Source organism: Melitaea cinxia, chromosome 8, assembly GCF_905220565.1.
Source record: "Melitaea cinxia chromosome 8, ilMelCinx1.1, whole genome shotgun sequence".
Lineage (NCBI taxonomy): Eukaryota > Metazoa > Arthropoda > Insecta > Lepidoptera > Nymphalidae > Melitaea > Melitaea cinxia.
In genome coordinates, this window is record NC_059401.1 from 8,476,482 (window position 1) to 8,548,570 (window position 72,089).

Genomic DNA, 72,089 nt, shown 5'->3' on the forward strand with positions numbered 1-72,089 from the left:
TTAATTCGGTCATTGTTTCATAAATTACGATTTCCTTAATGTTATCTAATAAAATAAATCGAAAAAACCTAACATTAAATCCAACAAAACGTATATAACAGGAACATATATGGAACTTTGTATTTATCACATGTATTTCGGCTTTTTTGCATCAACCTTAAAAGCTAAAAGATAAACCCCTTTAGGGATCGGATTAAAAGGGCGACCTAATGGAAAATAATAAACAATTTATAAAATTGTGAAAACTTTTGCTTATGACAGAATGAAAACATTAGATGTAAATAATTGATAACGTAAAGTTTTACATGGGTGACTAACAAACTTCGAGGTAACTTCCATTTTGAAATTATGGATACACATCTAGGACTGAGCATTTTAGTACTTATTCGTACTTGTGAATAACGTAGGTGTCAAATATTCAAAGTAGAAATTTGTGACAACGGCTTACTATTCGATATTTGAGACCTACTTAACTCTAGTATTTTAAAAATTAGATTATGTGTAACGAAAAAAATATTACAAATCATATTGCTTTAATTATTACCATATTGTGTTGTTCAAGAAATGTTTGTCTAAAATGTAAAAATGTAATATTATTTTACATAGGCCTCATTCTCCATGTAGGAGAAGGATATGAGCTTAATCAACCACGCAGCTTCACTATGAGTTGGCGGATGTGTTGCCTACTATGAGTAATTTTTGCTATCAGGTATTTATGATATCAACCGGGACCGACGGCTTAATGTTCTCTCCGGGGCATGAGGAGAAACACATAAAACCGGGAAGAAATATATGTACAAATACAAATATTTATTCCAAGCGAGAATCGAACCCGCACACCGACGATGTGTTGGGCTACACACTACACACTATACGCACCACTACACCAGCTCGGTTGTCAACCTTTTTGTATTACTCTCACAAAAAGTAGTTGCGCCATTGATTTAGAGAATAATATTTAAATTCTATAAAACGTCGAACACAGGTTAGGAATAATATTCAAGTGATAAAACAGTCCTGTAAACATAAAAAACTGCGTTTGTTACTCGGGAGAGATTAATTATAACTTTTTAAAACTTTGTTGCGAATGCAAATGCTTGTATATTCGACAAGTTTTATTAACAAACAAAACTGATATAAAGTTGTAAAGTGAACAAGTATTTGTACGGGAGGGATTTGCGTATGTTACCCAACCCAAGCGAAATGGCAAAACTGTGTTCAACGAAAGCGTGGTACATGAAAGGAATTTTAATTTTTTGTTCCTTTTGCACAAAGGAATTTATTATTAGGTCCCAAAATCGCAAGCATACGACGAGGACAAGTCCAATTTTCCCTCACCTTACTTTCAAATAAGAATTTTGATGAACCTTTCTGCCTTCAATTTTCTTCTCGCTAAGACGTGATGTTTTTCGCTTGGATTAATACAAGTCTTTTCGTAATATTTAAAATGGAATGCAAAGAACCTTTAGTAGGAAAGATTCAAACACAAACTGATTGATATTGACTATGATATTCTTGGTTTAAAGTACGTATATATTACATAGTTATATTAGAATTAGATTGAAGTTCGAACTTAAATTATGCTTGGTACTTAGGAAAAACCTATCGTAATGAAACTTGATATTAAATTATCGAACTTGATAATGAAATCTGCTGCTGTTACTTATACGTGCCTATATCATGTACGCATGTTTGAATGTGATATTATGTGTTTGTATAGGTGTGTAAATACGTATTTACGTAGTCTTGTATGTATGAATGCCTCTATATACAGAAAAGTAAAAAAGTAAACCATTTTTTAAAGCTTTTAATAATTATTATAATTACTGTAGTCTAGCAGTATTTGTGTTAAAAAAGTACAGAAAACTGAATCAGTATTCTAAATACTCTATCATCAGTTCTTAAATATTTTTTATGGTCTAGAAAATAGGTGCACTTGGTATGCACATAATGTCTTTACTTAATTTTTTCAAACAGACAGAGACAGTTGAATTTAAATATTTACTCCTTTACATCTCGTAAAAATTAACATTTCTATTCACCTTTAGATACTTAAATAAATAACAAATCTTTCAATATTTATAAATTTATGTTAATCATTTACAGTTACAAATAACATCTTACAAGCATATCAACAATTTTTTTGTATAATTTTGACTCTAATACGTACTAAAAAGTTAAGTCTGAAACGTATGGACTCGTCACCGAGCATTCCCTCCCGAGATACCGGGCACGTCTTCAAAAGCTAATTTATTCTTATAAATTATATTCAAAAAGTGACTGTAGGTATGGTTTGCAGCTTCTGAATTTCGTCTAATTATTTTCTTTCACTATTTACAGAAAGGAAGAAAATAAAATAGTTAATGTACATTTTTTCTATGCCTAGGTGCTAAACAAACCTACGACCCATGATGGTGATGCGACGCCTAAAGAACCGCAAGCGCGTTCACCCGCACCGGCCCCGACCCTCCCCAGGAGCTGTGGCCACAACTGTTAATTTGTAACTATGACTTTTTTTATTTGTAGATTTTTTTTTTGACGTTCTTTATAATAATCACCTCATGACAAAATAAATATTTTCATTTTATTAACCGATTTCAAAAAAAAGGAGGAGGTTACTCAATTCGACCGTATATTTTTTTTAATGTATGTTCGGTGAGAACTTCGTCGTTTATGGACCAATTTTGATATTTTTTTTTTGTTGGAAATGAGATATCCCCAGTGTGATACCAAGGAAACTAGGATCTGAAAGAGAAATCCTAGAGAAATCGAGGGAAACTCTTGAAAATCTGAATAACTTTTTACTGGGTGTATCGATTTTAATGATTTTTAATTTATTCGAAAGCCGATGTTTATCATGTGGTCACATTTAAATTTCATTGAGATCTGTTTTACAACTTTTGGAGTAATCTTTGATAATACGTATTTACTTGACTATTTTTTCGTCTACCTACGTTGTATCACTTGTCGATATAGTTGAAGTCGGTTTTTCTTCGTTTGCCTGCAAACACAATTATTGCATACACGTTCAAATTTATTGCACCTCTTCTTTAATTACATTATAAAGATACGATTGCTCTTTTATCATACAAATTATGTACCTAATGCTTTTAGCGTAACTATTAATGTAAACGGATTTTATTAAATTCTATTATTAATTAAAATATCTGACGCAAAACCTCTTTTAAAAAGTAAAGTAAGGATCTGCTAAAGAATCACAGGTAGATCTTACTCTTGAATTACTTCCAAAATTGTTATCAAGACCATAACAAATAGCCTCAAAAGAATCTTTTGATCTCTGAAACTGAGTTACGAAAAGTCCCCATCGAGCAAATTTAAAACTTGATACGGATTATACAAGAAACTTAAATGTCAAAACCCGCACTCCGCCCCATGTTAAGGCGACGCGTCAGCCCAACAGGCACAGGCCTAGCTTACGGTCATTGCGCTGGCGGTTGCGGGTTCAATCCCCGCACATGCGATACATTTGTATTGGTCATAAATATGTTTGCCGTGGTTCGGGCAGTTGTGCTTGTGTATTGTATATGTTTCTGCATTCCCGACACAGGAGCGAGTCCTAGTAGGGAGGGGCGTTGAGTATGAGCTATTTTTTTATTTATTTACTTTTGAGGGGTTCAAAGAAAACTTTTGCTTTATCGAAATTTAATGGCTTGACCCTCTAGAAGCTTTGACGATTCTTCACATTAAAGATTTCGCAACGATTGAAAACAAAAGTCTTAGAGCAATGCATCCTACCTATGTTAAAATACGGTGCCAAGACGTAGACACTGATGAAGGGAATGGTCCACAAGCTTAAAGTTTAGGGTTACTCTCAAAGATAAGATTAGAAATGAGACTACCCTAAAGAGAATGAAAGTAATCGACATAGCCCACAGATTTAACAAGTAGAAGTGGCAGTGAGCTGGTCATCTGTCTCTCAGGACCGATGGCCATTGAAGTAGACGTGTCCTGGAGTGAAGACCGCGTCTTTGCAAACGCAGTGGGACGTCCTTCAGCCCGCTAAACCTACATATTACCTAGCCATACGTTCCTCACTTGCGACAATAACATAACTTGTAATTTTTAAGTATCAAAAATACAGTAACGCGTAGACGTTTTATTGGAAAATAATTTTTGAAAATATCTAATAGAAACAAAACAAAATGATAAGTAAAATATTTCTAATTATATGTATTCATAGGTTATCAAAGCTATTCATAGGTATCAAGTTTAGTTTTATACTCTCAAGAAATCATCTTAGGTTTATTAAACTTATACGTATTTTATTTCTTTTCATTGCTTATCTACTTACTACAAACGTTCATACCAAATAATACGAAATTATTACACGAAATATTATACATATATTACGTTTATCCCACAGACGATTTAGTACTGCAGACTGCAGATCGACAATCCTGTCACTGCCTAGTAAAGCTAGGACGTGGTCCTATGCTGAAGGTATTTCTTTATTACAATGACATAATATTTTTTAGCTGTACATTTTTTCTTTTTATTATTACCTATAGCCATGGGTGTAAACTGCTTTTTATAGCTTGTTTTTTTGGAAAAAGATCGAATCGCATCTGCGCATTCTTAAGTAGCGATATTCATAAAGTTAAGAAGCCGCAGCTGATGTTCTGTTTGAAAATTGTTTTTTGTAAAGACATCGATATCGCCGCTATACAAAACACCAAGTAGTTTTTAACTTTTCAGACTTCATTATGGAGTCGTTTTTTTTATCTGAACTTAACAGCGTAATAAGGCAGTTTGGAACTAATGATAAATATTAAGGTATAAATTTCATCAATTTTTTTTCAATTAACAATAACTTAGTAAACATTATACATATTTACAATTCACAACTTAAGAACTAAATATTTACAGATAGTTTTGGTATAAATCTTGTCCGCGTGGAATTGTGCCAAGAATGCTGGCAGCATTTCCCCGTTGAATCGCTATGCCGATTCTCAGGGCAAAAATGCACCAGCCCTCTTGTCACCAGTGGAAGCAATAAGGCGAGGAGTTATCTCATTTAAAAATTGATTTCAATTTCATCAATTTAAGGAATCAAATCTAAACATATAAAACCACATATAGCAAATACCATTTCCTAAATAGTAAACACAAGTAATAATTCAAATGACACCAACAAAATATCTAACGATGAATAAAGCAAGATATTTATTTCCATTAAGTAACAAAGTTAAGCGTAATTAATTCAAATTTTACTTATAAAGTAATATTAAGCTTCGTAAACCTAAGTCGGATAAGCGTTAGAAGTTTAAATTAGCTTGTTAGGAGAGTCTTGCGCGTCCTTCGTCCTACACAATTTACAAACAAGCAGACACATGCTCATTCACATTGCATACAAATTGGTAACCTGAAAATTACTATACGATGGAACACTATAACTTTTGTTCTACGGGTTCCCAACGAAGGTTTTGAATAAGACTATTTGAGGATAACATGTGAAGTTATTAAACCTGCAATTTTGTGTGTAGTATTTTCCCTTCGCAGTGTCACGTAACTAACTAATTCTTGGGTAAATTATACCAATCTGTATATACGAAAATGAATCACCGAAATGTATGAACGCGCATAGTTTTGGAAAGATTGTAACAAATCGTATAATTATTTGTTTTAGTTGTAGTCAGAACTCTAAAAAGACAATTTTTTATAAGAATTATAAACCGCAATCTTAAATTATTATTAACTTAAATATCATTCTTCTTACCTCTTAATCCATTATAGTGTCATACAAGCTTTAAACTCCTCATCACTTCAGCCTATTGCAGTCCACTGCTGGACATAAGCCTCCACAAATTCGTACCAAAAATGGCATGAACTCATGTGTTACCCATTGTCACCACGCTGGGTTGGCGGGTTAATGACCGCAGGGCTGGCTTTGTCGCACCGAAGACGCTGCTGCTCGTCTCCGGCCTTTGTATTTCAAAGCCAGCAGTTGGATGGTTATCCCGCCATCGGTCTGCTTTTTAAGCTCCAAGGTGGTAGGAGTGTGTTATCCCTTAGTCACCTCTTACGACACCCACGGAAAGAGACCCCTAATTCCTTTCCTCTAACCCCCTATTATATCTGTTTACGGAAGAAGAACCTTTTTAGTTGAAATTCATTAATCATAACCTACAATTTCAATTTGGTATCGTAAAAGTATGCATGCAGCTTTAAGATATACAAATAGGGGTTCATTAAAATATTTTATGAATTATAAATTCAAATAACACGATAATCATTTTGAGCTAGATCCCGTAGAAATAAAAAACACGATATATTTATATACAAACCATACATCCTAATTTACAAACAACACAAATAGTACTACTATACGCGTTACGCTTCAGCCTGTAACATCCCACTGCTGGGCATAGGCCTCTTTCCCCATATAGGAGATGGACTAAAGCTTAATCCACTACGTTGCTCCTATACGCTCCTATATTATATACTGGCTAATAGAAATGTTTTTCATGTGCGGGGATCGAACCCGCAACCGCCAGCGCAACAGCCACGAACTAGTGCTGTGAGGATTAAAAAAATCCATTAATACTTACATATTGCACCAACGCTTAGCAATTCTATTACGTTTAAGTACGTAAAATTTAGTAAGTTTAATTATTTCGAAGTATTTTAATCGCAAGTAACTTTAAGTAAAACTGACCGTATTGTTAGACTAGATTTAGACATTGGATCTCTAGAAATAAATCTTTTAGAGTTTTCTCTAAAAATCATTGTTATTTACTAAATTTTTGATACATATAATTTTATTTTTTATAATGAAATTTATAAGTTACTGTAAAACTCTATCACTCTATGTAGACAAATCAAATACTATTTTGATTCTATATACTCGTAGTCTAAGTGGTTAAAAATTAAAATATTCTTCCAAGATGCTGGCTTAAAATGTCTCATATCTGAGAAGTTTCCAATTATATTTTGAATGATGTTCCGAATGCAGAAACTTACGGTGAAATTTCCTCGAATGAGCAGTTCTAGAGATTCTAATTTATTATTTCAAATTCATACGAGATGCTAAGGTATTCGTAGATGCTACACAGAAAACTAAATTTCGTCTCCCGTTGCTAAGGATAAATTTATATATATTTTACTGCAATATATTAATTTCAAATTAGGTATAATAGCTGTGTTATGGCATGGCATGGCGGTTATGGCAGTAAAGAATATAGCCACCTCCTCTCTTCCCGTGGGTGTCGTAAGAGGTGACTAAGAGATAACAAAGTTCCACTACCACCTTGGAACTGATAAAGCTGGCTTTAAAATATACAGGCCGAAGACGGGCAGCAGCGGCTTCGGTGCGACTGAAATTAATCTCCGCTTCACATTTGAATAAAGTTTTTGCTTGGTGGAACCACCATCTATTGGAATAGTTGTATACCTTCTTAAATAAAACACTGAAAACGTAAAAGTAATTTTTTTTTTTTTTTTTTTTTATTGAAGTCAAATATCAATTACAAACTCCGAGACACACAATTCATATTTATCAGAAAGAGTGTTCTATAACAATAAATTTAAGCTGACAATAATATGAATAATTCAAATATTACTAGTATCAGGTCTTGCTTTAAAATTAAAACAAAAGGTTTTAAATTAATCGTACTTTAAGTAACAACTAATTTGAAATTTCATATATTATTAATAAGGAAAATAGCTAGAGCTATTTATACTTTATAAATAGACTACAATATTTCGGATACAAAATTAAGTTTATGAGCGTTTCTCTAAGTAATATTAATATAGAACTTAAAGTAAAGTATCTTAAGGCTCACTGTTTGTAGCTAAATTCGCCATAAGTGTCTTTTCACCTTTGGATGATATAAATATGTATGAATTGTTTATATATAAATATATATGTAAGTATGTATGTATATATGTATAATTTTATGTTCTATTGTAATTTATTGTAATTTCTATAACAATTATTTGTACACTTCCTAACCGCTTTTCTATGCCCTGTCCTATACCCAAAGATTGTCTGAAAATACGCTCTTTATATATATATATATATATATATCGCTCTTTTAGCGATAAGTCCGCCTTTGTACATCTTCCTCTAATTGTACTACTTTTGTTTACATCTTTTAATGGTGTGCAATAAAGAATATCATTATTATTATTAAAAATATAATATTATTTATAAATTTACTAGCTGACCCCGCAAACATTGTTTTGCCACATATGTTATTAACCCCCTTAATATCCTCCCCTTGTAACTATATGAAAAATAGATGTTGGCCGATTCTCAGACCTACCTGATATGCACACAAAATTTCATAAAAATCGGTCCAGCCGTTTCGTAAGTAACATTGTGACACGAGAATTTTATATATAAGATAATTTACAAACGAAAGCCAAAGTAAAATACTCTACATTTATAAATTTTAATGTTTTCATTTAAATGATTGTTGTACTTGCTAAAAGCGTTAGTGAAATGAACCTACTAATAAACGTAGTACGTACGTCCGTAAAATGAATAATAATATGTTTTATTTATTTGTATATTTAAAATGGAAAAAACGCGTGTGCGTACTACTTTATTCTTCAAAGAAGTAATATCGCACACGTTTATTGCACGAGTCGAAGTATTCGTCATGAGGAAGATCGAGTGAAGAAATAGCTGATCCAAAGTAATGTCTAGTAAAGTGCAGAGCAGCATTAGGACGAAGAAGAAGCAGGGTTTGAAGGTAATCACGAATTATACCGGTCAGTTCGCCATTCTCCGCCATGTAACGTGCACCTTCAGATGTCCGTGTACTCTGAATGAAAATACGATTTGATTGGATTACTACTAGATTTAGGAAATAATTATCAAATATAGACGATAAACAACAAAGATCCATTGATATTCCTAACAATATTACTTCAGCCTATCGCAGTCCTCTACTGGACATAGACCTCCACTAGTTCGCGACAAAAATGGCACGAACTCATGTGTGTTGCCCATAGTCACCACGCTTAGCAGGCGGGTTGGTGACCGAAGGGCTAACTTTATCCCTAACAATATATCTCTTAAATATTATTTGATGAAACTACATACATAATAACTACATAACACCACTTGCTTTTATTGCGGTTATACCCGCAAAAATGAAGACACTAATTAAACTTAACGTTTAGACAAATTATCATGTAATTGTTACAATTAAGTTACCATCGCATGACCTTTAGGATTTCATAAAAACATAGTAAAATTTAAATGTTGCTTTTGTCATATTATGAAATGATGAAATATTTTGATAATACCTACTTCTTTCATCATCATCATCACAGCAGTCTTTCGCAGTCCACTACTGGACAGAGGCCTCACAAGTTCTCCCCAAAAATGGCGTGAACTCATATGTCTCGCCCATAGTCACCATGCTGGGCAAGCGGATTGGTGACCGCAGGGCTGGCTTTGTCGCACCGAAGACGCTGCTGCTCGTCTTCGGCCTGTGTATTTCAAAGGCAGCAGTTGGATAGTTACCCGGCGTCGGTCGGCTTTTTAAGTTCCAAGGTAGTAGTGAAACTCTGCTATCCCTTAGTCGCCTCTTATGACAGCCACGGGAAGAGAGGGGGTGGCTATATTCTTTGATGCCGTAGCCACACAGCATACCTACTTCTTTGCATTTGTAAAAATGTCGATATACAATCTGCACGACGCTTGCACTAACATGGTATCTGACACTAGTTTGAAACAGGTTTAAAACGAAGTAACCATCCTACTAATCTGAATACTAAGAAGACTGGACCAAATCTAATGGCATGAGGTAACAACCTCTTTTTTATATCACTAGGTTTAACTGCGGTGGTGATAAATAAGGGTTCGGTCTGCCTGGCGGTAAGCGGTTACCATAGCTTGTGGACACTTGTAACACCAAGAGCATATGCAAGTGCGTTGCCGACCATATCCAGCTGTAAACACAGCCCATTCCTTAAGCCCTGGTCTTAATACTCACCACAGAAACATTACACCGCAATTTGTTTACAATATTAGAAATAATTGGTTGTCTGTAAAGTCCGTTTACGGACGATAGTTTTACATGACAACGTCATGTCATATAGAAACATTGATGAAAATTTGTATAGGATAGGATATACTTTCATGAATGGAATTGAATTATTATCACTGAATTATTTTGAACTGCTAGCCCTGACGTCATGCGAAAAGAAAGAAAAATGTAACACAAATCAACGCTTGGGCCGACCGTGCCTCTCTATCGCTTGTTCTGCGCTCTCGCTTGCACGCTCAGGCTCAGGTGGAACGTGACACTTTTGTGCATGCAGCCGGTGTTCATCGATTTATAAAACGTTATCACGTCAAAAACACATAAGTATACAAAAATATTTACTTAAATTAAATTATCGGCTGTTTACTTTTGCGTACATATTATCTTTTATCACATAGATAATTATACTAATGATTAGACTAGAAACAGCTTAATTAATATTAAAGGAAAAGGCTTAAGAAATTTTAAAAAAATATTGTTTAAAAGAAATAGCAATAAAACTTACAAACTTTATTTTCATAAGCTAGAAATGTCTAATGAAGTCATATTGCTGAAGCCACGAAAATCTCCAAGTTTTTATACATGTCCGAGGGACTAAAAAGCTTAATATATTTTGATCGTGAAACAAAAAGCCAGACTTGTGCTAACAATATGTTCCCATATTAGACCTACACTATTTTGTCTATGCTTGTAATTTATTGATGTTATATTATACTTAACAATTTATTAGCTATTTTTTCAAATTTTAATACAACTGATATAAATTTGTTTTCAGGAGATGTTAAAGATAAAACATCTTTATGTGAATATTAAAATTATGAAAATTTCATGACTATTTCGAGGCATAGCTCAAAGCGAGATTTGACAATAATGACACCCTGAATTGACATATTGAGTCCTTAAATGGAGACATTCGATGAACTAGTTCCTAACCTGCGTCATTGATATAGGCTAACCGTATATTATGTGACGTTTCTATTACAAAAATTCTAATTAAATCGACTAAATCTAACTTTCCACAGACATTTTGTTTTAATTTCCAATAAAAATAAGAAACTTAAAGAACGCTAATAGCAATATTTTCTTTTACGACGGTTTTTTGCGTAAAATTACGAAAAGGGATAGTTATTTAGAAAAGTTATTATTAGGTTTTGTAGACGTATGCTACGTACGTTAGTAGCTGTTTATCTAACATTTAAACCCGAGATCCGAACAGAAACGTTTGAAATTATGCATTCATGCTTAAGGTGCCATTAGGTCGAACTAGAACGCTGAATTAAGTTTTGCTACACAACCTTCATTTCCAGCACCTCTATATGGAAAACCAACTGTGCATAACTAAATTTACTTAATTCTATATACAATTACTTAAAAAATTAAGATTTAGAAGAACAAAAATTAACCTCGCTTATATAAATAATAAGATAACCCTAATTCCATAAATCTCTTTAAACTTTCATAATTACGAAACTATATTTTAATTACATTAAATTGATTTTTTTAGAAAGTTCAATATACTTGTAAATTCAAAGGTCGTTTCAGCTTCTACTATTAGAACTGAGGTTCTGTTGTTACTATATTCATATAATATTACTTTTAAAATTTAATCTTTACCTTGAAATCTAGGTAATCAGACAACAGTTGTAAATCGCTCCGCCATTTCTCACGTAACGGCTCATGAGGCTCTATCTCGTCTTTTTCAGGAACGACTTGCAGCAAAGGGTTAATATGAAAAATGTAGCTACTGTTAGCCCACTCGTGACTCACCATATAACCTATCAAAAATAAGTATATAATTTTGTGAGAGTTCTTTTTCTACAATTTTTATTGTATGTATGTGACTATGTACCGAAACCGAAATATCGGAACCAGAATCAGTCTGTAAACTTTCCTCTGTGATAAAAAAAAATTTGGGTAATACCCTTGTTAACGGAGTTCCTTTAACCCCTAAGATTTTTATTTATTTATTTATTTATTTATTTATTTAAACTTTATTACACAACTCCAAAAAAAAAAAACAACATAACAACACATCAAGATAACACGTTGCGCAAAAGGCGGACTTAAGGCCGTACAGCCTTATCTACCAGTCAACCTTAAGGCGTAAAAAAATAGTAAAAGTAAGTGTTGAGGTAGGACTATAAAAGGTAGGACTAGGTAGGTAAGGTAGGGTAGGACTTTTAAGCCATAAAATGATTTTTTTAATTTAATGTGCTAATTTTTGATGTTCCAATCCAAGTTTTAAAAAAATGTAACATAATATTTAAAAAAGTTAGTTGTAATAAAGTTGGAAAAGTTATAGGCAAAAATGTAACGTTACGTATTACTTTTTATTCATTGAGGTGAAGTCAAACAATCCTACAAATATCAAAAGTCTACGCTAGTGAAAACATAAGTCAGTAATATGTTGAATTAGATATCAGTTATCGTTGTAGTATTGTTGTATAGAAGCCCTATATCAAAATATCAGAAGATACTTTTACAAATATTAATAGGTGCGTTTTTAATTTTAAATGACTCATTTTTAATAAATATATATTTATTAAAAATCAAGTTTTGTTGTAATCGAATAATTAGTCCTTGAATTATCGTTAACCAAGCAACTCAATTGGGAACAAAGTCCAAAATATGGAGAAAATCGAATATCGCAATCGAAAGAAACTCTGTTCAAACAATAATGAATGATATAATATTAGTTTACGAGGACTCTTGCCCAGGAAAAACAATGGTTTACAAGTGGCATAATGTGTTTAATCAGGGCAGGGAGTCACTTGGAGGCGATAAGTTAATTGAAAGGTCTGAAAAATGTACTTGTCTTGCAGTTTAATATATAGATAATTGTGTTTGCTGGCAAACGAAGAAAAACCGACTTCAATTATATCGACAAGTAATACAACGTAGGTAGACGAAAAATTAGTTAAGTAAATACGCATTATCAAAGATTACTCCATAAGTTCTTATCAGAAACACGATGAAATTTAAATGTGACCACATCAAACATCGGCTTTCGATTAAATTAAAAATCATTACAACAAGGTTCCACAACCACCTTGGAACTTAAGAAGCCGACCGATGGCGGGATAACCATCCAACTGCTGGCTTTGAAATACACAGGCCGAAGACGGGCAGCAGCGTCTTCGGTGCGACAAAGCCAGTACTGCGGTCACCAACCCGCCTGCCCAGCGTGGTGACTATGGGCAAAACACATGAGTTTACGTTATTTTTAGCGTAAACTTGTGGAGGCCTATGTCTGTATAGGCTGTAATGATGATGATGAAAAATCATTAAAATCGGTACACCCAGTAAAAAGTTATGCGGATTTTCAAGAGTTTCCCTCGATTTCTCTGTGATCACATCATCAGATCCTGGTTTTCTTATCATGGTACCAAACTAGGGATATCTCCTTTCCAACAAAAAAAAAGAATGATCAAAATCGGTTCATAAACGACGGAGTTATCCCCGAACATACATAAAAAATATATATATATATACGGTCAAATTGAGTAACCTCCTCCATTTTTTAAAGTCGGTTAAAAAGGAAAAATAATTTTGTGTATTTATTTTTACTCAATATCCCCTATATCCTATTTCACGAATATAAAAATGAACCCTCGTATGTATGTATATGTACCTACGTCCTACATATGATCCACAATCAACATCATATCATACAAATACACATGTCTAATAACTTCATTTTCTCTTACTTATTAATAATTCAACTTATTAAAATTCTAAAAAATAGGTACGAAAGAAAAAATTATAACTAGTTCTTTAGTCTGGCTTACCTTTAAGTGTAAGAACTGTCAATGTTTGATGAATAAATCCTGAAGGCTCAATAATATGACGCTCGACTTTTACAACGAACAATGGTTTTCCATTAACAATGGCTTGACTTACGCCCATGCAAACCTATATATTAAAGACTTTTAATATATTCATTACTTCTTACTCATGTTAAATTCCTTGGTATAAATATATTGTAGAACGGAGATTAGTTTTACTGTCTAACAATTAGAACACTTAGATTCAAATTAATAATTGCAGGTCTAAATCCTGGCTAACATCACTGAGTTTGCTTAAAACCTCATATTGTGCTTAGTAGAGAAACAAATCATCACAAACAACTTAAGTACCTTACTTATCAATGCCCTTGGTTTCTTACTCTAGCCACCCGGCTAAAAGTCAAAAACTTTACTTATAAGAAAAGGAAAAAGGGTTTCTGTGAAAAACACTTACGTAAACGCTTTCACAAATAGTACCATTTATCAGAACGGTATCGGTTTTAACATGGCCGCAGAATCTGCTTATTCCAAAGTAACGTAGTAGCACCACATTAGCACCTTCGAGTAAAAAATTGCGAGCCGCTTCAAAGGAGTGATATAGTCGTTTCACAAAATGTCGCTCGCCGCAAATACGCGTCACTTTATTGTAATAGCCGCTCTCACAGATCGTCATGTAACTTCGGTGCTCCTTCGTTATATTCTTTTTTGTTATATGTCTAAAAGTACAAAAAAGAAGGACTGCGTAAACACTTTCATTATCGCAATGGTTTTTTTCATAGTGATTAAATCAAGATTTAATTATAGCTCAAGTATAATAAGTAAAAGTTTTTAACTCTGTATTAATATCACTAAAAATCTTACTCTGTCCTGTTTTCTTCTAAGGTATGAAGATTACAGTCCAATATGCTAACTAATTTTGAACCAATTTTAGCTCCTTCCTTAGATGCATGTGCCACAACTTGAACAAGAAATTTATCCTTGTCCTCACCTAGCGTTTCTACGCTAATGCTAATACCTGTATCAACATTATTTGCTATTTCATTACGATGAAATTCATAACAATTAGTTATACCTACTTTTCTGTAATCGTCATAGGTTGGTTATCCAGAAAAACAAACACCTAAGCCAGCACCGTCTTTATAAATAAAGTATGAGCTCGAGCTATAAATGAGCTGTACCGTAATAGTTTGCTGGATAATCAAGATATCAAGCAATTTAAATATAATACAAAGGATTATGATGTCTATCATTTTTTAACTGAAAAGCCAAATATAAAATTATTAATAATCTTTATAATATCTGTATTCCAATGATGATGAATAAATTTAGACAACGCGTTATTGAATTACTATATACTAAATACACATTTTAAGTTACATTTGCTTTCCTAGGGAAATTGATAAGCAAAGTCCCCAGTATCATTTAGTAGATTTGGCATTATTCGCGGCTGTAATAGAGACAGTCAGAGTAAAATAAAAAATATTTTTATTTAATTTCAGTAACTAACGAGTAGTAGTACCATAGAAGTACCCTTTACAAACAACATATTTCAAAATATCTCAATGTACAGATATGAATCTGTTACAGTTTTGTTACATGATCACAAAGCCATTTTTAACCCCCGACGCAAAAAGAGGGGCGTTATAACGTTGACGTGTCTTCTTTCTGTCTGTCTGTCTGTCTGTAGCTCCGTAGCTCGCGAATGGATGAAGCGGTTTCAATTTATTTTTTTATTTTTTTGTATGAAAGGTGAGTTATGGGCGAGCGTTTTTAGATGTTTGATGAAAATCAGTTGAGTCACTTAAAAGTTGTGGGGGGTGAAAGTGGGGAAGAATAACAGAGTGTCTGCAAATATACCCTAATCTAGTGGGGTCTCAAATGAAAGCGCATCACGTGCACGTTACAAAATAATGTGTTCAATGAAAATCGATTGAGCCCTGAAAAAACTGTGGGGGTAAAAGTGAGAAAAATACCCGATATTTGCAAATATATGTGATGAGGCGAAAATGAGGATGGAAATCCGAATGTCAGTACATTTACCCAAGTACCAAATGAAATAGCATCATATGCACTTTACAAAATTAATAACAAAAATGAAAAATATTTAAAAAAATCGGTTGACGTTTGATGTTAATGGGGCTAAAAGTGGGGATGGAAAACAGAATGCCTATGAATGTATCCTAATGTTGTATCAAATGAAAGAGCACTGAAAAAGAATATTAATGACTTAATCGAGAGTGTTCTTAGTTTCATTTGATGAGAAAATTGGTGAAAAGCTGTTTTAAAGTTACCGCTCCAAACCTAACAATTCAATGACAAATAGTCTAAACTAACCTAACTTAACTAAGCAACATAGATGAATTTAAAAATAAAATTAAGAAAAGAAAACTTTTATAAAATTACTTCAAAATATTGCGTTTCGGATACGACCGTCAACAACGTCTTCCCAAATAATAAGGCTCGGGTAAAAGACTTAGTTAGGTAGGTTTAGTTAGGTAGGTGTGATACTAATGAAAAAATAAATTGTAGGTAATAAATAAATAGGAGCGGTCCCCCAAAGTGATGTTTTTTTTTTAGATTTATTAATACTCGTACATACTTAGGTACTTTAAAATTGAGTTTCTTTATTTTTTATTTTTTAAAGGCAACTCAGGTTATTGTGTCGGGGGTTTTTAAATTTTTAATTTATTTTTATTCCCTCTCATTTAATTTCTTGCTCTGAATTTCTGGAATTAAGTCCTGGGTACACAATTGACCTTGTGATTCAACCTGTAACATGCCACTGCTCGGTATTTGCCTCTTTCTCCATAAATAAATAAATATAAATAAATATCTACAACACAAACACACACACACGATCATCTGTTTCTATAGTAAGCAACTTAATGCTTGTATTATAGGTAACAGTCGACTGTAATAGCTATATTTTTTTTTTCGATATACATACATATAAATTCACATGTAATAAATACATATGTAACATATGTAAATAAATATATATTACACACAAACTCAGGGTGGGGATCGAACCCACAACCCCCGAAGCAGAAAGCACGGTCACTACAAACTGCGCCAACGGGTTCGTCATTTACGGAGCTTAATCCACAGCACTGCTCCACTGCGGGTAAGCGGATATATACTATGAATAACGATCGCTATTAGTTATTTATGATAACAACTGGGACCTATAGCTTAACATGCTCTCTGGAGACAGACTATTAATCAAGGTTTAAAATGATACTTTTTACATCTTAAAAATACAGAAACTCAACTAATATATCTTTTCAGAGCAACTATTTTACTTGTAATAAGAAGATGCATACTTAACAATAAATAAATTAACTGTGTTTACGTCCTTACCTCCGACAGCACTGCAGCAATCAATCGAAGGCTTGTGAATTTTATTTTCGTAAACCGGGGCCTTATTGCCATGTATTGCACAGATGCTATCGTTTCGTTTAGATTCATCATAGAGACCTAAAATCTTCAATTTCTCTTTTTCTTGTTGTTTATATGAAATTTTTTCGTTTCTCCCATAAGAAAATCCAAAAAAATTATGCTTCGGATCAACGTCGTTACACCACCTATAACCGTGCTTACCAGCTCTCTTTCTTTTCAATATTTTCACTTCTTCTTTCTTAGAGGGGCATGTACAAATATAACCATTAGCTATACTTTTATTATTTTCGTCGCAGGTACAGACGAAATCTTGTTTTACCGGAGCAGTATCACATAGACAAGGTTCTTTGCATTCGCATGTCGTATAGCAAGTACAATTTTCAGGATCACCGCAGGTACACAATTTTGGCTTAGGAAAGCAGTCACATTCATCAGGCGAGTTAGCGTAACACTTGCACTCTGGTTCGACGAAACAGTTACAAACTGTCTTAGACTCATTATCGTTACAAGTGGTTCCTTTGTCTGTAGGTTCACAAACGCATGTAGGCAGTACACCACAAATACATTTATCTTGTTCACATAAACACTGCTTTCCCTTAATGCAAAAACAAGTCGGTTTTGGGTCAGGTTTTTGACATGTACAAGGCAGTTTTGTGGATTTCCCTTCGTCTACAATAATATCTTCTCTAGTCTCACTTTCCTGGGCTGCATGTCCAATTTCACTCTCGTTTTCATAGCTATTGTTTTCTTGGTTTTTCTGATAAATAACACTATCAACAAAATCAGGCTTACATTCACAAACACAAACAGGATAAGGAAATTTGTTAGACTGACAAATACATGGCTTTTCAATTTTAGCGCAAGTGCATCGGGGTCGAGGTATTCCGTCGGGGTGACACAAACATACCTTGTTAGGTTTGCATTTACAAACTAAACGTGGACCTCCTTCTTCACATAAGCAAATATTTTCAGCTTGAGAACAAGTACATTCATCTTGCTTTTTACTCCCACATAGACATGGTACTTTGAGATGACAGGGGCACTTACCAGATTTATCAAGTTCACAGGTGCATGATTGTAAATTTTTTGCTGCTAAGTTAATCTTAGGAAATCCGTCTACTAATATTAAGCTATCTTTGCTGTCTTTTGATGGAGGGGGTACTTTACAATCTGAGAAAAAATAAAAATGAAAATCATTCTCTTCATCTTCTTCTTCATTGTGACTTTTCTGTTCAGGCTCGTCTAATTTAGGTCGTTCGTCAGTTGTTTTATTATCTTCTTTCTTTTCTGATTCTTTGCTTCTCAAAGAATCAGTGCAAGATGTTTCAGAATCGGAATGGTCATTAAAACTACCTTCAGCGTGAGTGCAACTAACTACCAATGTTTCATTGAAACATACTTTCTTTTTAATGTCTTCATCTGTAACATAATAAACATAGCTTTATTTATAAAATAATAGATAAAAATTATTATAAATAAAATCTTTACATGCACCAATGACTATTTATTGTATGATATATGTATTTATATATGTATATATTTTATATATACATATAAAATAAGCGTTAAGAAGTATGATAGGAGTTAAACTGAGTGACAGGATAAGAAATAGTGAGATAAGGAAACGTTGTGGTCTGAAAGAAGATGAAGTGACAAAAATTGAGAAAGGTATGCTCAAATGGTTTGGTCATATCGAGAGAATGAGTGAAGAACGATTGACGAAAAAAGTGTATAAAAGTGGGGTAGATCTAGGCGGACGTTCCGAGATCAAATAAGGGATGTCTTGAAAAAAGGCCACGTCAAGAGTACCCTAAACCGAAGAGCATGTACGAAGGGAATAATGAAAGTGGACGAAGCGAAAGAAGTATGTAAGGATCGTAGCATGTGGAAAGGAGTGGTTTCTGCATACCCCTACGGGAAAGAGGCGTGATTATATGTATGTATGTATGTATGCATATTTTATATGCGTAAGTATTATGTATGTTTATTATTATATATTATCTATATGTACTTTATTAAAAAATTCTAATTCGCACACCGATTATTTGTTTACTTCCTAACTGCAGTTTCTGTTTCGTGTCCTATATCCAAAGGTTGTCTGGAAGAGATCTCTCTTTCAGCGATAAGACCGCCTTTGTATATCTTTTATTTTATGTTATTTTTTTGTAGTTTTGTTGTTTCTTTTAATGGTGTACAGTAAAGAGTATTATTATTATTATTATTACTATTTCTTGAACTACAAATTCTGCAAATCCATTGCTAGCTAAAGAGATGAAAGGAAATATATCTATTCTTAACACTTCATAATGTCTAATGATGACGACGATAAAATGCATATCTCATAAATGAACAGTTCTGCCAATTGTGCCAGATTTTCATGTCAAGATATGTGTAAATCATTTACGTCTATGACTTCGGCTAGGCTTTACTCGTAGATTAAGAACCGTCATTTTGAAGTTAGATAGGTTAGGGTTTTTTTGTAACGAAAATATGTCGATAAACGGTCTAATTTGGAAGTTAGATAGATTAGGGTTTTTTGTTGTAACGAATTTATGTCGATAAACGGTCAAATTTTGAGCTTACATAATTCGACGGTTCTTAATCTAAAGCCTTACTACGACTACTTTTGGTAAATCTACAAAATTTCATCACTAACAAATTATACATAAATACTATATATATACTACTAGCCAACCTGGCGAACTTCGTACCACCTTATTTTTTTTTTTCTTGGATATAATAATTATATATTATATCGGAATAAAATATAGCCTATCTTTCGAGTTGGATCAAACTGCACACGGTATGTAAATTTGATTAAAATCGGTTATGTTGCTTAGGAGTCTATCGCTGACAAACAACGTGTCGCGTAATTTATATACATTAAGATAATACTGTTTATATATATCTAAAATTTGCTAACCGATCTCAAACTTAAATTGTTTTGTTAAATCAATTAATGAAATATGAGATTGAATCGACATATTAACAATTAATTTATTTTTAACAAAATATTTGGTTTGGTGTTTTTGACATTTTTGTAAAGAACTCAAAATATACGCTTATAGCTTGACTACTACAACCTTACAACCTGCCAGTGACTAAATAGTTTAGGTTTTTGCATCGTATGATATAATTATTATCATATTATCACCAGTCTGAGAGGTGGAAAGTAGAGAGTTTCACGAATACTTTCAAAACGCCAGAAAAGCATAGTAAAATTCATGGAGAGTGCGCGAAAATACATCCTGTCTATGTTAAATAACGGCGCTGAGCGTGGAGATTAAAGATGTGAGTAATCCACAAGTTAACAGTCAGTCAACTCTAAAATATATGATTAAAAACGTGGCTATCCACGAGAGAACGAAAGTAACCAACCTAGCCCATATAAGCAGCAAGTTGAAGTAGCAGTGAGCTGCTTGTGTCACAGGATCGATGGCAGCTAGAGCAGGTGTGTCCTGAAGTGGAGATAAAGTATTGAGAAACACATCGAGGGACGTTCTCTGGTCCGCTAGACAAACGATCCACCTATGATCGCCTGTGGAGAGCCGGGATATTTGGTGCGAGCTTTGGGAGGGAGGTATATATCCAACAGTGGACTGTGACAGGCTAATTCATAATAACATAGAGAATGTTAAATTTTGTTTTCAGCTCTTCCTATCTAAACAGTAATACAATACTTATGAGTGTAAGATACTAATCTTACTACTTTCAAAATATTTCCAACGTTTTTATACTGGTGACGTTGCCTTTCATTACAAAACAAATTCCGTAAAATATTATTTTAGAACTAATTATGCCTAAGATTATCTAGGCCATTTTATTATTTATGTTAATTGAAGATACCCAGTAGTTTAGCGATTGTTCGGACTTGTATTTCTAGGAACCTTATTATTCCATTCTCGATTGATGATTCAAAAATGAGTGTTGGAATTTTATAAATTAAACAGAATTTTTTGTTTAAAAATTATGAAAATCTGTGATCTGTAAATGTTGAATATTTACCATTATCACATACTATGATGGTCTACTTTCTATGTGTATCATAGTAGGTTAAGGGCTCACAATAAAATTAATACTTTAAGTCGAAATTAATCAACTCTTCTATATGAAACTACCATTTATTCAAAGAAAAAAAAATTATAAATAACTGAGTCAACAAAAAAACGTACGGCTTACCTGATGGTAAGCGATTACCGTACCGGCCTATAGACGCCTGCAACACCAGAAGCATCGCGAGCGCGTTACTGTCCCTATCCCCAATTCCCCCCAGGAGCTCTGATCATCTTACTCCCAACAGGAACACAACACTGTTTGAAAGCAATAACTATTTAGCTGTGATCTTCTGTAAGTAGTGTATAAATAATTTTGTATCTTTTGATAACTGTACCTTAAAAATTGTTTTGATTGAAAAAAATACACAATCAATAAGTAAATAAAAGATACCAAAAACCAAGAGACTTATACTGTTTTATATATGCTTCTTGTCAAAAACGTACATAATTTACTAAATACTTGTAGTGACAGTTGAATACTTACTTTCAAATTACAGAAACTACGTCAAACGGAACGTAAAATACCGATTTGACAGATGATGTGGCCTACTGTCTTGTGCTAGTGAATTTTGTAAATTTAGTATAATAAATATATATTATTTATTGCATATTATTAATGATGCAAAAATGATTCTATTAAAATTTGTTCTATTAATTTTTTTAATTTCGAATAGTTATTGTAGAGTACCCGATAAAGTAAAATGTGTAAACGAAAATTGCAGCAGTGAGTAGTGACTATCTGTTTAGTTAGTTGTAAATGTTGACTAAATTTTAGAAATAATATTTAAAAAATTATATACAATAACAATTCATTAATTTCAGAACCCATATCGAAGGCGAAAACTTTAATTAAATATAACAGTGGTGATCCAGACCTAATATCATATCCTTCAAATGCTGACGCTATTATATACATGAAATCAGCTGGTCTTAATCCAGATATATGGTACGCAAACATAAATGGTCAATCAGGTTTTGTTAACTCGAAGTTTTTAAGAGAATATAAAAAAATTGCTGAGCCAGAGTTTATTTTACCAGTAGAAGGAGAAACAAGCCAGGAAGATGTGAAGCCTGACAAGGTAAAACAAGCGCATGAGGTTGTTGAAGGTACTACTATTTATGGATTGGAACCACAGGCATCAGAATTACAAGAAGGTACTACCACTCCATCCTCAGTTGAATCTAGTGATCAAACAGTGCTGCCTTTACTGGACTTAGAACAAAACCTAGATACTACACAAAATAGTAATAATGAAAATTCTCCTATTCAAACCAATATTGAAACACTTTTAAATGAAAATGTTCAAAATCAAGCTTCTGCAAGTCAATCTTCAGATACACCAGCAGAAATAATTTCACAAAGTGAAGAGTATGTTTCAAGTACATCATTAGACAAAGACATAGCTGACACAAACTCTTCTGAAGATGACAATCAGAAATTAGACAGCGGTAATGAATTACCACTTGGTATTCAAAATAGTCCACAACAAGAAAACAGTAGTAATACTAACCAAAATGCACAAATATCTAGTGAAGAGACAATAAATCATGATTCACAAACAATAACCCCCGATTCTCCAATTGAAAAAACTGAAACTGTTAATGAAAATGCTCAACTACAGATGCAGACATTTAGTGAAAATGAAAATGCATTTGTAGAGTCTACTGAAGTGCCTAATGAAGTAGATTATGTAAACCCAGATTTAACAAAGTCTGATTCTAATGATATGAATCATCCAAACTTAGTATTATCACCAAATTTAATTAATACAGTTGATGCTGCACAGGCTATTGATAATCCCAAAATATTTAATGATAATGACAATACTGTTATTCCTGAACAACTAGTAGACACACCACAAGTGCCTGAAGATGTAAATAAGGATACAATTTTAGCTAGTGAAAACAATAAAGTAAGTATTCTTAATATGAATGATGAAATAGGAACTGATCAAGTAAATATTCAATCAGATACAACAGCTTCACAACCAGCTGAACAACAATCTTCTACACAAGATCGTTCTACAGATAATACACAAACAATTTTGTCTACAACAGTCACACCAGAGCTAATCAAAGAGACTATCCCAGCAATATATAATACTGATAATGTACTACCGATTGATGTGCCTATTGATAATTCAAATAATGTTAATAATCCATCCATAACAGAACAACCACCTATTTATACAGAAGTAGTCAATGTACCTACACCTGAAGCACAAAATACTGTTGAAACAACAACCGAGGTTCCTCCAAACCAAGTATATACAACTGAGACGACCCCAGAGGTAACTTCAGAGGCTTCTTCTGTATCTGTAACAGTGCCTGAACAAGAGTCTGACACGCACTCTTCATCAACTGAAAGTTTGATACAGGAAATATTTAATACACCTATAACAGAAGCTTCAAATGTAGATGAAAATAGTGACAATTTAATTTCTAGTATTTACACAACAATATCAGATATATGGTCCTCGACAACAGAGACACCACTGACTGAATCAATATTTAACCCTGAATTGGTTCAAGAACCCATAACTGATGAACAAGAATCTGGAAGTTACTCATTCATTAAATATTTATTTTATACTTATAACTCTGTCATGGGTGCTAAAGTACAATCAAATGCTCTTTTTCCCTCAGCGGGTAAGTAAATATCTATTATTCCAGAATATATTAAAAATCTTCTTGTAACAAAATCATTATAGATTTTGTTATGTGCAGTATCTAGAAATCTTATTTCTAGTCAATGATAAGATTGTTATTAAATTATATATTGACAATTCAATTTTAAGTACCTATTTATAAATCGACACCAACAATTTAGACTACGGCAACTCGAATTTTCGAACTTGATAAAATGTGTTTTTATATAAAATAAAAAAATTGTGAAATTGCAATAAATAAATTAACTATTAAAGATATATTTCAAATAAGTTTCTTAATTAATATAAAATGTATCACATTACATTTATAAGCCTCTCTATAACTCTCTTTAAGTAGTAGTAAAGCCTCTTTATAAGTTCAGTTTATGAGTTAGCATAGTATAAATTGCTGGTTTCGAAATATAAATATGTTGAATAGACATTTCTTAAGAGTCCAACAATAATTAGATTTTTCTTAGTTTTTTGTTACAATTAAATGTTTCTTTTTAATTGTGGAAAAATTAATAAAATAGCAACAACCAAAAAAGCAAATTTCTCTATAATATTGCTTATACAACGACGCACTCGCACAGTGGTCACAGCAATGTGTGTTGTGCTTCTGGTCGCGGGTTTGATCCCTGCACATAATAAACAGATGTATAAACCATACAGATGTCTGTCGTGGTCTGAGTGTTTGTGCTTGTATATTATGTGTGTTTCCGGACCCCCAACACAGAAGAAAACTGGTGGGGGATGATGAGTGTGAAGTGTTAATTTATTTATTTATATATTGATAAAGAATGCGTATTTATACTGATTAACGAATAATGTACTTATTATTCAGGGGACACCTGTTTTACAGATGAATACTGTGACGGTGAAAGCCTTAACAAACCCAATCGTCTTCTCACCTTCCTTGTAACTACAGCTAGCTCTGTTGTTCTGTTTATACTCGGATACTACTACATAGAAAGTAAAAGACAAGATAGTAGGCTTATTGGAAACATAAATAATCTTCAACGAGAATTGCTGTTTTCTACAAAGGTAATACACAAATGAAAAATATTGAATACACACACATTCTTTACTTTCTTTTTTATCCCATTCTCATTATAACTGGGAAAGTATTATTTCAAAATAATTGATATTTTTATTCATCACTTCAGCCTAATCAGTCTACTGCTGGACACAGGCCTCCACAAGCTCGCGCCAAAAATGGCGCGAACTCATGTGTTTTGCCCATAGTCACCACACTGGGCAGGCGGGTTGGTGACCGTAGGGCTGGCTTTGTCGCACCGAAGACGCTGCTGCCCGTCTTCAGCCTGTGTTATTCAAAACCAGCAGTTGGATGGTTATCCTGCCATCGGTCGGCGTTTTAACGATTAGACATTTTTATTTTGTTTAATTAAATAGTAATCGTATTATTATAATTAAAAAGGTTATGTTATATGTATTTTATATTTGTGATAAATCAAATTGTGCAAAGAAGCTATTAATTAACATTTAAATTAATAAGAGGGCTCACTAAAAATCAGCACCACAACTAATAAGTTGGGGTAACATGCTGAGTGATTCCCATTTTCGAGCACTCTAAATGATCTGAATGAAGTGTAAAATAAAAAATAAAAATTCATTATTTGCCCCCACTTTTTGTACTTTTTTATTTAGTTTAAAATTTCTATTTTGTTATATTGGAAGAAATAAATGATTTGTTTATTTACTTAAATTGCAGGAGTGTGAAATCCTTAAAGAGGAACTTGCGTCAACTAAAAGTAAGCTAGCTGGCATTGAAGATAACTCCTTTGGTATGGACGATATGGTTCAATCACTTAAGGGAGAAATACAAGAATTGAAAGAAAATAATGAAAGATTGCGAAATTCATTAGACGACAATGAAAAATTATTAAGAGTGTCAGAAAATACAGCAGGAGAACTACAAAATACTTTGGGGGAAGTTGAGAACACTCTCAGTGAACTCTTAGCTGAAAGAGCTCACTCAGAAGAGCAAATAGCAGAACTGAATGGTACTTTTTTTCTGTAAATTACACTATGTATTTATCTATCTTAAGTCTAGTTGAATAATATCTTAGTAAAAGATAGAAAGATATTTTATATTATTAAGTTTTACTCATTATTTAAATTTTATGGAGCTTATATTGAATATAATATTTGCTATTACAATTGTATGGTGTGCATGTGCATCTACAATGCAGGGTGTGGACCCTTCAAAACACACTTTCAGAAATACTGAATTACTGACGTATGTCACTATTACAATTTATAATTTTAATATCAATTGTAATCATTTTAAAGCCTTATTACAACAGATAATTTTAAACAAATTTGCTTATTGAGTTGAACAAAATTTGACTTAGTTTATTATGACAAAATCAAACTTTTTCAATTATTATTTTTTTAACTTAAAAATAAGGAGGAGGTTCTCATACTATCATTACTTTTCACTGGTTCTACTTATCTCGATGATTCTTTTTTTATCGAAAGCTGGTGCTTGTCGTGTGATCCCGTTCAAATTTGATTGAGATCTGATGAGTACTTTTTGAGTTTTCCATAAATATATATAACTAGCTGCCCGGGCAGACTTCGTTTTGTCAAAAGTTAATAGTAAAACCTTCAGTGAGCCTTAAGGAACATACAAAAAAATAAATTAGCGTAATTTGTCGAGCTATTCTCGAGTTATGCGCTTAGCAACATTCATTTTTATTTATATAGATTACTTTTTTTGTCAATGTAAATTAATTTTTTTTTTTTTTTACATTTGCAAGCAAACACATTCATGTTTATCAGTGTCAGACTCAAACTACTTCAATCATTTTTTTCTATTGTAAAATAAATCATCATCAAATCTAAAAATTAAATTTTTTATAAATAATATGCTGTGTGGTTACGGCAGTAGGAATATAGCCACCGCCTCTCTTCCCGTGGGTGTCGTAAGAAGGGAGCTAAGGGATAGCACAGCTCTACTACCACCTTGGAACTTTAAAAGCCGACCGATGGCGGGACAACCATCCAACTGCTGACTTTAAAATACACAGGCCGAAGACGGGCAGCAGCATCTTTAGTGCGACAAAACAAGCCCTGCGGTCACCAACCCGCCTGCCCAACGTGGTCACTATGGGCAAAACACATGAGTTCACGCCATTATTGGCGAGAACTTGAGGAGGCCTATGTCCAGTAGTGGACTACGAAAGGCTGCTGTTGATGATGTGATGAATTTTTTATAGGTAAAATTCAAGCATTTGAAGAAGAATTAATATCAGTCAGTCGAGAAAGGGACAATTTCCAATTGAAGTATGTGTCAGCTGAAACTGCATTAGAGGAATTCAAAAAACAAAAGAAAGAACTCGAGGAAGTGAATCAAAAATTGATAGAAGCAAACAATAAAATTGAACTGCAAAGACATGAAATTGTAGCACTTAAAGTAAGTTTATTTATTTATTTATATTATAAGTACATACAATTTTTAAATTCAATCGATACCAAAGTTATTAATACCTAAGAATTTTAATTTGCCAATTGATTGATTGACTCAGTCTGTAATGTTGCACTGGCAATAGGCCTTTTTTCTGTGTAGGAGAAGGTTGGAGAGCTTAATCCACCATCCTACTCAACAAGTGTGCCGGTTGTGGTTCGCTTACTGACAGTCGCATGTGACTGTCAGTTAATATAACTAGGGCATAGTTGTTATAACACTAGGACCTAGGCTTTACGTATTATCCGAGATGCTATGGTGAAACCCACAACGACATCAAATTACCAATTACACAATGGCAATGTTTTATTTTTAGCCAAACACAAAAAAAAGAAGTATGTTCTCAATTTAACTGTTTTTATTATTTTTAATGTTTGTCTAAATTTAATTCTAGGTGACCGAGCTATTTTTAGTAAATCGTGTGTTTTGAAAATCATATTTAAATACGAATTACATATTGATAAAATATGAATAATATTTTTCGATTTCACCGACATAATAATAAAAAATTTGAACTGGCTATTTAAATAAAGAATAACGAGTGCAATTAGAAAAAAAAAAAGAAAAAAATTTAATCGATCTGGAAACATGAGGGTTTGAACGTGGTCTTTTCGGTCGATCGCGACCGGCTGATTTCTCACCTGAGCAACCTTTACCTGAACCTGAGCACAACTTTATTGACAAGTGCGAAATTTACCTTCGTATTCTAACGATATTGTAGCCATTTTTTCATTGCCTAAAAACAGAGATAAAACGGAGGGATAAACAGGGATTTATTTATCTCCCCCGAAATTCCCTGCATACTAAATTTCGTGAAAATCGTTGGAGCCGTTTCCGAGATTCAGATTATAAATATATACAAGAATTGCTCGTTTAATAGTATAAGATAAGATGTGTCATCATTAATTTCACCCAACAGAATAATTATTAATTATTGGCTAATACAATTGTAACAATAATAATAATAATGATAGAAGAATTCTATATTATGCATTAAAATGAATATTAATTTTTTTTTTCATATAAAATGATTATTTTTTTTTTTTTCATATAAAATGTAGGCATTAATGCTCGACAAATTATAAGTTTAAAGTTCTTTATGTCTCAAAAAGATTTACAAGAGTCACTTACACTTAAACTATTAAATTGCATTTTAATATTTCTTGTTAATTTATTAGGATGCTATTAAGGAACTGACGAGTGGTACATCATCAAATACTGATGTAACATCACTTATAGATCACACTGAAATCAAAGCTAAATTGTCAAAGGCTTTAGAAGAGAAGAATTCATTTATGAGTAAATATGAGGTGAGATATTCAATAATTATTTCTATTTTTTACTGACCTCAAAAAAGGAGGAGGTTCTCATTTCAATTTTTGTACTTGCGTATGTAATTGACAAGGTTTTATCCATGAGTACTTGGAAAAAAAATATTTTCAATACTCACTAAATTTTTCTTACACATAAATCAACAAATGAAATTAAAGAATGTTAGCTAATGTTAAACATTGGCTAATACTGATTATTAACAAATTGTTTTCATCTGCAATCAGTCCTTGAACTATAAGCGGATAGTTGGTGCGATAGTTGGCGTGATGAGTGAGTTATGAGGATGGTACACCCTCTCGTGCAGCTGTAGTACATCATGCCTCTTTAAGCGCCTAAGATGTTTTTGGCTTTTAAGCTGGGTTGCCAATTGATATGGGTGTAGGACAAGCCTTTGTTGGTATATTTTTGAGGCAGCTCTAATTTCCTCCTTCACTGTGATCATTTACAAGGTGGCATGGATTACACCGTTTGTGATGAACCAAGGAACATTGGAAATGGCGCACAAGATGATATTTTGTGATCTTTGTATCATACCAATATTTGAGCACTTCCCCAGAGCTGTATCCCATACGTCCACACTGGAAACACGTCACACGTCCAGTATGAAATTAAATTTAACAATTAAATATTTTTAGGTAGAACACAAGGAGAGGGCTCGGCTAGCAGAAGAACTTACAACTATACAAGAGTCATACAAAACAAGCAGACAGCAAACTTCCGAGGCCCTTACCAGGCTTGAAGTACTAGGCAAATACTTCCAAGAAAGGGAAAGTGAACTTATGAAGTAAGTTATCTATACATATAATAAAATGGTAGGAAAGTCAAAACTGTACATTGAATATTTTTTTAAAAGAATACTTGGGGTGTGATCTACAATCGATACCGAAGCCAAAAATATGGTTTTTAGGATTTTTGTCTGTTTGTCTGTATGTATGTCCGGGATAAACTCAAAAAGTACCGCATGGATTTACTTCAAATTTGGCATGAATCTTATTAAGAAGTCGGGTCAACATATAGGCTACATATTATTATGCTATCACCTATCGGGAACGAGCAGTGAATCTTTTTTTCCTCAACGCATTCTGTTACAATGTGTAATCTATCGACGCATATTTGAACGTTGTTGTTATTATGTTAATAACCACGCTATATAAGCTAGCTTCACACTATAAAAATCACGCAATATAAGTAACTAAGCCGATTAGATATAGAGACAATTTTAAAGCAACGCCATCTATGAGATTTTTCTGTAGATATGAAATGTAAAAAAGAAACAGGTAAATGAATGTTATTTTAAAAGGTATAATCGTAGGTATTTTTAGTGCTGTATAGCGTTCACGCTGACGACGTCGCGGGCAGCAGCTATTAATAATTTCATACACTTTTCCTTCTAGCTGTGTATATTAGGATAACATTATATATTTTTTTACCTTTTACAGGGAACTAAGTACTAAAGAGGCAATATGGCTCAGCAAACAAGGAGAATCAGCGAGTACTATAGAAAAAATTGAACTTCTGCAACAAGAAATTCAAAGATACAAGTAATTATTATTTATATTACTATTATTTTATATAAAAATCCTTCTTTAGTATCAAATATGATTTTAATTAAAAAAAAATAATTTGAAGTTTTAAATGTGCTAAAGGAATTTGGATTTTCCCTAATATATTGATGTATTTATTTGGTAGTATGAATATTTCATGTCCTCTACAGTGAACTCTTTAATTCTTTTATACAGCTATTTTTTTTTAATTTTAATATTCCATTAATTTGACACACCATAATGATAAAACTGTAGCACTAATTTTGATTGATTGATTCAGCCGGTAATGTGCCTAGGTCTGAGTATATTGCTTTTTGAATTTATTAGAAGAGTTGGAGCTTATTGCACCACGCTGCTCTACAGCGAGTTGGCGGGATACTCTCTACTATGGGTAAAGATTGCAATCAACTGTCTATGATAACAGCCGATACCGATACATGTTCTCGGCGGCATGGTGGAGACCCACAAGTACAGACATCTAAAAATAAATATTTGTAGAAATACAAATATTCACTCCAATCGGGAATCGATCCCGTGACTACCGGTGTGCAAGCGTAAAAAAGGCACATACAACACTACTTATAAAAATATTAACCTTATATTACATTATATATTTACATTATATATTTACCTTGTAAAAATATTTAATATAACTGAAATCTCGTATAATACATCCATCAGTCATCATCATCATCAATCATTTGTTCAGTTGCCCATAGTCGCCACATTGGGCAGGCGGTTTTTTTTGGTAGTGTTGATTGTTCAAGTTCGAGCAACTGACATTTTTACATTATTTGCTGTTGAGTTAATTCATAGCTTTTTACTAGGTGTAAAAATTTTGATGATTGTTTTATTTCAAAGCTATTGCTTGTTTTGTGGTACCTACCATTTAAATTTGAGCGATATTTGACGAGTTTTTAAGTTATCCTTAATTTGTATTGTACTATACCTACTTGTACAACAATGTAAATTGGAAGTCGCTTTTTTTTGTTTGAAAACTAACAAACATTATATATATATATACACAGGGTGCCCCAGGAAAGACTGTCAAGCGGAAGTCCAGAGCTAGAACATCCCTTGGGGATTCCAAATCACCCCTATATATATGATCCGTTTTTTTTTTAAGTTTAGGAGATATGATTTTTTTTTTCAGTGTTTTTCGACCTTAGCGCTATTTTTGATCATAACTTCGTAAATAATTGAGATAAATGCCTGATTTTTTTTTTTTGTAATTTAGCTAAACCTTGGGTCCTAACTAATACATACACAAATAAACCCTATATATACAGTACGATTTTCTCCTGTGTCGGGGGTACGGAAACACATACACAATACACAAGCATTCGCCCAGACCTCGATAGACATGTATATGGCCAATATAAAAATGTGAACCCGCTATAGCCACCGCTGTGACCGCTGCTTGCACGCGTCGTCGCAACAGTGCAAGGTTATCGAGCCGGACCGTACCGTGTTTCCAGGGAGAAGTGCGACGCTCTGACGCTAGAACTGGCGGAGCAGGAGTCGGCGCGGCGCACGGCCGTGGGCGAGGTGGAGGCGCGCGCGCACGCCGCGTGGCTGGAGGCGCGCGCCGCGCGGCGGGACGCGGACGCGGCGCGCGCCGACGCCGCCGCGCTGCGCCGCAAGCTCGCCGCGCTCGGCCGCGCCGACGGCGCCGGCTCGCCGCACGCGCCGCACACGCCGCGTGAGTCTTGTTCTCGGAGTTTATTTTTTTTTATTTTTTTATATCACTAGTTCGGCAAACAAGCGTACGGCTCACCTGATGGTAAGCGAGTACCGTAGCTTATAGACGCCTGCAACACCAGAAGCATCGCAAGCGCGTTGCCGACCCAATCCCCAATCCCCCCAGGAGCTTTGGTCACCTTACTCACCAACAGGAACACAATACTGCTTGAAAACAGCATTATTTTGCTGTGATCTTCTGTAAGGTCGAGGTACTACCCCAGTCGGGCTGCTCCATATTTTGAGCAGGAAATTCCTGCTGTGCCCTACCTCAGTTAAAGTGGAGTGTGGTGCTGTTGACCCTGCACTTGTTGGCCTCGACTGCGTCACCAGAGGGCGTGTCCGGGTACTGAGACCCGGCTGTAAAAGAAAAAGGGGAGCCCATTAGGAGGACTCGGGATGTCCGTTCGTCCTAAGGGATCGCACCTCGGCTTAGGACGAAATCAGTGTAGAGAAAGCGCTGTGCGGAGCGCTGAGTCTGGCGACGGGTCTCCGGTACAGGTACCCGTCTCGGGTACGTGCGAGCCGTCCGCGTGTATGCGCGCTGTCTCGTATTGAGTCCGCAGTTTTTATGGTTGACAGTATTTGTCTGTGAAAAAAAATTAACAAAAACGATAAATGATATACAGAATCAAATTATGATAGACACTCAAAAATTGTCGAAATATAAATAGTGTGCGAATTTATAATCTATATAAATTAAAATGAATATTTTTAAGCGCATGACTCAAGAATGGCACGACCAATTCGACTAATTTATTTTTTTGTATGTTCCTCTAGGCCCACGAAAGGTTTTAATACTAAAAATATAAATTAAACAAATCTATAAAAATAAAAATCTATTAATTTTTGAGACAACGAAGTCTGTCTAGGCAGCTAGTTAGTAAAAAAAAATAAATTCTGTTATCAATTATAACACACAAATTCGACTTTTATTTCACATTGTTTTACGCTTATAGCCTTGTTTACGCAGAGTGGGTTGCTGTCTTGTATGATACTTATCAAAGATTGTGAATCGCAAACTACCGTCAGATGTAAATTACCTTAGAATATATTATTTGGTGTAATATAGTTTTTAAGTATACGAAGTGTTTTGTCATTATTTAAATTTGAATATAGAAATATATTTATGTGTACACGTAGACTGTGTATCTGATGAAAAAAAAAAAAATCAAAAAAATAATCTTATATTCTTCATCTTTAGACTTTTTAACACAATATATGAATTTTTGAGGTACTTTGTGTAAGAGGGCTATAATACAATGAGAAGCTTTTAATACATCACGAGAAAGCTTTGTTGCGTAAATATGAAATCGTTCTATCTACCTAATTTCCAACTCATGTAACAGAGGTGGCCTCGCCACTAGAAGCAGAGGTCCTGCCGGCCGCGCTACCGCCGCCGCTGGCGTTCCTCCCCCCACTTCTCCCGCCGCTACCTCGACCGCCGCCTTTAGGCAGGCTGCCTTCGCCGCACCCTCCGAGGTACTTACTTATGTTTTATATTTCATTTGGGATTTTTTATGCTATTAATTACTTAATTTGTATATATTTGTAATTTTTAACAAATACACTTTAATAAATTACATAATTGTATTCGAAACTTAAGTACCTATTATCATTACGTTTTCTTCACACATTTAGGTGTCTAAAATTATTAATATTTCAACAGTCCAAACTTTTGGCGTTGTTTTTAGATTCCACTAATTTGAGAATTGAAAGATTGTCTCTAAAGAAACTAAACATCTTGTACAGTCTTTGCAAAAAAATCACAGTAATCTCTCTTCAAGCTAATCGGTCTGTTATTTCTATGCTACCAGATACAGCGAGCGGCGCTACTCCCCCGAGAGCCGCTACTCGCCCGAGAGCCGCTACTCGCCCGAAAGCCGCTACTCGCCCGAGAGCAGATACTCGCCCGTGCGGCGCTACTCGCCCGAGCCCTCGCGCTACTCGCCCGAAAGCCGCTACTCGCCCCGCCCTAGTCGCTCGCCCTACTCGCCTCGGCAAAGAAGACGATCTATAGAAAGGTAATTTATTTTATTTTTTAGGATAGCTCTCATCTTATTATTACTACTAATGGTCGCCCATTGCTTTTATTTAAATTAATTATGTTCGAAATTTGACCATAATTAATTTAAATAAAAGCTTGAACATTATTAAGGTTCTGTTGTCAAAGACTATACTTCTATAATAATAAACAAAAGAGTGAAAACAATGCGTCAAATAGTGTGTGTAATGTTCTTTTTAATACAGTTGCTCAAAAAGTGGCGTATTGCAGGGACGTATAGCGTTCGGGATGTAGGCTAGTACATACTCGTACTTTTTTTTTGCCTTTCCCGAACTCGTTCGTTCTCTTCCCAACTGTCAAAATAATGTCTATTAAAAAGAAAAAACAACCATGAAGTTTTTACTAAAAAAATTCATAGAAGTTTTTATGATTCATGCAAATACGTATATTTCTAAAAAGAAGCTACTAATTTGTTTCAATATTAGATTTAATGATTTGATTGAATGAGTTTGTTTAGGTTTCATTTCATCTCATTAAATTTCATTTTCATTTCATATCAATAAAAAACTTCTACTGAAGACTTGGCTGTATGGCTGTAGTTCCCTTTGCCTACCAGAATGGGTGAAGAAGAAAAAAACTCTACTTATATTCTACGGTTGGCGCCATTTTTCAGAAATTTTCTTTTTATTATTTTATTAAATTGCTTCATTTTTTCGCAACTATAATAAAAATAGTCGTTCAGTACACGTGCGGAACCGTCATTGCAACTTGTTCCCACTGTCAACCCTCGCCTTCGGCTGCGCCTCGGCTCGGGACATTTGTCGGAACTCTTTGCAATGACAGCCTTTCCACACTTGTAATGAAATATACTTTTTTTTTCAATTGATTTAATGTATTTTCATGCGTAATTAAAAAAAAAAAAATGAAAAAAATAAAAAATAAAAAAATAAAAAGCGATAATTTAAAGCGATGCAGCTAATATCAGGTGACGTCTTTTGGGTTTACACCGTATTTATAATATTCGAAATGGTAAAGCCAATGGCAGAGAGTAAGTTTTAACTTAAATTACTTTTTAATGGATGTACCGATTTAATGATTCATTCCTTAATCGAAAGCTGGTTTTTGTCATGTGGTCCCATTTAAATTTCAACGATATCTGATTAGTGGTTTTTGAGTTATACTTATCAATGGGTATTTAATTGATTATTTTTCCAACATTGTACTTACTACTTGTTGGTGTAAATTGAAGTCGGTTTTTTTTTCGTTTGAGACAAAACACAATTATCCTATTACGATTTTTTCGAAAGTCTGAGGAGTAATTGATTTAATTTACGAAATTTAAAATTAATAATATTAAAAAGTTTCTTTCGGACAAGAAGTCTATAAATTAAACGGTATTTACCAGTACGCCTAGAACAACTTAAGAGCAAGTAAACAGAAATAAAGTAATAAACCATTTTATTAGAAGAAAAGAAAGAAAGGCGAAACATATAATTAAACCTAAATTTTAAACTTTCAAATAGGGACAAATAGAAAATAGAATGATAGAAATTTTACCCATTTGTTTTGTTTTTTCTAAAAAAGTATGAGGTTCTTTTTTTGGTGTTGCATTTTTTGTTACACTACGTTTTAATACATTCGTTATCGAATTTATGTATATTTATTTCAATTTTTTATTCTTTGTATGTGTATATATCCAATACCTCTTCTCCATAAGGGCACACAGGGCCCGAGCCCAGGGCCCCCAATCTTCAAGGGGCCCCGAAGGACCGACAATTTCTCTTACACATTTATTATCAATACATTTTTGTCGGGCACATTACACTTTTTTCACAGATCAGTAATCTTATCAGAAGATATTTACAAGGCATATATACTACGCTATTACATCAATGTGCAGTAAAAACAATGTTATTATAATTCGCTTTTTTTTTTACTTTCCATAAGGGCCCCAAATTCTTGTGTGCTCAAGGGCCCCAGCCTAGTTTGAGACGGCCCTGTATATATCGTCTAAGAATAAAATAGTACGTATAAAAATGATCAATGGTGATGAACAATAAATAAAGTAAATGATATATCTTCTATCAAAAGGTACAGTGGGCGCGGTTCGCGATCACGGAACGGTCCCGCCGATACTGAGACAGAATACAATTCCGACAGCCCCACACGACGACAACCTAGGCGAAGATATTCCAGGCCATCAGGTATTTATCAAGTTTTTATTTATAACTAAAATTATTTAAAACGAGATTTTAATCATGTTTTTTAATTTTTATTTTGCGGCGCTCGATATTTCGACATAATCTACAAATGTCTTGTTCACGTGACTGAAGTTTGCGGGTAAATGTTGACGGCCTTAGAAGCGTCCGTACCGGCCTACCTCCTTTCTCGTACGTTTGCTGTGTAAACACTGTTCACCACTACTATTGTCACTTTCACCCCTACTAGTATATCTTGTTTTACGTACACACGTTATGTTTTTTTTTTTTTTTTTTTTTTCTTACATCAACACTAAACTTGGTGTTGTTGTGTTCCTGTAATGAGTAAAGTAGCCAGAGCTCCTGGGGAGGATCAGGGTTAGAATCGACAACGCGCTTGCGATGCTGCTGGTATTGTGGGCGCCTATATTCTATAGTAACCGTTTAGTAATCAGGTGGGCCGTACGTTTGTGTGTCGACCTAGGCGTATATAAAGAAGACTTACTTAAGAAGAGAAGACAGTAGGATATGTAGTTTAGGTCGGAGTGCACTTGGTTACAAGATGTCTATTCACTCTCTTGCTACTTAGTAAGTAATAAATATATATAAAAAATAAATACCTGAATATCTGCTAAGATATTTAGTACTTTTTAAGGTATTTAAATTTACCGAACGTCTAATAACAATTTAAAGTGATAACATAAAATATATGTATTCTTCGCAAATGTAGAAGTTCAAGATTTTTAATATGTTTGTAACACTCATGCCGTTATAAAAGAATTGATTGATTACCATAGAAATTCAACATAAATACTATTCGTTTAGTAATAAAATACAAGATATTAATGAAGTTTATTTATTTTCAGGGCCAAGTTCAGGTTCAGGATGTTCTTCTGAGTCCGAAAAAGGAATTTAAACAAACGCTTAATATTAGAATTGAAGCCAAATCGTTTTTTATTGGTTGTTATGTATGTAGTCAGGAGTGAGAAAATTGATAAACTCCACTGGGAAAGATTCTTGAATTGATGTACCTAGTATTTAATTGACAATTGAGAATTTATAGTTTTGTTTTCAAATCTACTTTTTTTCTTGCTATCCCAATCCAAACTTAATATAAATATAGTTTTTGTTCTAAATGAATGGAAAGGAATAGTTTTCTTAGAACATCTAGTCTTCCTTCTATTACATCTTGCTTACTGAAACAATGTCTTGTTATTTATTAAATAATAAAATCTTTCATTTAAAAAAAACGTGTGTGTGTCAGCTCCGACGCACGACTGGAGTTTATTCCTTCAGATCAACTGTATATATATAGGCACAAAAAACCGGCAAAGTGTGAGTTGGACTCGCGCACGAAGGGTACGTACCATTGACTAGGTAAACAACGGTATAATATTAATTGTTAAATAAAACTAAATGTTCTGTGAATATTTCAAGTGCCTACCTGTTACTATTTATTGATATCGAGCAAAACTAAGCAAAAAATGGCGTTTTTTTTCTTTATGGGAGCCCCCTTAAATATTTGCTTTATTTTAATTTTATTTTTTCTTATTAAAGTAAAAAGACAACTGATATTTTGTCAATATTTCGAGTGCCTACCTGTTGCCATTATTAAAAAGGGCAAACAAACTCGCGTTTATTGTATAGGAGCCCCTCTTACATATTTATTTTATTTTGTTTTTAGGATTTGTTGTTATAGCGGCAACAGAAATACATAATTTGTGAAAATTTCAACTGTCTAGTTATCGCAGTTTTTGAAATACAGCCTGGTGACAGACAGACAGACGGACGGACAGACAGTGAAGTCTTAGTAATAGGGTCCCGTTTTTGCCCTTTGTGTATGGAACCCCAAAAAGGCTTATTAGTCTAAGAAATGGTACCAAACAAATCAAATAACGCCATCTATCTATCTAACATGGCGTTATTAGAAAAAGTCGTTACGCCATCTATCGGAACCCGATACGGTACCGATTGATGGTTACGAGAAACGTAATGAGGACATCCGATCAGTAAATTGGACTCCACATATTTTTTTCATACCGGGGTACCTATATGAAAATCGATTCTTAAAGAGTAAGCTCCAAAAGTAAGGGAAAATTTACTGTATTTTAAGTATACCCGATATGTCTTTAAATTATTATTCTAGGTGTGTATTACAGGCCTTCCATAAATATTGCGTCACACAAATGAAATGATTCATTATCATATTTGTGTATCTGGCGTTTTGACCTTTGTTGTCATATCTTTTTTCTTCTATTTTTTGTCAGTATTAAGTTATGATGTGACGTCAAGACACTCTATTCATTTTATGATTACCTTGTTGACCTTCTCTTAGCATCTAGCGTTATTTCTTGTGGGTTGATTAAATTTTCAGTAATATATTATATCATTCTGTAAATAATAAAAATGAACAATATTATCAGACCACTCAAGATATTTTGATATGTCTATTTGTATACTGATGATGTTAAGACGAAATAAATTGTTATCGTTACCCGTTTCCATATAAACAGAGCTAACAATATGATAACGAAGTAAGCGTTGGTACATTCGTTTGGACAATTCTGTTCTCGCTTTTAAAGCGAAAGGAGAACAGTAAAATTTGGTACTAGATAATTTTCTATTTATTTTTAAATGTAATTCCAAATTAGTTCCTACACTGTACATAACCGCACATATTATTAGTATATATAATAAAAATGTATAAAAATGTATATGGCCGTTTTAATAGAATAATTAAAAAATATAAGCAGATAGAAAGGAAATGGAAGAAAACGTCAAACATTTTGCCTTCTTCACCTGCTTTAAATTTTACTGTAATGAAAATTAAAGCCAAATTTACTTTTAATTTAAATTGCTATAATTAATATAAACCTGTTGTTAACTGACTTCAAAAAAGGAGGAGGTTACTCAATTCGACCGTATATATATATTATGTTCGGGGATAACTTCGTCGTTTATGAACCGATTTTAATAATTCTTTTTTTTTTGCAAAGGAGATATTCTAAGTTTGGTGTACTCCTTCGCAAGTTGTGCTCGAAGGTAAATACTAACAATGTAACATTTTGGCGATATAGAATAAAGATTTTCAATCAGTCATAAAAGGAATAATAGAAGCTATCTTTAGGTCTTAAAAAAAGTTAAATATAGTAATAGCAATGTACACGTGATTGTACCTATTCAATCAAGGTTTTCTGATAAGCACATACGACTTAACTTCAAATGTAAATTGCTTATGATAAGGATGTAGCATAATAGTGACTGACTACGCAACTAGCAAATATTGTTATTCTGGCCGTTATTAAACTATTTTTGGCACTATACCTTTATAATGATTTTATTTTTCAAAATAACGGAAATTATGATTCTTCGTGAAAAAGAAACTTAAAAGCTAATTGACTACAGTTTTTGGTCCTCCATTAATTCAATAGCTATCTGGGAAGAATAAACTACAAAATTTACCTATTCACCTAAAATTAAGGGATAACGCAGTTCCACTACCACCTGGAAACTTAGAAAGCCGACTGATGGCGGGATAACCATCCAACTGCTGGCTTTGAAATACACAGGTCAAAGACGGGCAGCAGCGTCTTCGGTGCGACAAAGCCAGGCCTGCGGTCACAAACCTGTCTGCCCAGCGTGGTGACTATGGGCAAAACATAATATGAGTTCGCGAACTTGTGGAGGCCTATGTCCAGCAGTGGACTGCGATAGGCTGAAGTGATGATGATGATAAAATAAAATTAGTTTTCTACGTGTTATGATGCAAACGATCAATCATTTAATGATACTATAATAAAGTATACTATAAGGATACCATAATACCACAGATTAGTACATACGAAGCTAGCTATACAGTACCCGGCTATAATATTGCAAATCGACCTTTGGAAAGAGACAATCTGCTAATCCCGACTTCTCTGAGCGTTATGGTCCAAAATCCCCCATATCTTTCTTATTTTCTGATAAATAAAATGTATCCAATTAAATATTATAATATTAGTGTGTACAGTGAACATATATATATACTGGCTGAGGCCGAGGGCTATTTTTTTTTTTCGTGTACCATGCACCAATTTATTATTTAAGTGCTGTCTTTACGTTGGGGTGAAAAACACGTTCAAATCGTGTTTACATATTTATTTAAATACTTGTAATTACCTCATAATCAAGGTTGTCTGGAAGAGATCGCTTACCTAGCGATAAGACCGCCTTTGTGCATAACATTATTTTGTAAGTTTTATTCTTAAAGATAAGTACCTATATCTGTAGCTTGTAATATGCACAATGAAGTATATGTCTTTCTTCTAATCGAAGTTGCTTATTTAGTCTCCCTTATTTCGGAGTGCTGAACATAATAACAGTAGAATGTCTTTCAATACTGACTTCGTATATGATATTGCTCAAATTATTCTTGAAAATCCAGTGACATTTGCAACTCGCTCTTATTCTTTTTAAATTAATTACTTATATTTTCATCTATTTTTTTTAATCTTACGGCTTCGTTAACAAAATCTTTAAAAAATTTAAGATCGCTTCCTAAGGGCCATTAGCACAACTTAAAATTATTACAATTTTGGGGTATTAACAACTCTATATATATATATATTTATTTTTTTTGAACTGGACCCAACTGCACTATTGCACTTGAACAACAATTGATAAGCGTCACATACATGGTGTGCGCCAAAGATATGCTTCTTCGACTTCTCTTCAAAGCTGAAACTAGCCGATTGTCTCTTTCGCTCTCGTATAATCGTGTCGTGTACGTGTGCCGTGTCGGTGGTGCCTAAACACCGACGATCGTGGGTTCGATTCCCGCTCGGAGTGGATATTTGTGTTTATACAAATATTTATTTCCGGTCTGGTTATTAGTACTTGTAGGACTCCCCACCGTGCCTTGGAGAGCACATTAAGGTGTCTATCACCTGAATCACTTGATAGCGATCGCTACTCATAGTAGGAAACCCGCCGGCAGTGGAGCAGCGTGGTGGAATAAGCTCTGATCCTTCTTCTAAATGGGGAAAGAGTTCTATGCCCAGCAGTGAGATATTATAGGCTGATACTCTTTCTTTCCAAAGATCAATGTACAATATCAAAGCACTATGCACTATGTCAAAGCTTTGATTTCTCTAAATGATTTGTGCCTACATTATTCAGTAAATGTTACAATTTGAAGTATTTTATTTGAATAGATTGATTTAACAAATTTTGTCACTTTTAACTACTTTTTTATCTTTATACAGGTATGTAAATAAAAACAGGTATGTAAATAAAAATTTTAATATAGTAATTAATTAAATACTTATTTGATTTAGGAATTATGGGAAATTGTACTTATTATATATATATATATTGTAATATAACTAGATCGGCAAACAAGCGTACGGCTCACCTGATGATAAGCAGTTACCCTAGCTTTTAGACGTCTGCAACACCAGAAGCATTGCAAACGCGTTTCCGACCTTATCCCCGAGTCCTCTCTGGTCACCTTTCTCACCAGCAGGAACACACCACTATTTGAAATTAGTATTATTTAGATGTGATCTTCTTTATGGTCGAGGTACTTCCCCTGTCGGACTGCTCCATATTTGAGCAGGAAATTTCCTGCTTTGCCCCACCTCAGTTAAAAGTTGAATAAATTTAGTCAAAAACAAACATCGTCGTTAATTATTTATTTTCAACTTAATTAATATAGCCTGTATAGATACAAATATTAGAGTATTTTTTTTATTAATCTAAAATACTAGTATAAACCACAATCTTAAACAAAAATGGGTATAAGCTACTTCCGTTTCTGCTTATTATTTAGGTCAAATAAAACATCGCAAACATTAAGGTACAACGTTCCACGGTACGAAACTTCCTGGCTCTGGTCGAGGAATCTGAAACAGATGAGAAAAAATGTTTGGACGTCAATAATTATTAAATGATTATTTTATTTTATTATCATCTTACTAACAATAACTAACATAGATTATAAGTAAATATTGTTACCAACACACTAATACACAATGAATGTACACGTCTGAAATAAACGCTTATTATTATTAATATTATTAATAATATAAAGAAATACGAGTTTGCTTTAGACCACAAGACTGGAGTAAAGCTTCGGCACAATAGGCCTGCACTGTCTCTTAGATATACGAACCGTAACTAGCTATGGGAGCGCGAGAGAAAGAAAATGTTTGCTCGCACCTCTCTCTCGCTCCGTTTGCATCGCCCGATTACACATCGTAACACTAGTCACGCATTCACCAGCTTAATTCCCAAGTCAAGCGTGCGTAAATATCTTTTACTAAAAAAATGAATGTGCTTTAGACCGCACGACTGAAGTAAAACTTTCTATATTCACTAATTTATGTCTCACTTTCAACTTCCGTTCTTTTCGCACAATCTCACATTCTGTAATGCTCTCGTCTCACATTCACCAGCTTACTCCCCAACTCAAGCGCGCGCAAATAAGTTTTACTTCAATAAAGAATCGAAGAGTTTACCTTTTCTGTTATGTGATCTTCACATGCCATGCGTATACGTGCCGAAGTAGCGGGAGACTCGAGGTAGAAATTAAGCGATACACCGGCGTCCTTACGTGCTGCTCGAATAGCTTCTTTTATTGCAAAAAACACCGAGCTCGCAAGGAACAATGGAGGCTCACCGACAGCCTACGAAACAGCACAAAGGTATGTTAGCCTTTAAGTGTACTTAAATAAATCTGATCAAAATATTGAATCAAAATTTTTTTAAACTTACTTTTGAAGAATATACTGCTCTCGGGTTAGGAGCGCCTTTTAGTAAGGAAACGTTAAATTCTTGGGGTATATCTCCAAAACCTGGTATTTTGTAAGCACCAGGCCCTCGTGAATATAATGTCCCTGTTGGAGAATAGATGAGTTCTTCCATTGTAAACAACCCATATCCTTGGATAAAACCTCCTTCTATTTGACCAATATCTATAGCAGGATTTAAACTTTCTCCTAAATCCATAACTATATCGGTTCTAATAACTTGATGATCACCGCTCAGACAATCTATTTCAACTTCGGTGCATGCAGCCCCAAACGTATAATAATTGAAAGGTTTTCCGACATTATTTTTAAAATCATAACCTATATCTGGAGTGGCGTAAAATCCTGTAGCTGATAAACTTACTCGGTCTACATAAGCTGCAGAAACCCAGTCTTCCCATTTCCCATCAGGGTTTTTATTTATATATGGCTGAAGTCGTTTCATTAATGTTTCACAAGCCTCCAGAACAGCCATACCATTAAGATCAGATCCGGCGCTGGCAGCTGTAGCAGATGTATTTGGCACTTTGTCAGTAGATGTTTCGCTTATATGAATTTTCGAAATATCGATCCCAAGAGCACGAGAAGCAACTTGAATCATTTTGGTATGTAATCCCTGACCCATTTCTGTTCCGCCGTGGGATACAAGAACTGAACCATCAGTGTAGATCAATACTAAAGCACCGGCTTGATTTAGCAATTTCTCTGTAAAAGCTATCCCAAACTTTGTAGGAATTACCGATATACCTCGCTTGCGCCAACGGTGTTGCCTAAAATTAGAATTATATTTTAATAAGAATATTTTTACATCAAAAAAGCAAATATTGGTTCAAACAATAAATTCAAACATTGTACGTTACTTGTTAAAGTTCTCAATATTTGTTTTTCTTTGTGCAAAATCACTTTTAGCTACACACTCATCCCAACACCTTTGCAATGTACAGTGCGATAGAACCTGCCCATAGTGCGTTGTCATATTTTCTTGATATAAGTTAATATTTCTAATTTCCTCTGCAGTTTTATTTAAAGTATTAGCTATGTCCCAAATCATATTTTCAGCACCAAACATCCCTTGTGGACCACCAAAACCTCGGAAAGCTGTGTTAGAAGGCAAATTTGTCTTACAAACGTGCCCAGTTACCTCACAATTGGGTATGTAATAAGAATTTTCGAAGTGAAACATCGCTCTTTCGACAACCTGTAGTAAACCATATATATAATAATTAATTTAAATGTTTAAAACAATATACTTAGGTACTAATATTGGCTACTAGCACTTACTGGTCCAGAAAGATCAATAGAATATCCTCCATTGCTATATATATTAACTTCTGCTGCCATTATCTTTCCTTCTTTAGTTACTGCTACTTTATATCTCACTAAGAAAGGATGCCTCGTTCCTGTCATTTGCATGTCTTCATCTCGATCAAGCATACACCGCACTGGGCGTTGTAGTTTATGGGCAGCTAAAGCTACTGGTAAAGCAACTAGGAAACTTCTCGATTCTTTACCGCCAAATCCACCTCCCATGCGTTTTACCCGTGCTACTATTCTGTTCATCGGTACATGGAGTATATGACTAATTAATTTCTAAAATAAAAATTAAGATTCTTGTTACTTTCTCCTTCTAAAATAAATTTAGAATATTATCTTAAGATTAATATAGTTATATATTTACAAAATTCATACCCTACTTTTATCAAACCATAGTCATACTTAATTTTAGTTATAAATAATTAAGCCGTTAATTCTAACATCTCTTAAGATCTTTAAGAATATAAAATGGTTTCCTTTAAAATACTAATTAAAAAAATTACCGCAATTTCTGAAGGATGTTGACTGGAACAAAATATCTCCAATTCGTTATCTTCTTTTTTTGGAATTGCAAACGAAGCATTTGTTTCAAAATAAAAATGTTCTTGTCCACCCATTCTACACTCTCCTTCAATTACTATATAATTTGCATCTTCAAAAACAGACTTCACATTCCCCCTACGTATGGTTTTTGGATATTGTTTATAAAAAGAATTGTGTTTTATGGCATCCTCTATAGAAATTATAACTGGTTGTAATTCTTCATATTCGATTTTGACTTTTCTTGCTGCAGCCTGGGCTATTTGCTGGTCTTTAGCTACGATGACACCAATGGTTTGACCTTGACTGATTACTTTTTCACTTGCAAATAACTCTTCATCATGAATTATAGGGCCTATAGTGTTTTGTTCTTTCGTCAAATCTTTAGCCGAAAAATATGCTACAACGCCTGGTTGTTTTAGCGCTTCGTCTGGATTTACTGATACCAATTTGGCATGAGGTTTTGAACTAAGAACAAATGCTAAATATAATTCACCTTCTGCTATGGGTATATCATCACAATAAATAGCTTCACCTGTTACCTGTTTCAGTGCAGACACGTGAGTTATAGGTCTACCGACAGTATCACTTTTTGTTTCTTTATCGCCAATCAGTTCAAAATATTGGGAACTTTTTGGTATGTTCCCATGAAATTGTTCCGCGCCACTGCTGTGATATTGTGGTATAAGATCTTCATGTATATAATTCTCCGACATATCTTTTGCTATTGCTAAATAAGCTTTAAGGAATAAACTCATAGTTAATGCTCGTCTATATAGTATATTACCGCCAGGTGCAGAAGGATGTAACGGTAATTCATCTAACAAATGCGTAAAAGCTTTATCAACCATTTCTTCTGACCATTTTAAACCTATTAAAGCTTGACTAGATTTTGTCGCTAACTTAGTTACCGGTGCCATTCCACCGAAGGCTAAATTAATGTTTTTAATAATATTTGTATTACTTTCGAATTCGACATTAACTGCAGCAGTTACTATTGAAATATCATCTTCTCGTCGCTTTGCTTGTTTATATGCCTTAACAAACTGGTATCGACTTGAATACGGAATTTCGATCGAAACTAAAATTTCATTCGATTTAACAATATTTTTTCTGTATCCAGTAAAGAAAGATTCATCCATTAGTACTGATCGAGAGCCATTCTCAAGACTTAGTAGGTTGAGTTTTACCTTCAAAGACATAAAAATTGGACTTAAATCTGATATAGGACTTCCTGTCATTATGTTTCCTCCAATTCCTGCAACATTTCTTATTTGTTTACCAGCAAACCAGTTTAACATGTCTGTTATTGTTTTTAGTGTCCTTGTCTTATACTTGGGTAAGCTCTCTATATATTTCTTAAAAACATTTTCCATACATTCCAAAGTAACGGCTGCCCCAACTAAAAGCCCTGTTTCTGTTTCTAACACTGTATTCATCTCCGAGATACAATTAGGCATAATTATTACCGGATAAACAAGATGTTTAAACTTTACTTCTACGCCTACTTCTGTATTTCCTACAACTATTTTTGCATCTGGATGTTGATCTTTTAATTTTAATAACGTTTCAAGTGTTGTTGGTCTGTACCAGACACATTGATTTCCTTTATATACCAAATATTGTTCATCATAAATTGACGACATTTTTAATTCTGGTGGAAATATAGGTTCTTGACTTGGATCGTAAGGCAAAAATGAAGATTTTTCAAATAAAGATTCCGTTTCGCTATTATCAGTCTTATTCTTGCAACAATCTTTACCCATTGCACATAACCCTTTACTAGATTGATACGAGTTGCCATTTGTTGGACGATTTGTTTCCCAATCTTCAATAAACGTCTTGTACCCTTCTATTATAGCTCGATAACCTGTACATCTACACAAATTGCCTTGTAACGCTACTTCCATATCTGAGTATTTTATCTTTTTACAACTTCTAAGTAAACTGTACATGGACATTACAATTCCTGGAGTACAAAACCCACACTGTGAACCATGTGCCTTAGCAAGTCTTTCCTGAACTGGATGAAGTTTTGTTTTAGTTGAACCTATACCTTCTACTGTTGTTACCGCTAAGCCATGCATGGCGCATACTGGCGCTAGACAGGCATTTACGGCTAAATGTCTGATTTTTAATAAGAAACATTACTACGTTTTTTTTTTAATACTGTGCTGTGTGGCTACGGCACTAAAGAATTTAGCCACCCCCTCTCTTCCCGTGGGTGTCGTAAGAGGCGACTAAGGGATAACAAGGTTCTGCAACCACCTTGGAACTTAAGAAACCGACCGATGGCGGGATAACCAACTGCTGGCTTTGAAATACACAGGCCGAAGACGGGCAGCAGCGTCTTCGGTGCGACAAAGCCAGTACTGCGGTCACCAACCCGCCTGCCCAGCGTGGTGACTATGGGCAAAACACATGAGTTCACGTTATTTTTGGCGTAAACTTGTGGAGGCCTATGTCCAGCAGTGGACTGTATAGGCTGTAATGATAATGATAATGATGTAATAGATATGCGTTACCACTGTAAAAGCGTAATACTTTCTAATGTTAAAAAATTAGAGCAAATAAAGTTCAGGTACTAAATGATCGATTTTATATAAGATGTGTTAAAATTATACGTTTACAATAATAATTATTATAAAAACGTTTATTTTTTTAGAAATATATATTTCTTAAAGTCTCATTTGTAGAGATTATAGAAAAATTTCTGGTGAAAAGCTTATAGACTTTTATGAGTTCGCACCATTACAAATGCTGCCAGCACAGAATGTAAAATTTACATTTAAAAATAATACACCAAATTATATGCAACATCAAAGAAGCATATGACTATAGTAACAAATAAAAACAGGAATAATAAATTAAGTGAGACACACTGTACGCTTATAATAAAATCATAGTTAATACAACTCATGACATGAGCATGAATGTTTTATACCGAAGTGTCTGATAAAATTCTACAGTTGACTATATCAATATATTGATAGCTTCACTTTTTTCTAATTTGATTCTAATTTTTGCTGCTCAGGGAGCCTTTTTTCACTAAAATTTCGAAATTTCGAGCGAATTGCAGCAAATCTAATGGAAGATAGGATGTCGTTACAACGTTTGGAATCTTCAAAGTGAAAACTACCTTTAAATGCTAAAAAAAAACTAGCCGATAATTATCGGTGTCAGATGTATTTAGCCACCTCAGTTTCTGTACCAAGTATAATGGCCTGTTATGCTCTCAGATCAAATACGACTTCATATTTAATACATTAAAACTATTTAGAAGAGGAGTAAATTAGATCCACGAGTAATATTGTGGCAAAAACGTATAGGGGAATGTATGTACTTCTTTCCAATGTATTCCAAATAAAGTTATTATTCATATTATATTTATTATATAAAAAGGATACATTAATTTCTTCTCTTTGCGGTCATATTTAGAGATCATAACAGTACATGCGCCGCACCCGCCTTCTGCGCATCCTAACTTGGTACCAGTGAGGCGCAACTTTCTTCGCAAATACCATAGTAGTGTCCATTCGGGATCAGGATTTGTTTCTATTACCTGTTACATTTAAACAAAAAGATAATATTTGCTTAATATTAACGATATACCTCTCAAACTTGACAAGTAGGATTAAAAACCAATTTTTCGTTTAACAAAGTGACTTTGAATGAAAATTAGATTACACAATTAAGGTAAACAGTGTTTAATTAACTTGAATGTATGATAAATTCGTAGCATTCAATAAATACTTTGTCTACCTAAGTTACTAAAAATTAATAATAATTTGAAAATTCGATGCTTAAAATGATAAACAAGTAGTAAAGTTAGGTAAATAGTCATAACGATAAACTTATTCGACTATAATTATAACCTTTTACTTATTTTGTTACAAATTGTACCTTAGATACTTTAAAATATTTAATTGTTTTGATTGCATCAACTCGGGGCCAGAGTGACTTATCTAAGGGTCACTGTTGATATTTTTTCGTTGCAAACAGACTTGTGTGTAGGGTCTTCGTTCTCTAGACTGATGCAATACTACCATATCATAATAAAATGTTAAAAAGGAAAAAGTTAGTATATACTTTGTTAAACTCTGCGCTGCGCAGTCGAGGAATTTTTCATTTTTAATAAATGTTTTCGTCAAAGCACTACATACACTATCTAAAAGTTATAATAAGTTAATTTATAAAAATGTGTATGGCCGTTTTAATAGAATAATTAAAAAATATAAGCAGATAGAAAGGAAATGGAAAAAAACGTCTTCATTTTTCCTTCACCTGCTTTAAATTTTACTGTTATTAAAATTAAAGCCAAATTTACTTTTAATTTGAATTTCAATAATTAATAATAAACCTATTTTTAACCGACTTCAAAAAAGGAGGAGGTTACTCAATTCGACCGTATATTATATATATAATATATATAATGTTATTTTACTAATTAAATATGGTAACGGAATAATATCCAAAAAAGTTTGGAAAATCCAAAAGTGCACGCCTCATAATCTCGTTTTTTAACCGACTTCCAAAACAGGAGGAGGTTCTCAATTCGACTGTATTTTTTTTTTTTTTTTATGTATGTTACATCAGAACTTTTGACTGGGTGGAGCGATTTCGACAAATTTTCTTTTAATCGAAAGGTGATGTGTGCCAATTGGTCCCATTTAAATTTATTTGAGATCTAACAACTACTTTTCGAGCTATATCTAATAATGCGTTTTTACTTGACGCTTTTTTCGTCGACCTACGTTGTATTATACCGCATAACTTTCTACTGGATGTACCGATTTTGATAATTCTTTTTTGATGGAAAGGAGCTATCCCAAGTTTAGTACCATGATAAGGAAACCAGGATCTGATGATGGGATCCCAGAGAAATCGAGGGAACTTCTTGAAAATCCGCAATAACTTTTTATTAGGTGTACCGATTTTAATGATTTTTAATTTAATCGAAAGCCGATGTTTATCATGTGGTCACATTTAAATTTCATCGAGATCTGATAACTACTTTTTGAGTAATCTTTGATAATGCGTTGTTACTTGACTATTTTTTCATCGATCTACGTTGTATTACTCGTCGATGTAATTGAAGTCGGTTTTTTTTTCGTTTGCGAGCAAACACAATTATTACAGTTGAATTGATTTTGATTGCTTTTTTGCTAACTTATAACAAATCTTTTTAGTTTATTGCTAATTATAAATAAACTACATTGAATTAGGCCGTGATCTTCGAAAAGATCGCGTTAGTTTTAAATCATACTGAAGCGTATAAAAAATAAATGGACTTGATTAGTTAAGGTTTTCGGCAGATATCGTGACCAAACGGTTTTCATACATACATTTAACTGTCGGACGTCCACGGAATGATTTTTTAAACATTTTTTATTTTATTTAAAAAACAAAATGTCTTAAAAATATGATGTGTTGAAACTAGTATTTTTCCATAACATTTATATAATATATATAAATAGATTTGATTTTTGTAAGGCGACCGAAGAGCACAACCTCATCCGACTCATTTGCCTATGAGACGAGCAAAATTTAAACCCGGTTTACACCACGGGGTGTCTAGTAAGTATATTCAACACGTGTCAGTAGCTACCTTACAATTATGATTAATATTTCTTGCGTTAATCATACACTAGCAATTATTAAAACAGAAATGTAAATATTGTTTTAAATTAGGTTAATCGCCACTTGTCTCTGCCGATCAGTAGCATACTACGTACGTAATTCTTTATAGGTACCTTGACCTTATACCAAATGATCCAGATGTAATTGACGTTTGACTTTTTTGATATATCTATTATATATATCTATTATATATATCTATTATATATATATATATGATATATCTATTATATATTTAACTAAAGAGAAAAAAGATAAAAAGTTAGAACCGAAAAAATGAAATAACTGTTTGGTTCATGTTTAAGAAAAAATAGGTCAAGAGCAATTCGGCCTCGCGCATTAAGGGCTTCTTTAATCAATTAATTTAAAATAGAACAAAAACGACGAAATCGTTAGAAAACAGGTTTTATGGAAATTTACAGACAGAATTAAACAAAAAAAGTTATTTTTCATTTCGTAGAGTTAAAAATCAATAAATTTCTAAAATAAAAGTAGCCTATGTTACTCCTTATTACATCGCCTATCTGCCAGTGAAAATCCCGTCAAAATAGGTCAAGCCGTTTCAGAGATTAGCCGGAACAAACAGACAGACAAAAGTGTTATTTTGGTATATGTGCCGTGTATACATCCATATGCATCTAGTAAAAAGTGGTTATTTCAATATTACTAACAGACACTCCAATTTTATCTATTTCCATAATACACCTTTTACTTTATCTTTATGATAAATACCTGCCTCTTATCGCTATCGAGCAGCTCCGTATCAAAAAAACTAAGCAGACCAAAGCAATTTCATTAATAAGCTCCTTTTCGCACCCTCTGGGTAAAACTTTGAGTATTTATATGTTGTACGTGTTATTTACGATTTAACCTGTAACAATACAATGCTGGGCATGGCCTTTTTCTCCATGTAGGAGAAGGATCGTAGCTTAATCCACCACGCTGCTCCACTGCGGGTTGGCGCATCGAAGCGTATATACCCCTACTATGTATGAGTAACGATCGCTGTCAGGTATATGTGATAACAACTGGGACCGCCTACAGCTTAACCAGCTCCCTGAGGCCTGGTTAGGTGACTTACAAGAACAGAGACTCAAACTGCAAAGAAATATTACCCGAACCGAATAGAAATAGAACCCGAAAACCGACGACATTTAAGCGCGTAATACACATACCTACACAAGAGTTTTTTTTAAATCTTTATTTTAAAGAGCTTGGTCACAAAAGAAGCGACTATGACACTATACGTCTTCCTAAACTAGAAACTGGTCTTGAGAGAAGATGACCGCTCATCTTACTCTCAAACCCCGTCTAACCAGTTCATACAGAGCGCTAGCCTCCTTGGATAAAGGGAATGACCAAGACGCAGTTTATTCCACCGACTTCTCTTATAATATTATTAGACATAAATATATCATTCCGTAATGGTTCATTCCAGGTACATTCCATAACAATATGACAAACGTCTTCAATTTTATCACATTCCTCACAATCAAAAAAGCAAACTTGTTTAACGGAATGTGTCCGGAGCGCATTCTTAAGGCTATATCCAATCTGCTTAAAGTATTGCTGATCCAAGGAGAACTCATCGGTTCAGGCTGTATGGTTTTATACCAAATATCCTTTTTGGTAGACCTTTCATCAAAGTATTCCTTACACAATTCCAAACAACGTTTTTGACTGGGCACTATCATTATATAAAATCCATACGACTGCGGATGATTGAAATATATATCCTACGAAGGTGCTTGGGATGTATTCCCCAACCCGAACCAGCTAAAATTTTACACATATTTAATAATTGTATGCATTTATCTTTAGTCTCGCTCACATGTTTACCCCATCTAAGAGAAGGGTCAAGCCATAACCCTAAATACTTAACGCTCGCCACTGTACTCAGAATTACATTGTTTACTTTAAGTTCAACCGCACCTCTAAATGGCCGTTTTTTAAATATATAAACCTTGCTCTTGGATGGAGACAGATTCAAACCAATATTGGACAAAAAATTACATAATAAGTCGAAGTCAGACTGTAAGTTGGTCGAGGCTTGTAAAATATCGTTTCCTGAACTAAACAAAACAAAGTCATCCGCGTATTGCATAATCATTGCTGAGTTAATGCGTTTGCATATATCAATAGAGATTACATTCAAAAAAAGCGACCCATTGTTGACCCATTGTCAAGTGGGTCGCCTTGTGCAAGGCCACGACTGCAAGTCCTAACAAAGTTTGCATTATCTACAATAATATGAATACGTCTTTCTATGAGAAAGTTCCAATTTCGTTAAACAGAACTACTATCTAATAATCATTAAACAAAACTACTATCCATTTATAAATAAAGATATATTTTTGAAAAAATCTGATACATTTCACACACTTTTGGAAACAAAAAAAAAACTCAGTCTACTATAACTTGTAAAGACTTTTTAATTTTAGAAAAAACGCTCAATTTCTTTAAAATAAAAATCTTACGAATTTTCTGGATGAGCTCAACCAAGGACACTGGACGCTCTTCAGTTTCAGGTTCGTGATGAGTCTCTTCGTCTAATTCTGAAAAGTGAAAACCTTTTACCTCTTCTTCTGTGTTCGTATCCTGAGAAACTTCTATAAGCGTGACTTCCTCTATTAAATCTTGTCCAGTATGCTTCTTAGTATTTATTTTTGGCGCTCTTTTTTGGGATTTTTTTTTTATTTTCGTAAAAGGGCCCGATACCACTGCCTCAGCAAAAGTAGGTCGCGTAGTAATCAAAGGTTCATTTACATCAACTTTCTCTAAATTAGCATTAGGGTTACCATTTGTTGAGATTCGTTGAGGAGTATAGGATAGTATAGTATAGTATAGTATAGTATAGGCACATATAGTAACAACGCCTTTCTATACGTAACATTAAATTCAGATATGAGCTCTCTGATTTTTTTCCTTTTTATATATTTGACACGATTTTGACAGGGCCAAATGATTTCCACCACAGTTGACACATTTGAATGTAGTAACTCCGCAATTTTCATGATTGCCATTGCACTTTGGGCATACGATTTTATTAGATAGGCATAAGGTTTTTGTATGTTCATATCTCCAACAGTTGGAACATTGAGTGACCGGAAATATGAAAGGGTTCAACTTTAATTGTCAAATCCAATACAAATATGTGTTAAAGTAAAGAAAAGCCTTTAAACCCAACTCTGATAAATTCACTGGGCGTTCAGTCGTTACTATTTCTACGAGTAAGCCTCTTAACCGATACAATTTCGATATCACTTCGTAAATAATGCAACAGATCTTTCTCCGATAAATCTAAGTCGATGTCTTTAACTATCCCATAAGAAGTCCCCACCTCCTATCTTTTTTGACTCTTCCAACCCTTAATTCTAAGTCCGTCGCAACTCAAAAACTTATTTGCTGAATCTTCCGAGTCAAAAGTTACTAGAATTTTAAATGCATTGATGTATTTAATTTTCATAATGCCAGATATTTTTTTGGGCTTTTAATAGCTTAGCCAAAGCGAATTGTTTCGGTAACTTGTCCTTGCATGTAACACTTAACTGTATATCTTCGATCAATCTTCTTTTCGCCCTACTCTTTGAAACTTGTATCCATTCTTCATCATTATCCTCAATATCCTCTAATCGTACACGTTTATTCGTATTACTTTCAATATTGTTATTTAAATTCATCTGTTGTGTATATTCTTCCTTTATTGCTAATACGTCTACACTCTCAGCTTCGTCAACATAGTCACATAGCTGCATTACACTGCCATCCGAAAATTTGGTATCCTCCATTGTACATAAGCTTCATAATGTAAATAACAACTCCCGGACGTTTACTTTTAAATGACTGGTATTATGTTATTTAATTATTTTAAAAAAATACAGTCGAATTGAGAACCTCCTCCTTTTTTGGATGTAAGTAGAACAAAGTCGCTGCTCGCTGTCTGTATGTTTAGATCTTTAAAACTACGTTACGGATTTTGATGCGGTTTTCTTTAGTGAATAGAGTGATTTCAGGTGAAGGATTACATGTATAATAAATGCATAATATAGTAAAGGAATACTGATAGTTTTGGCAACCGTGCGAAACCGAGGCGGTTCACTAGTATATATATACATACATATATATGTATATATATATATATATATATATATACATTTCTTTTAATTAATAAATATGAATAGAAAATTTATTCATAGTGAAATAATATAGTTTTAATTGAAAAATAAAAATTTCATTTTTCTACGCTTACGTTGATTTACAGTCAACACATAGTTTAGTTATTCCACATCCAATAACTTTTAAAATAATTAGTTTTGTGCAGTCTTAAGTAATTTTGAAGTCACATAATTTTTTTGTACAGAATTATCAATAAATAATCGAAATCAAAAATTTCTTTATTCGAGTAAGCTTATACACTTTTGAATCATAATATTTCAAATTGAAATTATATTAGTTTTTAATTAATTACAGTTAAAAGTGAAGCTACCATGGATTCGGAATGTAGATTTTGAAGAGAAAAATCGAAAAGCAACTCAACAGTTACTCTTATCAAGGCTCTAAAGAGCCTGTTTTATATCTTGTTGATAAAATTTATCAGCAACCGGTTAAACAATTTATTTTACGATAATTTTATTTCACACATTTTCAGAAAGTTACATTAGCATAATTGCGTCGATTTTGTCACATTGTTTACATACAAATAAACCTGTAAATTTGCAAATAAAAGCAAATTCAATGATCAGTTTTAATAAATTACCGTAGGTTCGAGAGTTGAAGCGCTAAATATAAGTAGTTATTCGCACGGATAATGAGCATTGACCTTCAACTTCATTTCAATGTTTTATGAATATAAATATATAATGAGTACTATTAGTACTATATATATTTATAGACATATTTCTCCTACATGAAGAAAAAGGCATATGCCCAGCGGTGCGATGTTACAGGCTGAATGCGATGCGAAATATATTTAAAATGAATCACTCAATGCAATTAATCGCGAAATTGCATTAAATAAATTAAAATTATAACTATACAATACACAATTGTATTTGCTCGCAAACCAAAAAAAAACGACTTCAATTACATCGACACGTAATACAACGTAGGTAGGTAGACGAAAAAATAATCAAATAAATACGCGTTATCAAAGATTACTCAAAAATTATTTATCAGATTTTGATGAAATTTAAACGAGACTATGCGACAAGCACCGCCTTGTGCTTGTCAAATAAAAAATCGATTAAAAAATAATCATTCAAATCAGCCCACCCAATAAAAAGTTATGAGGTCTAATAAAACGATGGTCAACGAAAAAATGGTCAAGTAAATACGCATGACTATGTCTCAAAAAGTGTTAGTCAGATCCCGATACAATTTAAATGTGACCACATGACACGCGACATCTTTCGAATAAAAAAGTCATCAAAATCGGTTCCCCCAATCAAAATTTCTGAGACTATACACAAAAAAATTAGTCTAGTTGAGAACTTTCCCCTTTTTTGGTGTCGGTTAAAAATGGTATTCGTTAATTTGTTCTATACTAACTTCATACGATTATTATTTCTAAACTAAGTTTTTGGCTTAAAAAAGAATTTCATAAAATACTCGTATTGAAACAACTCATCTAATTAAATTTCGAGTTGGAAGTTCCAACTTGGAACATTGATGACATTATAATTGACAATTAATAGTCGACGACAGTAGTGCACTTTGACCTAATTTATTTATCAAGAAGAGAGCACACCAACTTGATAAAACGCCACAAATTATCACTGATTTATCGCTTAAAATACGTACATACCTTTTTACCATTTACGTAGAAAACTAACTGAGTGCTCACATCGGTTACCTCTTCACCGGCATTTAAAAGTCCCATGCTTTTATAATAATAATAAAACGATAATATTAAACGTTAAATGTGAAAGCAACAGATATAACCTTGTCCGCCTTACACAGATATTCGATTGGAACTGAACTATGACAGTAGTCCGTTAGGAGCGACGATAATAATAATTTGCTTGTCGTGCGCCGGCGGCTATAGGACGTCACATGTATTATAAAATCATATGTTTGTCTGATAACTGTAAACTGCGACAAAAACACGAGGTAGATTTAGATCGAAATGATTTATAAAATTATTTATGCGTTAACTCAGACAACTTTTATTTCGAAACTAGTAAAAATATCGTTAGGTAGATATTACATTATCGCCACATACAAGTATCTACCTATATAGTTAAATTATTACACAAAAAAATATTATAAATACCCAACTAAAATATTGTTTTTATTTCCTAGTCGTATTAATATTATAAAAAAATTGTTCATGTAACAAAACTATTCTAAAACGATCTTCTTCTTCTTCTTCCTTCCAAGTAGGAGGAGGTTCTCAATTCGATTACACATATTTTTTTTAATTTCTGTTATCTTAATGAACTTATGACTCGGTGGACCGATTTCGATGATTTTTTTTAATTGAAAGGTAGTGCGTGTCATGTTGTTCCATTTATATTTAATTGAGATTTGACAAGTACTTTTCGAGTTATACCTACTAATACGTATTTAGTTGACTATTTTTTATTCGTCAACCTACGTTGTAATACGTGGTTTGTCTCGTACGTTGGTACGTGGGTTGTCTGGAAGAAATGACAAATTAGCCATAAGTCTGCCCATTGTACTTCACTGTCTGTAACTATCTTTATGCTTTGTTTGTAATATATTTGTGGTGTACAATAAAGCACAAAATAAATAAAATAATAAATAGATATACCGATTTTGATGATTCTTAATTTAATCGAAAGCTGGTACTTGTTTTGTGGTCCCATTTAAATTTGATCTAATGACGACCTTTTGAGTGATGTTTGATAATGCTACTTGACTATTCTTCCATCTACCTACGTTGTATTACTTATCAATGTAATTGATGTCGGTTTTTATTCGTTTGCGAGCAAAAAATTATCTAGTAAAAAGTTTCATTCAAAAGATTTTACTTTTTGGTTGTATTGTTTGTAGCTGGCTGGTTTTTTGATAACATGAAAAGGTGACATTTAAAAAAATAAAATTAAAAAGTTAAAACAGTTTCCCGCCACTTTTCATTTGTTTTTTTTTTTTTTTTTTTTGTCCGTCAAAATACCTGAATCCAACGAATAAATTCGGTATGTTTTAAAGCTTTACTTTAAAAAAGAGAAAAATGCGACACAAGCCTTGAAAAAAAAATTGTGAGGCTTATGCAATGTCAATATGAATAGCACAAAATTTGTTTAACGCTTTTAGTCAGGAAATAAGTCTAAGTAGTTTTTTCTAAGTTTCTTGTGTCTCTAACAAGAGAATTAAGTTTTAGAAAGGTCAAGAAAAATGCGGCAATAATTGACAATCAAATCGACGCGTATCAGTGCCCCAACAAGAGACTATACAATGTCTCATGTAGTGATGTACCAAAAATTGACAATTGAAATTTGTAAATTTGTATAACAATGTGAATGTGTAAATTTATGATATTATGTAATGATAGGTAACCGTTCATAATTACCCCAACTGATGCCCGTATTTTATCCAGACTGGACTGCGTAAATACGGATAAAAGAGTTTTGTTGTTTATTTTTTAATGATACTTGTTGACTGCTTACTGAAAGTATAATAAGTATGTTGATATTCAATAGTATTACACCAAAGCTTAGTAACAATTAAAAAGTAACTAATTAATATTACGATACTGGCTTTTATTTTAGTTTTCCCTTAGATATCCGCAGAATCAAATTACTACTCTACGGATTAAGAGCAATAAGAGGAACGCTGTCTAACATAATTGTTATGTTCCAGTAGAAAAACTGTTATTAAGTTTTATACAAAACTTTCTATTTCGTCATATGTCTGTGTAACTATTCCACTGTAATTTTTTACTTTTTTATACTTTAATGGGTAATATTTATCTAAGTTTTTTATATATTTTGTGAAGATGGATGAACGTTTTATGAACAAACTTTCACGCAAAAACTATTGTAAGTAATGAACTTTATCCTTACATCGGTCAATGACGCGGGTAAAAGAAATCAGAATTGTGTTATGATCTAATATACCTATTAAAAAATATTTTCTCTTTTAAAGTTCAGTTGTGTGTGATTTTCAAAATATTGCAAGCTACAAAAATAGTAGGTATACTAAAATAGTAACTAAACGTAATTTTGAGGTACAGTTCTCACCAATTGAAAATGAAATGCAAAATTCACTTCAGCCTATTGCAGTCCACTGCTAGACATAGGCCTCCCTGAATTCACGCCAAAAATCATGGCGCAAACTCATGTGTTTTGCCCGTAGTCACCACTCTGGGCAGGCAGGTTGGTGACCGCAGAGCTGGCCTTGTCGAACCGAGGACCTGCTGCCCGTCTTCGGCCTGTGTATTTGAAAGCCAGCAGTTGGATGATTATCCCGCCATCAATTGGCTTTTTAAGTTCCAAGGTAGTAGTAGAACTGTGTTATCCCTTAGTCGCCTCTTACGACACCCAACGCAACGCAAAATTACAGCATTGGAAGCAGTTCGAATCAATGGGCTAGCCTCTTTCTCCATATAGAAGAAGGGTCAGAGCTTCATCCACCATGCTGCTGCGGGTTGGTAGATACATTTTCTAGTATGAGTACCGATTACTATCAGGTGTCTATGATAACAACCGGCACCAACAGCTTAACGTACTCTTCGAGGTACAGTGGGGGGAACCACAAGGACTAACAACCAGACCCGAAATAAATATTTGTATAAACATAAATATCCACTCCCAGTGGGAATCGAACCCGCGACCGTCAGTGTTTAGGCACCGCCGACACGGCATACGTACCAGAGCGGTCGTGAATACATACAAGGGTGCGTTTTTGTATTAACGGAATAGGGGATATTGAGTAAAAAAAAATACCGCAAACAAATATTCGTAGAAATACTTTTAGCCATCCCGAGCGGGAACCGAACCCACAACGGCCGTTGAACATGTACCTACACGGCACACGCACAACTACACCAGAGCAATGGTCCTACATTATGAGTCTATGTAAAAAACATATCCGACTACACAGCACGAGATTCGGCCTAAGGAATGTATATTAAGTCCTATAATTGGAAATTATAACTATGCTTTCGCGCTGATTGGATGATTTATACAGAACTTACCTTCTTAATTTCTTTAACTTATTAATTAATAAACATTTTCAGGGTGCAATTTAATGAGGCTAAATAAAATATAGAATAAAAATAAATAAAACAAAAACTAGAACTTACCATTTATTTTATTTGTATAGAAAATCCATTCCATCCGTTCAAATTCACCACCACTGCAGGCGCCAGCTATACAAACTCAAGACACGAAAAAAAAACATTTATTGCTTTCTTCACATTCACACAACCAAGGACTTTTAAAATATTGTTCAGATTTAAAAACACGCGTAAAAGTTAAGTTTTCTTACTACATTTTTTGAATACCTAAGTAGCATGTATAAATTCAGTTCGAGTCGCATTTCGAGAATTTATTAATGCTCTATATTAAAAGATACACTGTATTGTTCTATTTTTAACACAAAATATTATCAGTACGCCACGAGAGCTACTCACAAAGGGGCGCCCAATGGTCCGCAAAACTAAAAATTGCTGGACATATTATATGGTCCTCGAATGAGGGGGCGCTAAAAAGCCGAGTACGAGTTAAACTCGCTACGCCACTGCCAGCCCACTGCCACTTTAACTTGCTAATTCTGTGAGCCATGTAGGTTACTTTTCTTCTCTCGCGGATAGTCTCATTTCTAATCCTATCTTTGAGAAAGACCCCAGCTAGAATGTTCGATTGCATATTGAACGACTTTAAACTTGTGCACCAGACCCAACGTCAGTCTCCACGACTCGGCACCGTATATGTTAACACAGGCAGGACACATTCTCGGAGGAGACTTGTCACTGCCGAGTCCTGGAAGGCTATGGTCTCCTTCTGCGAGACAGTAATGTTCCAGAAGGAGAACGACAAGCGGATGAAAGAGGAGGCCACCGACGAGGCCTCGATCCGCAGGCGACGAACGGGGGTGCGTAGGAGGCGCTACTTAATGCACCTCCAGTAACGCCCCTGTGCTCGTGTCGGGCCGGGATGGGAACCCGGTCCTGCTAGACATGGCGTCCTCGGGATTGTTCAGAAGTGAGCCAGAAAGTCCCCATGGAGGAGAAGTCTGGCCTTTTCACCGAGGCCAGCCGGTCGCTGGAGAGATCCTGTTGCCTGCAAATCCAGGACCCTCCACTTAAAGGGGCTGAAGGCTCCCGCAGGGGTTTGGTCGGTAGTGCACCCCCAAGTGTTGAAGCCGACATACGGTCTAGGACTGCCTACTCGGGCGTCCTGGATATCACCCGTAAATGGGTTCCCCTGCGATAACAAAAAAAAAGGTAGGATACATTGCACAAAGAGTTTTGTCTTCAAGCATTGCGTAATCGAGGTTCTTGTGGACCAGAAAACTGACGCCACCTTGGGAAAGCTCGTCACCTTCATGGAAGTAGATCAAGTGCCTGGAGTCCGGGATCATCGCCCTCCCTTCGAAATTCAGATAGCCCCATTATGCTCCTCTTAATGTGACTCAGTTCCACGTCAAGTTCGATGAGGTGAATGAAGTTTATAAAAATGTTATCATTGTCTAAATACAGAAACAAATAAATTAAATTCTCTATTGATCTATTTATTTACATTCGGACAAACAAAACGTAGATATTAAAGAGCTTCAATCGATTTTATTAAATGCAAACTTCAATTGATGAAAGATCGATCACAGAAAAAAAGGGATTTTTATACAACTAGGCTGTTGCCAGCCAAGCGCACGGCTCACCTGATGGTAAGGATTTCCTCCTTGATTTCATAGACGCTTGCACAGGAACCACAGGAACCCAACACTCGTTGAAAATAGCAATATTTAGCTGTGATCTTCTATAAGGTCGAGGTACTTCCCCACTCAGGCTTCTCCAGATTTTTCTGATTTTTCTCCAGGAAGAAAAAAAATAGTGAATAATTTTATTTATTTATACTTTATTGTACACCACAACTACATTTTAAACAATAAACACATTTAAAAAATATTTACAGACTGTGAAGTACAATGGGCGGACTTATGGCTATTTAGCCATTTCTTCCAGACAACCCAATTAAAGGAAGGATAAGTTTAATAGAATCTTGGGGTAGGGTAGGTGGTGCAGTTATATGATGATAAACTTACATGCTAATACATACACACTAATACTTACACCGAATACACATATAAATGCATACATACATACACACAAATACATACATACATATATATATATATATACATACATAATACATAAGCTTATTATAAACTAATAAATAAATAAAAAATAATCATTGTTATTATAATTGTATTATTATACAATTATAATAATAATTAAATTTAATCATCTATACAAAAATAATGTACTTAGGTATGTAGAATTCGCGCACAAAAGCTAGGTGATAAATAAATATTTCAATAATTCAATATGCTAATGAAAAAACAGAACACGTTTTTTATTAAAAACGTTTTTATTAGACGGATTTTTTTTTTTATAAAGGACAAGACAAATAAATTATATTAAGACAAGATTTTTTCTGCTGTTTGTCACTATATTATGAGATATTTCTATCCGTAATTATGAATCAAACCGTTTTTAGCCGACTTCCAAATAAGGAGGAGGTTCTCAATTCGACTGTATTTTTTTTATTTATGTTACTTCAGAACTTTTGAGTGGGTGGACCGATTTCGATATATTTTTTTTTATCGAAAGGTAGTGCGTGTCATTTGGTCCCATTTAAATTTATTTGAGATCTAACAACAACTTTTTGAGTCATATCTAATAATAAGTTTTTACTTGCTAGCTAAATAATACTGTTTTCAAGCAGTGTTGTGTTCCTGTTGGTGTGTAAGGTGACCATAGCTCCTGGGGGGATTGGGATAGGGTCGACAACGCGCTTGCGATGCTTTTAGTGTTACAGATGTCTATAAGCTACGGTAATCGCTTTCCATCAGGTGAGCCGTACGCTTGTTTGCCGACCAAGTTGTATTTAAAAAAAAAAAAACAAGTTTTATTTTCTGATTTACTACCGAATTCAACAATCTATCTATCTTTGGTTTTGCCTACAAGCGATAGATTTTTAACACATTTTTTATGGATAATATGTCAAAATTCTATCTCTAGTTAATTCAGAGGTAGATAGACTATAGAAACTAGCCATTAGACCATTTTCACAACATCATTTTCAATTTCATTGTAACATTCCTATGCATAAAATATTGATAAAACTATAAAATTCCTATGCATAAAATATTGAAATAATATATAGTTTAGTCCGCTTCAGTGGCACCTATGTGAACTGGCGTTCATTGAATATTTAATTCGCTTCAGTAAAATCTACAATATAAACTTACGTTAACTGCTAAGTATAGTCCACTTCAGTGGCACCTTCAATATGCACTTGCTTTCATCGCAATCATAAATCCATTTCATTAACAGCTACAAAAATACCTTTCGTTAAACGCAATTAGAGATTGCTATTTAGAAATCCGGATCCGGTAATCCCGCAAATCGGGTATTATTTTACAACTACCGGACCCGTTGCCAAATGTCGAATCCGGTTATGCTATTTTTAGGGTTCCGTACCTCAAAAGGAAAAAAACCGGAACCCTTATTGGATCACTTTGTCTTATTAAGACAAAGTGATCCAAACTTTTGTTTATATGCACTTGCTTTCATCGCAATCATAAATCCATTTCATTAACAGCTACAAAAGTACCTTTCGTTAAACGCAATTAGAGATTGCTATTTAGAAATCCGGATCCGGTAATCCCGCAAATCGGGTATTATTTTACAACTACCGGACCCGTTGCCAAATGTCGAATCCGGTTATGCTATTTTTAGGGTTCCGTACCTCAAAAGGAAAAAAACCGGAACCCTTATTGGATCACTTTGTCTTATTAAGACAAAGTGATCCAAACTTTTGTTTATTATCCGTCTGTCTATCAAGACCCTTTTTCTCAGGAACACGTGGAGATATCGAGCTGAAATTTGTATTAAATACTCAGGTCTACTGTCCCTTAACTGGGCTTAACAAGTTTTTGCACCAAACTTTCGACACTTGCGAGGGAATCAAAACCTACGGGGTACTAGGCGTGAACTCAGAATATTGAAATTGGATAGGAAGCAACGTTTTATAGCACACATATAAGAAAAATTGCGAAAAGCATAAATTTTTAGTTATATTATATAATAAAAATATTTTTTAAGGAATTGACCGCTCTATTCAAAGAACATGGTTCTTAAGTGTACAAGTCCTTTGACGCTAAGATTAAAAACTTGATTGATAGTTTTCAGCCATTTCATTTAGCTATATACATAGATGCGCTATGGTAAAGATATTTAACTATTTACAGCTAATAATATTTAGCTCTATTTATTGCCTCCACTAGTGACAGGAGGGCTGGTGCATTTTGTTGCCCAGAGAATCGGCTGAATGTTGCCAACATTCTTGGGACCGGATGCTACGGATGGCAAAAACCATCACGAGCGACCGAGCCGAAGCCGGCTTACCGTACATGACCTGGGCACTACCAGATAACTCCGGGACTCCGTGTGATTACGACCACAGTCGAGGTGGTCAAAGACCTAAAAGAAAAACTGGTGCACCGCTATAGCAACAGCAGCAAGAGGTGCGTACTATGTGCCTTCGTTCTGTTAAATGGCTTTCGTATGGTATCTATCTTTACAGCTGAAACAACACTGAAGTCGCTTGACTTATTGTTCGAGAAGTAGAGTTTCACGTTGTAGTTACTTGCAGAATACCCAGAAATATTAAGATTCAAACATGGGATGTTATGTAGCTTCTAACTGTAATCGAAACTATCGGATATCCGAAATAAAAATCTATCCATAACCGTTACATAAATTATCGCAGAGGAAATTTAAATAATATATATTGTGCTACGTTTTTACATTTCCCAGTCAAAAACATATGCCGATAGGAAGCAAGCTCCTTAATTTTATGTCATTATGGTTTGATTATTCCGGTCCGGATCCGACTGGATTGAAAATGACACCGGATTATCTAAACGCAATACTATAATATTAATATTAAATAGGAACAAGTACATTTTATTAAAGATTTATAAAACCCACTAGGCTGAAAAGACTAATTTTGGTACTTTGTAGTTCATTCTGGTTTCAGCCCTAGGTCAATAGCGAAGATATATTGCAACAACATACTGTACTAGAAAACTACTCATTGACTCTACTTTGTGAATTCAAACACGATTGTGAGTTTTAAAAGATCTGGAAGTTCTCTTCAGACCAACCTGGTTTTAATAATTTTAGACAAGAGCTGATAATTTTCAAACTACTAGGTACATTTTTACCTGACTTACTCGTAGGTACTTGCTTTCCTAAGCTTCTTTTTCTTTTACTAGTTATTTATAAAAATATAAAGGTGTGAAATGATGATGTTTCCAACAGCAAGTGCCATAAATTAATTGTTAATGACAATGAGATCAGGATCTCACTAAATATTTTTATTTTTCAAACCAATCTTTTTAATAAATACTTTTTTATAATCCCAATAAGTAATGTAAAAAATAATTTTTACCACAAAAAGGTGTTTATAATTAGACTAATAATTATATTTAATTTTTTTTTTAATAATCATTTTGAATCGTGATCCTGATGCGTTAAAAAATTATCTTAAATTTTGATGTTTCAAGTTATAATTTTATTTTAAAACTAGCTGCCCGGACAGACTTTGTCCTCTCAAAAGTTAATAGTATTTTTTTTTGTACTAAAACCTTCCGTCGGCCTTAAAAAACATACATAAAAATAAATTAGCCGAATCGGTCGAGCCATTATCGTGTTAAGCGCTTAGCAACATTCGTTTTTATTTATATAGATAGATTATCAACAAAACTACTTGTAACAAACAGGTCCTAACCATAATTAGATGATATCACGAGCATTAATAAACTATTTATAAATGTCAAAAGGATAATTTAAATTATTAATAGGTACCGTAGATATTTAAAATATAAACAATATCAATACGATTTGGTTGAGGGTACGTTTTCTTGAATGGTCATATATAGTCATACGGTATTTTATTTTTAATAAAAATCGTTTTTGCTTGTATTTTTTATTACAACTAATAAACTAAATAAAAATAACAATTTTTGCTGTTCTTTTAAATAATTATTAAATACTAAATTTTAAGGAATAATGTTCCACGGTTTAGCTGTTTTCTTTATAGTAGGCTTAACCTGCAATTAAATGGAAAGGTTATTATGAAATAATTTGCTACATTTACAGTCGTCAATCCGTAAACATCACAACAGTAATACATTTGCTTTGTAGTCAAACAAAAATAGGTTCTTGTTTAGATGTTGTGCATATTGTGCTAAACACATTTACGATAATATAAATGAATGATTTAAACTTAAAATACCTGTTCAGTAATATGATCCTCACAAGCCATTCTAATCCGGGCACATGTTGCTGGTACATCTAGTGTAAATCGCGTATCAAATCCTGCATCAGCTCTAGCAGATTTAATGGCTTCTTTAATGGCGAAATAAGCTGACGCAGACAAAAACAGTGGAGGTTCTCCTATTGCCTACAAATGAAAAATATATAAAATAAAACAAATATATATATGTATATATTAAAAAGGGTCCCAATTAAATGCATCAAAATTAGCAATATCAAATATCTTTAATACCTTCGAAGAATAAACAGCTCGTGGATTAGGTGCACCCTTGAGCAGCGAAATATTAAATTCTTTTGGTATATCAGAAAAACCAGGTATCTTGTATGCGCCCGGACCCTTGGAAAGGACTTCGCCGCTTTGAGAAAATAACATTTCTTCCATGGTAAAAAACCCATATCCTTGAATGAAAGCACCTTCGATTTGCCCAATATCTATTGCAGGATTTAAACTTTCCCCAACATCCATTACGATATCTGTTCTTAAAACTTGGTGATCACCAGTCAAGCAATCTATTACAACTTCTGTACATGCTACACCATAAGTAAAATATTCAAACAAATTTCCAAAATTTTTTTCTCGATCGTATTCTATTTTTGGTGCAGCATAGAAACCAGTTGCTGATAAACATATTTTGTCTAAGTATGCCGCTTTAACCCAATCTTCCCATTTCCCATTCGGGTTCCCATTTTTGTATGGTTCTAACCTTTTTTTAAGAGTATCACAAGCGTTAATTATAGCCATTCCATATAAATCTGAACTTATACTTGCTGCTGTAGGTTGACTATTTGGTACTTTATCGGTAGCCATTTCGCTTATATGAATTTTAGATATATCTACGTCCAATGCACGAGACGCTACTTGAATCATTTTAGTAAAAAGTCCTTGACCCATTTCTACTCCACCTATAGATAGTAGAACTGAACCATCATTATAGACCAATAGTAAGCATCCACCTTGCATTAAGCAGTCGGTTTGATATGAAATTCCATATTTTGTTGGAACTATAGTAAGACCCTTCTTTTTCCACCTGTTTGATCTAGAAAGCAAAACTAGTATTTATTTTAAATAATTAAATTTTATAGACACATTACTTTTATCCCTACCTGTTATAATCATCTACTAATTTTTTTCTTTGCCAATAATTAGAATTTTCTATACACTCCTTCCAACATCGGGATATTGTGCAATATGTAAGCATTTGATTAAAATGAGTTAAATTTCCTTCCTGATAAAGATTTATGTGTACAACTTCTTCATATGTTTTTCCAAGAGCGTCAGCTACATTCCTTATCATAGTTTCTGCTGCTAACATTGCCTGTGGTGCACCGAATCCTCTAAAAGCTGTGTTCGATGGCAAATTTGTTTTACAAAGATAGCCTTTAACTTGTATGTTTGGAATGTAATAACAGTTATCAACATGTGTAATTACTCTTTCTATCATCTGTAAAAATGAGAGATGTTTATTTTCTTAAATACCAATATAATTTATTAATCTACCAAGAGCAGTTTACAATAAAATAACATTCGAAGTTGTCCGCACGATATGATTTCCTGTATTGTGGGTAACAACGCTCTTCCAGTGGTCACATAACACAAAAAGTGGCTTTGTTAATGGAAAGGTAATGATAATAAATAATTACAATTTTACGTTGACTTAAACTATAAAAAAGAAACACATAATTGCTCTTACAACTAATTGTTAGCACAAATATTTAATAGATAATTGTGTTTGCAGGCAAACGAAGAAAAACCGACTTCAATTATATCGACAAGTAATACAACGTAGGTAAATGAAAAAATAGTCAAGTAAATACGCATTATCAAAGATTACTCTAAAAGTTGTAATCAGATCTCGCTGAAATTTAAATGTGCTCACATGATAAACATTGGCTTTCGATTAAATTTAAAATCATCAAAATCGGTACACCCAGTAAAAAGTTATGCGGATTTTTGAGAGTTTCCCTCGATTTCTCTGGGATCCCATCATCAGATCCTTGTTTCCTTATCATGGTACCAAACTAGGGATATTTCCTTTCCAACAAAAAAAGAATTATCAAAATCGGTTCATAAACGACGGAGTTATCCCCGAATATACATAAATATATATATACGGTCGAATTGAGTAACCTCCTCCTTTTTTTGAAGTCGGTTAAAAATGTAGGTAGGCTAGGTGCGATATATTATTATTATAAAAAGCGTCGTAAGTGAAATAAATCGTTAACTTTTTTTTATTAAACTTTAACTGTTTGTTGTCGTAAATCAATTTTTGTAATTGTGTGTTTCAATTCAATTTACAAAATTGTGTTGTGTTCTTGTGGTTAGTAAGGTGGCCAGAGCTCCTGAAGAGGGTAAGGGTTAGAGTTGATAACGCACTTGCGATGCTTTCGGTGTTGCAGGTATTCTATAGGCTACGATTTAACCGCTTAGGTAGATCGTAATATTTTTACCGGCTTAGTCGTATAAAATTCAAATCTTACCGCGCAAGAAATATCCATGTAATTTCCCGCATTAACATAAACATCGTAAATTACACCGGCAATCTTGCCCTCATCATCAAATGCGACCTTGTAATTAATGAGACATGGATGTCTATAGCCAGTAATTTGCATGTCTTCGTCTCTATCCAAAACTGCTCTAACTGGTTTTTTCAATGTATATGCAGCAATAGCCACAGGTACTGCTAGTAAAGACGACCTTGTTTCTTTTCCACCAAAACCACCACCTATTCTTTTAACTTTAGCTATCACTTTGTGATTTGGTATACCTAGCGTTTCGGCTATCCTAAGCTAGAACAATAAAAATTAATAAAAAAGGATTCACTCTTGAATATAAGCGTTAAATTAATACTTACTGCTACGTCTGCTGGACTCTGCGTTGTGCATATAATTTCCAATTCATCTTCTTTCCTAGCAGCATAAGCTGAAATTGTTTCTAAATAAAAATGTTCCTGAGCACCACTCCTAATACACCCTTCTATGACGTGAGTTGATTTCAATAAAGCATCTTTGATGTTTCCTTTTTCTAATATTCTTGGTTGCTGTTGATAAAATGAGCCCTGAAGAATAGCTTCCTCAATAGTAATTATTACGGGCTGAATTTTTTCATATGTAATTTTGATTAAGTCTTTAGCTTTTCTTGCGGCACTCTCTGTTTTAGCAACCACAGCACCAATTACACAAGAACGACTAGTAACTATTTCATCAGCAAATATTTCTTCATCCTTTATTATAGGACCCATTTTATTGCGTTCTTTTACTAAATCGGAAGCAGAAAAAAATGCCACTACTTCCGGCATTAAAAAAGCTTTGCTTGAGTCTATAGATACAATTTTTGCATGTGATTCTGTACTAATTACTAAACATAAAAATAGTTCCCCTTCCACACTTGGAATATCATCGCAATAAATTGCTTCACCCGTAGCTTGCTTCATAGCTGATAAATGAGGTATAGGTTTTCCAACGGTATCGTAGTTGTTTCTAGTAGTGTCCTTTATTTCAAAACATTGAGAACTTGTTGGTTGTAACCGTAATAGCTCTGAAGACCCACATAAATCTTTATTATCTATTTCAAACCCATAACATTTTATTTCATTTAGCACATAAATGTAGAATCTGAAAAATAAACTAAGACATAGCGATTTACGATATTCAGGCATTCCACCTGGTACAGAACTATCTAGCGTTAACTCGTTGTTAAGTTCCTTGAAAGCAACGTTAACCATATCTTCATTCCAAGTAAGATTTTGTAAGGCGTCTGCCGTTTTTAAAGTACATACTGTTGTGGGACCCATTCCTCCAAAACATAACATGATTTCTTTAATAGTTAATTGTTTATCTATTTTAACATTAAATGCAGCGGTAACTATTGATATATCATCCTCTCTGCGTCTAGCTTGTTTGTATGTTTTAAAGTATTGCATGTCATCTGTAAAAGGAAGTTCAATAACTAAAATTACTTCATCTTTGTCTAAAGCCACTTTTCTGTATCCTTGAAAGAAATTATGATCGATCGTTAACTTTCTTTCTCCTCTTTCCAAACTATAGGCTACAATCGTAGCGGAACAAGCCATAAATATGGGATTTAGATCTGATATTGGACTGGCTGTCATAATATTTCCTCCAATCGATGCAACGTTGCGGATTTGACTGCCAGCGAACCAATGAAGAATATCATTTATCGCTTCTAAAATCTTCGCTTTTCCTTTATATTTTTTAATTATATCCTGAATAAAAACTCCCACGTTCTTCAAAGAAACTGCTGCCCCTATCTGTACACAATCATTTTTAATATCTATGTTATTCATTTCCTTAATTAACTTAGGAGAAATCAATATTGGGTAACATTTTTTTTTGAATTTCAACTCTACACCTATTTCCGTGTTTCCTACTACAATTTTACCATCGGGGTATTTTTGCTTTAAAAGTAGCATCTGTTTAAAATTTTGTGGACGAAACCATACAATATTCTTACCCCTATAAAATAGAAAAGATTTATGATAATGGTCGTTCAAAATTAACTCAGGTGGAAAAATTGGTTCCTGTGTTGGACAATAAGGCTTGAATTCCGACTTATTGTACAGAAAATCTTTATTATTTTTATTGAATTTACAGCAATCTTGGCCCATAACACAAGCTGTAGTTTTTTCTTTTGCACCTTCAATAACATCCACAAAGGTTTTAAACCCTTCTATTATAGGTCTATAACCTGTACATCTGCATAGGTTTCCTTGTAATGATGTTTCTATACTGTCGAAATCTATATTACTTTTACTTCTAATAAGAGCATACATTGACATGACAATCCCAGGTGTGCAAAATCCACACTGGGATCCGTGAGCTCTGGCAATTCTTTCTTGAACTGGATGTAATTTATCTTGTACATTACCTATTCCTTCAACGGTAGTTATAGCCAATCCATGCACTGCACAAATCGGCATTAAGCATGCATTTATTGCGATATGTCTGTAGTATGTAAGGATAATAAATTGACGTCATTTTAAACAAAAAGTATTGGTTTAAAGAATAGCAGCTTTACTGTTCTGTAATTATAATACAACTTTTTAACACTTAAGTTGAGTACTATTTACAATCTCACTTTTTCAAGTTTGCGACTTACGTATGTATGCAATCACGAATAAAAATGAGATACATACAACAAAAAAATATACATATATAATACAATACATAAACGCCTCACACTCATAGGCCCCTACTAGGATTCACAGACCATGGCATCTTTATAGTCTATATCTTTAATCACTACTACTATACTATATACTATAATCTTTGCCACCATACAGGATCAAACTGACGACTGCTGCGCTAACGCATTATTATCGTCGTTTATTTGTTTGAATACGTTTATCTCTACTAAACTCATTAAAGAAGCTGAGGTAAAAACACGAGATACTATTTATTTTACCCTATTCATAAAAAATCTCTATATCTACTTTAGAGAACAAAAACTCGAAATTATATAATAAAATAGCACCCATAGGTATGTATAGCCCACTTTCAATAACCAATAATATTACTAATAAAATATTCATAAGATAAAAGGATACTCTACACGTTTATCTTGTGGTGAGTATTGAGAAATCATGACAGTACAGGCACCGCAACCGCCCTCTCCGCAGCCATACTTTGTGCCGGTTAGTTGAAGCTTTTTGCGCAGGTACCATAATAATGTCCACTCTGGGTCCGGAGAAGGTTCGATTACCTGAAATAATTAAGCAGACTTTTTATTAAGTATCTGTAGAAGTACAAGTATCTTATTAAGTATATTGGAAGGTATTCCCACCGCGCCAAATTTATCTATAAAAATAATGTTAATCTAAGCGTTACATGTTTTTAAACCTACTTCCAAAAAGCAGGAGATTCCTAATTGGACTTACTTTTTTTCGGTAATTTTGACTGGGTGGACAGATTTCAATGATTTTTTTTTAATCGAAAGGTGTTGTGTGTCATGTGGTCCCATTTAAATTTAATTGAAAGCTGAAAAGTACTTTTCGAGTTATATCTAATAATACGTAGGTACTTACTTAACCATTTTTTCGTCGACCT

At 33.8% G+C, this 72,089-nt stretch overlaps 4 protein-coding genes across 4 annotated transcripts in view; 1 reads left to right on the forward strand and 3 right to left on the reverse strand.

Annotated features, from left to right (window-relative positions):
* Positions 1 to 8,567: 8,567 nt before the first annotated feature.
* On the reverse strand, positions 8,568 to 20,187 carry LOC123655804. The gene is made up of 7 exons (XM_045591558.1): positions 20,127 to 20,187; positions 17,165 to 18,622; positions 14,666 to 14,819; positions 14,259 to 14,520; positions 13,808 to 13,931; positions 11,634 to 11,794; positions 8,568 to 8,789 (listed from the first exon to the last, which is right to left on the reverse strand). The coding sequence occupies exons 1-7, from the start codon at positions 20,185 to 20,187 to the stop codon at positions 8,568 to 8,570; spliced, it is 2,442 nt and encodes an 813-aa protein (XP_045447514.1).
* A 1,618-nt stretch (positions 20,188 to 21,805) lies between these two features.
* On the forward strand, positions 21,806 to 37,417 carry LOC123655856 (transport and Golgi organization protein 1). The gene is made up of 13 exons (XM_045591604.1): positions 21,806 to 21,982; positions 22,081 to 23,907; positions 24,751 to 24,950; positions 25,639 to 25,930; positions 27,149 to 27,345; positions 28,575 to 28,706; positions 29,364 to 29,512; positions 30,168 to 30,269; positions 31,751 to 31,974; positions 33,362 to 33,494; positions 33,830 to 34,036; positions 36,109 to 36,221; positions 37,082 to 37,417. Exons 1-13 carry the CDS (start codon positions 21,886 to 21,888, stop codon positions 37,129 to 37,131), a joined length of 3,723 nt encoding a protein of 1,240 aa, XP_045447560.1. The 5' UTR covers positions 21,806 to 21,885; the 3' UTR covers positions 37,132 to 37,417.
* A 4,514-nt stretch (positions 37,418 to 41,931) lies between these two features.
* On the reverse strand, positions 41,932 to 56,470 carry LOC123655872 (xanthine dehydrogenase). The gene is made up of 8 exons (XM_045591619.1): positions 56,301 to 56,470; positions 48,268 to 48,422; positions 44,824 to 46,987; positions 44,288 to 44,596; positions 43,867 to 44,204; positions 42,972 to 43,776; positions 42,716 to 42,883; positions 41,932 to 42,100 (listed from the first exon to the last, which is right to left on the reverse strand). The coding sequence occupies exons 1-8, from the start codon at positions 56,373 to 56,375 to the stop codon at positions 42,050 to 42,052; spliced, it is 4,065 nt and encodes a 1,354-aa protein (XP_045447575.1). The 5' UTR covers positions 56,376 to 56,470; the 3' UTR covers positions 41,932 to 42,049.
* Positions 56,471 to 65,716: 9,246 nt separating this feature from the next.
* LOC123655845 (xanthine dehydrogenase-like) overlaps positions 65,717 to 72,089 on the reverse strand; it is a 10,467-nt gene continuing 4,094 nt past the window's right edge. The window contains exons 2-8 of the mRNA XM_045591598.1: positions 71,591 to 71,745; positions 68,879 to 70,988; positions 68,505 to 68,813; positions 67,131 to 67,468; positions 66,259 to 67,063; positions 65,986 to 66,153; positions 65,717 to 65,800 (exon numbers count right to left, since the gene is read on the reverse strand). Coding sequence (XP_045447554.1) covers positions 65,750 to 65,800; positions 65,986 to 66,153; positions 66,259 to 67,063; positions 67,131 to 67,468; positions 68,505 to 68,813; positions 68,879 to 70,988; positions 71,591 to 71,745 — 3,936 coding nt within the window. The 3' untranslated portion in view covers positions 65,717 to 65,749. The remainder of the gene's footprint in view (positions 65,801 to 65,985; positions 66,154 to 66,258; positions 67,064 to 67,130; positions 67,469 to 68,504; positions 68,814 to 68,878; positions 70,989 to 71,590; positions 71,746 to 72,089) is intronic.

Bases quoted from the DNA above. Each gene is read 5' to 3' on its own strand.
- LOC123655804 (XM_045591558.1), bottom strand. From the start codon at position 20,187: ATGTCGATTCAATCTCATATTTCATTAATTGATTTAACAAAACAATTT. The intron at 14,521-14,665 runs GTAAGATTTTTA...TTGTACTTTTAG, and splicing joins TTAGAAGAAAACAGGACAGA to ACATATAACAAAAAAGAATA. The intron at 13,932-14,258 runs GTAAGTGTTTTT...TTTAATATATAG, and splicing joins CTATTTGTGAAAGCGTTTAC to GTTTGCATGGGCGTAAGTCA.
- LOC123655856 (XM_045591604.1), top strand. From the start codon at position 21,886: ATGATTCTATTAAAATTTGTTCTATTAATTTTTTTAATTTCGAATAGT. The intron at 28,707-29,363 runs GTGAGATATTCA...AAATATTTTTAG, and splicing joins CATTTATGAGTAAATATGAG to GTAGAACACAAGGAGAGGGC. The intron at 36,222-37,081 runs GTATTTATCAAG...ATTTATTTTCAG, and splicing joins AAGATATTCCAGGCCATCAG to GGCCAAGTTCAGGTTCAGGA.
- LOC123655872 (XM_045591619.1), bottom strand. From the start codon at position 56,375: ATGGGACTTTTAAATGCCGGTGAAGAGGTAACCGATGTGAGCACTCAG. The intron at 46,988-48,267 runs GTATCCTTTTTA...ATTAAAAATCAG, and splicing joins CGCAAAGAGAAGAAATTAAT to ACATTTAGCCGTAAATGCCT. The intron at 42,101-42,715 runs GTAAACTCTTCG...CATCTGTTTCAG, and splicing joins AAGATCACATAACAGAAAAG to ATTCCTCGACCAGAGCCAGG.